Below are 70,489 nucleotides of genomic sequence, written 5' to 3'. Positions count from 1 at the left end.
CCACACGATCGTGTTCAAGGTAATTGGAGGAGAGCTTGTGGAAAAGGTATACAAGAGCTTCAAACACATATTTCATGTTGAGCCAAAAGGTGATAAGCAGCTGGCTACTTGGACCTTGGAGTTTGAGAGGGCAGATACAAGTGTACCCTATCCGACTTCTGTAATGGATTACATTTGCAACATTGTTAAAGATATGGATGCTCATAACAACACTATATAGTTCTACTTGAAGATCATGATAATATTGGAGGGAATTGAAGCTCTACATAATGTGTGTTTTTAGTATGAAAGAATCAAATGGAGTCTGATATATATGCCTCCTTGTGTGTTGATTGCAGAAATGGCTTGTGTTTTTAGTGCATATAAAATGGAGTCTGACATGCCTCCTTGTGTGTGTGATTGTAGAAATGGCTTGTTAAATTATTCCTTCCAATTAGTAATTCGAAATGGCTTGTTTTTCATTTAAATAGTTTGTTCAATCGGCCTAGCATTATGCACAAACAACCCAACGACTGCGATTCACGTCAAAGAATGTGCGGGTGTTGCAGTTTTTTGAATCTTGGTTTAAAGTTTAAAGTGCTATTTTGATTCAAGTATACGTAACTTGGGTGCAATTGGTAATTTTAATCGTGTTTTCGTAGAAGGAACTTAGAAGATAGGGAGGGGTCGAGAGCTAGGTCTATTGCTCATCGCCAATCAAAAAGATTTTGGGTTCCCTGTACTAACAAATGGGTACTCATAATTTTCTTCATAGATCAATGACAATTGTGACAACAATATATACTAAGTTATTACAAAACGGACTCTCCTAAATTGGTTTGATTCGACAATTTTCCAAAATCTTAGATATGTCTCAAACATTTAAGGTAGCTAATAGAGAATATGATTGTATATATTAAACTGATATGAAGGGTTGAGTTATTTACAAATTACAACAAAAATGAGAAGTGTGAGAAATCATAATTAACCGACATGTGTCAAGTGAGGACCAAATAAAAAATGATATAAAAGTAATAATATACATTTTCTCTCTTCACATGCAAGTTACATGTTGATTCCCCTATCATTTTTAAACATCTATAACTTTTTCATATAATATATTTTTTATAGTGTTTTTTAATCTTTAATATGAGTATGATTTTATTATATAAAAATAAAAAAATTACGTTATTGTGTCTTTTTGCTTACCATTGTGTATTAATCACTGTGTTTTTTTTAAATACTAATAACAACGTTGTGTAATAATGTGTAAATATAATGAAAAATACCAACAAATTATCTAATACATAAAACACAATGTTGAATACATATTACATAATAACTTGAAACGTAAATCACAATAATGAATACATATAACACAATGACTTGAAACGTAGGACACAATGGTAAATACATATAACACAATGACCTGAAACATAAAACACAATAGAATCTACATATTACACAATGACTTGAACGCAATAAACAATGAACATAAAACTATTTTTCTCAACTTAAGTGAATGTTGAGCACAATGACTAAAACACAATAATAAGTATAAAGACAAATGTTGAGCATAAAGACACCATGACGAACAAAAAGACACAATGATGTTTTATCTTTAATGAGTACCATTAAAAAACACAATGACCAAAATCTATAACACCAATACATAGAAAAACTCAATTAAAAACACAATGGACAATCAAAATAACACAATATAAAAATTTCACTAACTGTTTTTTTTATTTTTGTATAACAATATGATATTTATATTAACGATAAAAAATCTTGTTACTATGGTAAAAAAATTCCTTAAAAAAACATCGTATAAAAAGTTATAGACATTTTAAAATGATGGAGGAATTGGCATGTGTCTTGCATTTGAAGAGTGAAAGTCATAATAAGTGAATTATTACCTACATACCCTTCTCATTAATTTTTATTTTTAAATTAATCTCCACCATTCAAGTTTAAAATCAGTGGATTAGATTTCTTCTCACCGTTTTAATTTTGGTTGTATTTTGTATTTTAACTTTACCCATAAAATGTAATCATTAATATTCAAAAAAATATATATATCAAAATCTGAGGACGAATTGTAATTAGCAATATTTATATCGAAAATGCTAGAAATTAAATCATATGTTATCACAAGTATTTAGTGTGTAGTCCAAATTTTAATTTCCAAACCAATGTAAGAAAAACCTAAAATCTCCCAACAAAACCTAACCACACTGACTATCCTCACTAACGTTAGATGGCCAACACCACCAACTGACCAGCTTCCTCTTCAACAAAATACTATAAAATCATGCATGCCACTAAAACCAACAAACAAGACTCAGTTAACCATGGCTATACTACTACTAGCTCTAGGAGTTATCGCGGCCGCAATTGCAGGCGTGTCAGCTGATCAAACTTCAGCCACCGCTCCTTCACTCGTCACCTTCATCTTTGGTGATTCCTTAACAGAAGTCGGCAACAATAACTACTTGACATATTCTCTTGCTAGATCAGATTTTCCGTTCTATGGTATCGATTACAAGGATCAAAAACCCACTGGCCGGTTTAGTAACGGACGGACCATTGGTGATATTATATGTACGTACGTAATTAAACTATCATGCATGTCACACTTTTTTGCATTATAAGGTGGTTAATTTAGATTCAGTGAAGTACTTATTTTAATGTGCTTTTAGACAATCATGTTTTTCTCTAAGCGAACTCATGCAAGTTCATTGTCTTTGGAGTTTGTTGATGCGAGAATTTTTTTTTGAAAGGGGTGGGGGGGGGGGGGGGGGGGGCAAATCACAAAAGTTAATCACTTGGGGGTTGGTAATTTTATTTTATCAAAAGGAGGGTTACCTCCGTTTGTAATGTTGGAGAGTTTTGAAAATATAGGGTGTCTGGTAGTGTTCACAGATTGCAATAACTTTTGCAAGTACGAGGTATCTCCCCTCCATTTGTAATTGTGGGGACTACAACTCCCCTTCATTTGTAATGGCGGGGAGTATGACATTTGTAATAGTGGAGAGTCTGAACATTGTTAAATTGTTCATCAAGTAAATTCTTCAAATCATTATTTCAATAATAATCTACTTTTTTTTTAAAACCCCACTCTAGTTTCTGTGTAGGTATACTCACCAAGAAGACCGGTTGTAGACATAGCCGAAATATTTTTATGGTTAAATTAGGTTAATGGCGGTTGGGACCATAATAATACATTTTTTTTGTTTGTTTGAATTTGCAAATGGTTTCGAGATAAAAAGGAAATAATGCATGTGAGCTTATAATGTGTGCTAGGCATATTGCATGGAAACCAAAATTTAATGGGTAGTTGGTTTTGCAAAAAAAATAAATAATAAAGAGGGCATTGGTTTAACGCATGAGGAGTTCAAAAACACCAATTCTTAATGTATGCAAAGTCTCCTTCATCTTTTTCAAACTTCCCAGTTCCCACCACTACAAATGGAGAGAATATAACTTTTTCATATTTCTCGCTGTTATAAATAATGGGGAGTTACTTTTTGCAATCCCCACCATTACAAACGGAGGAGAAATACTTCGTATATGTAAAAGTTCTTGCAATCTTTGCAAACTACCTTACACCTTTATACTTTCAAAACTCCTTGCCATTACAAAGGGAGGTAACCCCCCTTTTGAAAAAATAAAATGTCTAGCCCCCCTAGTGATTAACTCTTGTAACTTGGCCCCCTTTAAAAAAAATCTTGATGTTACAAGCAAACTTGGCAAACTCACTTATTAGGTGACACACTGACATGCGAACTCCATAAACTTTTTCACCAAATTAACTTAACCCGTTGCTTACAATTTTTCACCAAACTCTATGTACTTCACTTTCCACCTCGCTTACTCGGGTGACGACTGCCTAGAAGTACAAGTTTTTTTTTTTTTAAATGTCTAGAAATGATTACATGGATTCTAAACTATCTACTAATCCAAAAGATTATGTTAACGGAACACTAGGAGTTGAAACTTCATATAAGATTTTTGCTTTTGTTGCAGCCGAGAAGCTCGGAATTCCATCTCCACCACCTTATCTTTCATTGAGTCCAACTGATGATTTAATCTTGAAAGGAGTTAACTATGCATCTGGTGGTGCAGGGATCCTAAATGACACCGGACTCTATTTTGTAAGATTTCATTGGTTTATTTGACTAATTATTTATTTTTGTTGCTCTTGTGAGGACTTAACTAATTCGTTGGTAAATTAACAGATTCAAAGAATGTCGTTTGACGATCAAATCGATTACTTTGAGAACACAACAAAGGTGATCAAGGCTAAGTTAGGAGAACAAGCTGCCAATAATCTGTTAAATGAGGCAATCTACTTCATTGGAATTGGTACGAGGATTAAAATAAAAAAAATAATAAAAAAACCATGTTTTTAAGAATTTTGGGAGGTCACAAGTTTATGTTTGGTGTTTTTTCGACAGGTAGCAACGATTACATCAACAACTACCTGCAGCCATATCTTCCTGATGGACAACAGTACACCCCGGATGAATTTCTAGCGGTTTTAAACTTGAAATTAGCCGAACAATTCACGGTAATGAGTAAAAAGTGCTAAGAAAGCACACTATTATATAAAACAAACAAGTATCACCTACGATCTAATATGTCGTATATATTGGTGTGGGTTTATTTCAACAGCTTGACGACCAAATTACCAATGATTTCTAATTATAAAAAATAAAAATATAAAAAAAAGTAACTGTTTTAAGACGAAGAAATAAAAAAATATTATTTTATACCGATGGAAAACGGGGTTCAGTTCAAATCTGATTATTTTGTTTTTGGTGGTGAAAGAGGCTTTACTTGCTTGGGGCACGAAAGATGATTTTTCATGGACTCGGGCCTCTGGGGTGCATTCCTTCGCAACGAGCGAAATCAAAGAAGAATCAATGCTTACATCAAGTCAACGAATGGGTGATTCAGTTTAACTCCAAAGTGCAAAAGTTGATGAACCTCCTAAACATCAAGCTCAAAAACGTGCAACTTACGTTCGCAGATACTTACCAAGATGTTCTAGGTTTGGTCGACAACCCATCTAAGTATGGTAAGACTTCATTGCCCTAGAGTTCTTAATTAAATTTCTAAAGTTGATCAACCTCCTTTCTAATTATAGAAAGATTCCTAAACGAAAAGTTGTCATTTGTTGTATGTGTGTTTATGTTTAGGCTTTAAGGTGTCGAATACGTCATGTTGCAACGTGGATACGACTGTTGGAGGATTGTGCTTATCGAATGCAAAAGTGTGTGAAAATCGTAAGGAATATGTATTTTGGGATGCTTTTCATCCGTCTGATGCTGCAAATGCAATTTTGGCTGATCGTTTCTTTTCAAAACTGTTCGCTACAGCTAATGCTTCTGCAACACCAAACCATAAGGGATAGAAGTAATATGATGCATATTACCATGAAAGTATAAAGATAAAGGACACAACCTTTTATACATATATAGCGGAAGCCTACAAATTTGAGCACTAGCTTAGTGTATGGTTACGGAAATGGTTGTTCTTTGTGTAATGATCAATCATATAATATAACTCTGTCATCTTATGTAACATGCGGAAAATTTGAAACAATAAAATAATAAAAGTAATAAATGTCAAATAATAACGAGTTGATAATTATTAAAACGATCGAATACTAGCGTCAAGTAACCGAATTGTTTATAATAATAATGACTTTGAATACGTTATTAATTTTAAATTACAGTGTTCAAATGAATTCAAAGCTAAGGTAGAGGGTTGATTTAGAAATTTGTCAAAACTATCAACAAAACAAATAAGTAATATAAGATATGCTCATGCAAGGGAATTAAATAATGGTTATGCATTTTAGAATTTTTAAAGTATAACATATATATGTATAATAATATAATAAACATGCAGTTAGGATATTTGGATAGATACCATCGTTTTAAATTGCTTATCCCCAACAACAAACATACGGAAACATGCAAGGGTTTTTGAGTTTAGCGATAACTATCACATATTTAAACCCCTGGATACCTAAACGAACTCCACCGAACCCTACCATCTCACCTATAATATTCCGTGACCTATTCTGTTCTAAATATCAACGGCCACCGGAGACAACTATCACCATCGTAGACGCTGCTGAACTTGCCGGAAATCATCAGCACCAACAGTACCGCCGCTTGACTAAAACCCGTCGTAAATCACCACCGATCTTTACCGCTGCCCTCTGTCACCGTTCGAACGCCGCCACAGATATTCACCGACGCCACCACTTCCCTGTAACTCGCCGGAAAGCAGACACTCGATCAGTCGCTGTGTCTCTCGCTTCCGCCGTCTGTTACAACTACTACGTGCAGCCTCCACGTACCGCCGCCGCGTACCATCACTGTTGCTCACCATTTGATGTCTTGTTCCGTTATTAAGACACCGTCAGACGCCCGTAGTCTCTCACCGTTCTCGCTCTGTTATACGTCCGGTTTTGTCGGCTTGTGAGGTAACCGTTCAGATCATCAGCTTTTGGTTTGTTTATGCTCTTATCATGTTCTAATATGGTGGGTGATCGTTGATTTTTCCGACGACAAAAACCTTTATATTTAGAATCAGCATTTGAAATTTGTGACGTTATCAAAAGAATAATTTATAAACAAAAGAAGTTTCTTGGCGTTTGTTTTGTTGAGTTTGTTAACATTTGAAACTGGGTATGAGTTTCTTGAAGAACCTTTTAATGCTTTTCGTTTAATACTATTATAATACTAGATTGACCAAGTAGTAAATGATTTTAACCCGACTAGATTGAAAGAAAATTTTCCATTTTCTTGCTGTCATAGTTCATGTATGTCTTTCATGCATGTTAACATTATAATATATATACGCCGTATAAAATAGTGGTAATATTCTTTTCATTTGAATAATTAATCAAACTAAATGTGTAAAGATGAGATCACAATATAATATGGATAAAGGTATTATATGAAAACTATTTATTCGATCAAAAAATTTGGTTAGTGATAGAACGGTGTAATAATTTGATAAAATCGTTAATTCTAAAACTGTCCGTCGGTTGAAAATCCGTAAGTTAATGAATGACCAACATGATACTTTAGCTCCTATATGATTAATCCTACAAGAACTAAACTGTATGTTTTCGTAGGACGTGCAAACAACTTAGAGTCTTTCTTATTTGACCTTGCTTTGTTTTGCTTATTTGATTAAGGTACGGTTTCTGTTTTTATTTCCTCTTAGTATTAATTATAGTCCGCTACTTGGTAGTACGGATTCTATTTCTTGTTACTTCGTAGTACGGATTCTGGTTTCTGTCACTCATAGTATAAATTATATTCTGTTACCTCGTAGTACGGTTTCTGGTTTCTTTCTCTAATAGTATTAATTATATTCCGTTACTTCGTAGTGCGGCTTTTGTTCTCGTTTACTAATAGTATTGAATCTATTCCGTTACTTTGTAGTACGGATTTTCGTTACGTGTCGGTTATATTTTGAGTTCAGTTATTTTATATAATATATTTTAGTTATATGTTTTTAGTTTTAGCACTCTGTTACCCGAGCATTTCTGACTTGTCGTTGGGGCGTCAACGACATGGCACTTATCGTGACAGTGCGTAATCAAAGTTCACGGCGTCTCTGAAAGTACTCATGTAGTACCTTGGCCACTTAGAGGCGTATAGATCGATCTTAGCTCCGACTCCTGACTCCTGACTCCTGACATGGCACTTATCGTGACAGTGCGTAATCAAAGTTCACGGCGTCTCTGAAAGTACTCATGTAGTACCTTGGCCACTTAGAGGCGTATAGATCGATCTTAGCTCCGACTCCTGACTCCTGACTCCTGACTTCTGTTTGAGATGGAACAATGTGTGCACGCCACCCACACCGTCTCCTTGGTGCATGGACTAGCTAGCTGTGTACCCCTCTGTTTAGGCTCTGGGTGCTTCCGTATTACACGACCTATTTATTTTAACATCATCGTCGTGTATTTTAGTAATTATATTTTGTTTCGCTATATTTCTGGTCCGTTTTGATATGTGTATACGCATTTGGTTAAATTTGAGTATATTCAGATTACGTCCCGATCGTGTATCGGATTATGTTTCGCATTTAATTATAGTTCAGTTAAATGTTACACGTTATATGTTACACGTCACACATTATATGTTACAAGTTATATGTTTCTGGCTCTGGGTGTTTTTGTTATAGTTCTGATATATTTCCGCATGCGTTTGACCATGTTCTGGCCAAGTGTCGGATCATACATCCGAATTTTATTAAGTATGTGTTTAGGTATAAAGGGTTGGTTTCGAGTTTGAATTGAAGTTCGTATATTTATTCTCTTACGTCTGTCCTTACCTATACTATTGTTCTTTCCGTTACTGGGCAATTTTTGGCTCAGCCGTGTTTTCTTGTTTTGTTTTTCTTATTTTGTTTTCAGGTGATCCGGGATTCTGGGAATTTAGTGATGAGAGATAAAAAAATGAAGTGCAAGCTTCTAAAAGTTAATTCATTTGGTTTTATAATATGACGTAGGTTGCATTAATTTTTGTTGTATTTTGGATTGTGGCGTTGATTTGATATCTGTAATAGTGACTCGTCAGCCTGTTCCGGGTTGGGGTGTTACATCTTATATAACCCAAAATCCAATTTGCAATTTGAGTATCCATTGTATCATGTTTGTGTTATCTTTTTAATAGGAAAAATATCACATGACACTAAGTTTTAAAAGCGTTTTAATTAAGTCATTTCCAAATCAGGTTAATAAACATTCAAATAGAGCTTCATCAAATTTTTTGTATGTTAAGAAAGCAATTGAAATTTGCAATATATCATAAAATACATTAATTAAAATAAAAATAAAAAACTAAATCTATGTCATCACTGCATATCAACTTAAAAAAAGAACAGATTCTCATTTCTATTTATTTTTATGGACTGGCAACTGGGTTTATACACTACTACAAAACAAAGGAGTATCTGTTAAACAAGTGGCGGCAATTGTTGACAAAAGCCTAAAACATCCTAAAAAGGAAAATAAGTTATGTAAACTAAAACTAACGTGACCCGATATAAAGGAACCTGCATGTCCATGATGCTCTTATTTGGTTTTTGCATCTGTACGAGTTCGATCTGATATTGAGAATACAGATTGAATCATCGTTCGTAAGATGCAGTGAAAAAGAATTTGATGAATGAGATTATTATAAAGATAAACTGATGAAGAAACAGAGTGAAATAGTTGATTTGATGGAGGTGAAGGAGGTGTATAAATAAGAGGCGTTAGGGTTTTGTTAAAGATATGATAGCCAAGCCAGCCCACAAGCCCAATCCGATGGGTTTGGTTAATATTTATGGAGTTGTACATTTTATTTTGGCTAATAACTTATGTATCTTAAATTAATAATAATAATAATAATAATAATAATCACCACCATCATCATCATCATCATTGGGACATTCGTTATTTCGGGTCTCGATTTGTATCCGTTTTGTAAACTTTAGTGATGTAAACCGACCTGTTTTGTAAACCGAAACCTTGGATATAATCAAAATGATGGATTTTATGTTACATTATTGTTTTATACTTGTCGGGTCTCAAAAACACCTTTTTCGGTCTATAAAATGGCCTTAAAACGCTTAAAAACAACTCCGGGGGCCAAAACTGCCAGTTTTGAAAGTTCAAAAATTCCTTTGTGACCTTAGCGCCGCGCTAAAGTCATAGGGCAGAGACCTTAGCGCCGCGCTAAGGGAGGTCTGCACTGAATTCGTTTTTTTGTTGTTTTGTGTTTGTTTTTGACCCATTTGCATGCAACCTCTTGATATTATCATCCATATTTGACCCAACTCCTTCCCCTATATATACACTACTATTTCCTTTTATTTACACCTGCTACAACACCAAATTCTCTCTCAAGTATCAAGATCTTAAGGTTATTTTTAGTGTGTTCTTGAAGGTTTGACTTCTAAAAGTCAAACTGAGTTATTTCTTTCTTTCTAATTAGCTTATGTAATCTTATTAATACTTGTTTATGATGGCACAACATATATATAATAACACGCCCCTTGTTATCTTTGGTAGTTACTTCTCCGGTTCCGATCGGTGATGTTTCGAACCTTGTAAGGCAAGGCTTCATGAGGACTTTGTGTTCTTGATATATAAAAACTTATATAACTTGTTTATACATATTATTTATGCTTAACTTCTGCTCATCATAGATTATTTACAGGTTCCATGGTGTGGGTTCTAAGAGTCTATGCTTCGGTTAAACCGTAAATACCTCTAAACCGAAAACCGAACTTTTGCTTACTAGTTTTGTTAAAAATAGTTGTTTAAACATGTTTAATGTTAAATTTGAGATTCTAAAATCATTTTTATAAGTTCTTTGATATTAAGCATGTGGAATCCATCTATGAACTCGTTGGGAGATGGAAACCGAACTAAACCGAAACTTTTGCTTAAAAGACTTGTTGTTAACTTTTTAGTTGTAAAACTTAAATATTTCTCATTTATAAATTATTATACAAGATCTATGATAATTGGGCATGTGGAGACCATCAAGGAACATATTGTGAGATGAAAACCGAACCAATCCGATTTTTACTCGCTTAAGACACACAAGTGTGTTTATAGCTATCAAGACTTGTATATTTCTTTAAAAATAGTTTACAAACTGATTTTAAGTATTTTCTTAAGTACTTGGAATTGTTGGATCCAACTTGATCTCATAACATAGTTTGGACCGACAAAACCGAACACTCGCTTAACGTGCGTTGTTAGTTCTAAAACAATAGATCTACTTCTATCCAATTTGGCATGTTCTTTTTCTATAGCTAAATTGTTTCATTTTATTACGTTAAAATGTAAAAAGGAAAAAAAAAAATAAACATTAACACACTTGCTTTATATATATACATAAAAATAAAGCTATTTTGGGTTGGGTAATGACCCACATGGAATCCAAATAATAAATGGGTTTAAAAAAGTGAGGATGGTTGAGAGAGTGACAAGTGACACATAATGGTATTTTTTTTATTAGAGCAGTAGATATTAATGATAGAAAGAGTAGATTAAGAATAAAATGCAAGAAAAATGCTACCTCTGATTAGAAACAACCCATGCAAACCATAAAAAAAAATTCAAATTAAACTCTATGGTTTTATTTATGTAATCTAAAAACCAATAAAGTTGTATCTTTTATATTGTGAGACCAAAACCTTATACAATTGACAGCATTTGATAGCATACAAAAGACAATTATTTGTTAATTATTTATTACTTCATCCGTCCCATTTTAAATGTCATGAGACCCATAACACACAAATTAAGAAATGTTTAATCATTTTATTTTATGAGCTGTAAAATGACAAAAATGTCCTTTAAGTTATTATGGCTAAAAACCATTGTAAACATCTAGTATATGTAATAGTAAGGGCACAATTAGAAATTGAATTTATATGTATAGAAATTAAATTTAAATTGGGACAACCAAAAATGAAAAAATGGACATTTAAAATGGGACGGAGGAAGTAATTCATAAATAAATAAATAAAGGGTCATCTCCGGTGGTAACATATGCAACAGTTCCAAGAGTGACCGTGACACCAAGACCATCATTCCATGCTCTTGATTCAGTAATAATAACAATAATAACGGGATACTCAGCATGTCCATCTGCAGAAATTACAACATATCCAACCTGCAAAGTCATAAACTTTTATGACATTAGCATAACATGAACATAAGTTTGACTTTTCAGTGTTGAATTAGATGTACACTTTTATTTACTCTTACTGTTTTGTATGAGTATACTATAAATGGATAACTAACATGAACTATGTGTTTTCCTTTCTCAAATTCCATTTGTTCATTGAACTAATTAGGCGAAAACAGATATTAGGTTTTCGATTGATGTTCGAATAAACTTTGAAAATAAACTTTATGTTTAAAGGAACACATAATGAGTTATCATCCAATTGTATAATGAAGTTAGAAACCCATGGTGATTGAGCGATACCATTGGCTATGAACAAAATAAGGTAAAACCTCATATCAGAAAATTAGCTCTAACGAATGTGAGAAACCATTTAAATTTGTCTCCGTTTAGGCCCGTTTGACTTTTTCTGGTCAACTTTCATTATTTCTAAATAATTCCAAATTTTGCCACTCGTGGTCAATCCAAAAATTTGACCCGAGCAATAAACTTTCTGTAAATGCCCAAACTGCCCTTGGTCTCCGATTAATCTCTGCCAACCTTAATATAAATGAGCAGTTGCGCACAAGATACACTAAAATAATCGATATCAATACCGAATTCCTATATCCTCCATCATGCTTGTGCGCGTGTTTTGAAACTATAATAAATAAAGCATTACCAAGATAAGAACTGTTAATATGTAAGGAAGTTTGATAAACATGTTTTTACTAAATTATAAGTATTAAAGCATTACCAATTCCAAGATCAGGAACAGTCTAACTCCACATCAAATATGAATTTAAAAATTATGAAGTTTGACTCCCTGAAGTCAACAAATGAAAAATGAACAGAGTAGCAAAAGGTTACCGTACATTAATGGATGATTCCAGCTTGAGCAAGTTTGTCGATAGTCTCAGGATTCTTCATATGAGAACACACAATGCAAGTTAATTATTAAATACAAAATAAAGAAGTATAAAATTCACATAATTATAAATTGCTTTTTACAAAACATATAATGTGTACTATTTGTAGCCTGTTACTTGATGTAAAGTAAAATATAAGAAAAACTAAAGTGTTTTAAATGTTTGGTTGTGTTGCGGACTTCTACGATACAGTCTAGATGTCAAATAAGTATACAGTAGCATAGCAGTTTTGTAGGTGCCAAAAAACTATAAAACTATTTTATTTATATTTTCTTAAAAGGTTGTTTAGAAAATAGCTGCACTAAACTTAAACAAATTATAATGTAGTTTTAATACGCTACTTAAGTGGAGAAGAACACCAAAATAAGCATAACCATAAGCTATAAAACATGTACTGCAGAAGTTCCTATTTCAATAAGTTGTACCGTGCTACCGAATCACACGTTTGACACAACTTTCGGGTTGATTCGTGTTCAGGTTACCCTCAAAAGTATTAGATTCGTGTCGGTTGAACCAAACAACCTGCGAACACTGCTCGTTAACAGCCCTAGTTAAAAGTGGCACAGAGTGCAAGTTTAAAACATAAAACCCCCTAAATCAAGATAAGCCACCTAACAACAATACATGTAACTAAAAAAAAACTTGGAAGTAAAAAATTACCAGTTATATACCTGCAAGATTCGTGGATTAGCTTGCAACATTAAACAGAAAGCTTGAAACCGTTGACTGTTTTGCTCATCTTAGTGTCACGAGATAATTTTCTTCCAAACTCAATAAATAGATAACATTAAGTTCTACCCCTCACATGCTACAGTTCATATAGACGAACTGGCATGGCGTAATGTCACATATAAAATAACCACGATGACTGCACAAAAGTTCTATCATACACGACCATCCTTACAGTGCATACCGAAATTCATGAAATACCGGTTGATGGTACCCCTTTTCCCGGTGGATGACCCGTATCCCGTATGCCGAAAGGCTTGTTTGGATTCTTTTGGGGAGCATGCAGTCCATTGCAAAGAATTACCAGGCTTTAAATATCGACATGATCTAGTTCGAGATGTGCTTTACGACGTCCTTAAGCGGGCCGGGATCTCGGCAAAAAAGGAAGCCCCGGTGAACTTCTTAACCGACCCTTTAGATGGGAGATCAACCCTACAACCCGCTGACATTCTTGTTTTTGGATGGGAAAAAGGGAAGCACGCGTGCGTTGATTTGACAGGTGTGTCCCCCCTCGTTGGGCTACGGGACCATGGGTTTGTGGTGGGTCATGCGATAAACAAGGCAGAGGCGGGTAAAGTAGCTAAGCACGAGAAAGCTTGCCTTGAGAATCAGCACGTGTTCATACCGTTTGCTTTTGACACCTTTGGCGCTCTCGGCCCTGACGCGGTTCAGTTCCTTAAGCGGGTTCAGCAGGTGGTCAGCAGTAACTCCGCCCATGCTAAAGGGAACGTTGTGTTTAGTAGGGTAGGGTTTGCTATTCAGAAGGGGGTAGCGGCGCAGCTTGTTGCCCGTCTATCTGCCGTTAGTCTGTAATTGTCCCGGTGTAAACATCAATAATATTAATAAAAAAAAAAAATTAAACTTATAGTAGGATAATGTGACCAAAGTTTTATGCATGCCATTAACTGAAACCACCAAACATTAATTTCCTTCAACAATCAACGAAACAGTTCGTGATTACCTGACGAAGAGACGCTAAGTCTCCGTTTGGATTCGCTCTGCCAACACATCGAGGTGCGTTCTGATTGCATCCATCTGAACACAATTCTCTGTTCCGATTCGCCCTATTAGCTTTGAAACTGTTACCAAAAAATGTACCAAATCAAAACAACCATAATACCCAAATTTTACAAACCCTAAATCTTGTCTACTTGCTGGTTACATAATCAATATAGATAACATTGAACTAATGCTGCAAATTAAAGGAATAAACATACTGAGAAGCTGTCTTTAGAGATTCAAGACCAAATCAGCAATTTCAAACGAATCCACAACAAATCAGAGGTTGAGATGTTCGTTGGTGTGAAATATTGAAACCTAATTTTCGAATCGCAAGCAGAACCAATAGTTTTTTATTCAATTAATTGAGGACTTACCAATTAGAATTTGACGGAGAGCGGTGGATGGAGATTGTGCATCTGGATCGATTAGTTGCTTTATACGATCTGATGAAACGGGGTTAGATGTTGGGAGATGAAAACGGCATATAAGATTAGCAGGGGATATAACCCGCGAACCGCGAGACCCATGAACGGGCCAAACCGGGTAAAGTCAACGAGAGACCACTATTTGAAAATCAAGCTATCTGATAGCTTTAAAATGGATGGAGAGCGATATGAGAGTGACACGTATGATTTTATGATAGACAATTATATAGATATTTAGATTAGATATGTAAAGCCTAACTAAAACGTTAATGAGTTTTTCACTCCCTACGTATTAAAGTTGGAATTATTAAAATCCGATAATCCTGTTATCATACGGTCTAGATTCAATGAACTTAGACGTCACCAATGAGCAAATAAAAGGCACTAGAGATATTGTTCCGCGATTGGCGCGAAACGCATTCTCTATATTTTCTCTGTATTTTACACATACAAATAAATAATAATTTAAAAGAACGGAAAACAGCTAGGGTTTTTCTTCTCCTGCGTAACTCGAAAGCTAACAATTTCAGATCAATTCATGGGTTCCATATCCAAGGTAGGTAGATTAGATATTTATCGTCTTTCTTAATTTCATTTACCAATTCGTTCAATTTTGTGCCTTTCACCTTTGTTTCTAAGATGAATTGAATATATTTTATTAATTAAAATCATGTCCTCATGATTTAGTTAGCTAGATAAATAGACAGATATAATAATAATTTAAATGAAGAATTTGGTGTTAATAATGAATAGGATGCTCGGGAGGAGGTGATTCAAGCATGGTACATGGATGATAGCAATGAAGACCAAAGGCTTCCGCATCACAAGGATCCAAAGGAATTTGTATCCCTTGATAAACTTGCAGGTTATTATTATTATTATAAACTAAAACCACCTTCATTTTCTACTTTTATCATTTTTTCTCAATTCAATTCAATTATTGCTTCACAGAATTGGGGGTGCTTAGTTGGCGCTTGGATGCCGATAACTATGAAACCGATGAAGAATTGAAGAAAATTCGTGAATCAAGAGGATACTCTTACATGGTTTGTTTGTTTGTTTAGGGGCGGTTTGGTAGCCTTTTAATCGTCGTAAGACACATGCTAATGGTTCATAGCCTCTTACTGTTTGTTCAATTGGAGTTTTCAGGATTTCTGTGAGGTTTGCCCTGAAAAGTTGCCAAATTATGAAGAAAAGATCAAAAGCTTTTTTGAAGAGCATCTTCATACTGATGAGGAGATTCGCTACATTGTTGATGGAAGTGGTAAGTAAGTTTTTGTTGTTATAGGTTTACGTTATCACTTCCGGATATTTGACATGGTTATTTTGATTGAAGGCTACTTTGATGTGAGGGATCGTGATGAAGCTTGGATTCGTGTTTGGCTCAAGAAAGGGGGCATGATTGTACTTCCAGCTGGTATTTATCACCGCTTCACCCTTGATTCCGACAACTACATTAAGGTACTACTATTATCTACTTACAGCTTATGGAGGATAGATAGTGGCTCCAGTAGATGCAATATTTGAACTTGTATCATGTGGTGTTTAGCCAGTAGTTTTACCAGAGAATCAGAAGGCTGTTTCATGGTTAAAAGTTGTTTATTTTGTTGGCAGGCAATGCGGCTCTTTGTTGGTGACCCTGTTTGGACTCCTTTCAATCGACCACATGATCACTTGCCTGCAAGGTATCGCTCTCTTCTTTTTTGCTTTTACTTATCTTACTATGTATCAAAATACATAAATAAATGTGTGTAACGAATGTAATGGACATATATTGTTATCTGCAGGAAGGAATATGTTGAAGCGTATGTGCAGAAGAAGGATGTTGCTGCTGCTTAAGATATATATTATGTAAGGAACTGGAGTTGGAAGTATATAATAAGGGCAGTAGTTTATTGTTTGCTGTGCTGCTGCTGTAGCCTAATGTTTTACAATATGTTTTGTTTGTGTTATGATACCATAAAAGCACTTATGCTTGATGATTGTATATTACTTATTGGGAGACTTCCCCAAACTCCACTATAATTAAACTTGTTTGTTCAAATATCATATAGCCATATAGGTGTTTCTTGGCAAGTTATCAAAATAATAATAAAAAGAAAAAGTCGTTGACAGGCGGCTAATACTAATCTAATAACTGAAGTAGTCACCGTGCTCATAGCCTGGCTGCGCTGCTAGTGATAATGGAATGGGAAATATCCCGTTCTATCTTCAAAGACTTGGTTGGATGTAGGATCTACTCCACGAGGGGGTACAGACATTGATTATTTCATCACGATCTCTCTTTTTGTATCACTAGGGATACTTAATGCCACTTCGCCAACTAGCGTTACCTGCAGTTTGAGTACGATGTAGCTTCGCACCGGGGGACATGGCATGGGTGTGTTGGTACACACAAGACAATTTTGATGATAGTAAAAATGATAAAATGTTAAGTAAACGTGGTTTAACTTGCCTGCAAGGTATCTCTCTTCCTTTTTGCATTTGTTTGTCTTACTATGTAGAAAACTCTTTTTTTGTGAACTGAAAATTAAAAAAAGGAAAAGAAAACGTTCATTTTTTTCAACTTTATAATATATAAAAATGGTTGAAATGCAATGTTTATTCAGCTCTTTTAATATTATAGTATTATACAAAAGATATTAACAAAATTTAAATGTAGGTTGTGTATTTTCTTTACATACCTACCTACACATGTGTAGGTAAACGTTTAAAAATGAAAAAGAAAAACATACGAACAAATTAGTTTGATTTTTTTATGTACATAAGAAGTAAAATGTTAACCATTGATATGAACACATGCATTTATACATACGGAGTAAAATATTAACCATTGACTAAAAATTTAAACGATTTAGATTTGTTTCATTATTCTTATAATAATTTAGTCTTTTATAGAAAACCTCTCCCCATATAAGTAAGTGTTTGTGCGCACACAAAGACACAGGGCCAACTTAAGTTTTTCGACTTTTATAAACAAAGGCTTTTATAAAAATTAAAAAGTCAAATTACGTGAATGAAATTTCTTCTTGGTGTAGCATTTCAAATGAGAAACCAAGTCAAAAAAAAAAAAAGATTTAGTGTATTCAAAAAAGTGGCCTACCATTTTTGAAGATCCACAATAAAGAGAGAACAACCAGTTATTTTGCTGATAATAAAATTTTATAATATGCTAGTAAGATCTTGCTAAAATTAATCATATATTCAAAAATCTTCCAAATGCTCACATCAAGTTTTTTGAACAATTACATAATAGAGCTATATATATACACTTATACAGAGATGAAAGGTTGAAGTGGAGAATGAGATAAACACTCTTTAGTGTTCAAAGCATGAGCTCAAACTCGGTTCGTTTACAAACCGAGCCGACAACCAATTTGAACATCGTATATTAAAATCTTCACTTATTTGAAACCTTTCTTTGCAGCAGTTAGCCACCACATAAGGATCAATAATTCATCTATATCTTTCAAACACTCACCAGGTATCAATTTTATTAGGAAAAAAAAATATTATTATACATAAAAAACATTGATGATCAATAAAATAAACAGAAAATGTAAATAACAACCTCACCTAACTAACCTAACAGCATCATAAGAGTCTTGTACTAATTTATTAAAATCCAGCTAACTTGTGAAACATCTAGTAAAGTTATTTACTACGCCTAAGATAAGATTCGAAGGGTAGCTTGTCGATTTTTGCAGCCAGTATGAAATCATTTTCCGTGAGCCCACCTGCACAAGTCACACTTCTTTAACTTCACAAACTATTTGGAAGAAAGTTTCTTAACTTTTGGTAATTGCTCTTTTCGACTGAACGTTTCTTGCTTATGTGGCATTTTATGATAACATTGCTAATCACTAACTAGCCACAAGTACATTGTTATTCAATGATATGGTACTATACGCAAATCTTACCGCAAGCATGTGTCCATATCTCGATTGTCACATTGTTCCATCCAACAAGATGGAGATCTGGATGATGACCTGTATTCAAATAAATATAGTTCATAACCATTTTTATATTAAAACTTAATAAAAATGTCACTGTGTGATGAATTATGTTCAAACTATACTCATTTTAAGTAAATAAATTTACTTTGACCTTTTTATTAGGTCAACTGCTAACCTCTTTTATAACAATCAGATAGGATCTCAATTGATCTTCATACAACTACCCAAAAATTGTATCCCAAAGGGCTATAAATCACGAAGTTTATGGTCGTTAATAAATTTATTTTTTATTCTACTCCCAACCCTCAAAAGATTACACCTTGAGAACCTGGTGTACAATCAAATTCAATCTCTTAACTACACGAGCATGTAAAATTCTAATATTTGTACCAGACTAGAAAAACAATTAGAATAAATTGTCCGGATGGCCCATGTTGTATTCTTAAACTGCTGTTTTGATCCCTAATTTTCAAAGATTACAGGCTTATACCAATGGTTTGTGTTCTGTTATGTTCATGTCTAATGACCAAAATACCCCTTAATATCGAAAATCGAAAATAAATATACATACTTACATATATTACACACACGCATATAGTTTTATTAAAAAAACATGTGGAGCCCATAGAGATCCAGATTTTTACCTTTTTTGTTTTATAATATTCCAAAGGCATTTTGGTCATTTCTACAAAGTTTCACAGAAAAGTTAAACGTCGATTCGTGTTAGAGACCAAAAGGGTTATATTTGTGCAAAACCGCTATTTGAGTATACACCACAGGACCATCCATGTAATTTACTCAAAACATTTATATAGAATGATTACAGAGCCTTCTTTGGCTGTAGGTAGGTTATTAAGTTTGCCATGTAAGTTGGACAGAGTTCAGATTCTACGCACTCAATATCGGTGCTATAGAGGTTATCGGACCTCTAGCAGAATATTGGTCAAAATATCGGTCCGAATATCTGTACCGATAATATCAGCAATATTGACCGATATATCACCGCTTTTCTCGATATCAGTTTTTCAAGTCTTAATTGTCAATTTTTAGTGTTTAATGTTAGTGTTTCAAGTCTTAATCGGTTCCTACTTGCTATAATTGCTAGTGCTTTGTAAGTTGCAAAAGGTTAATTTGTTAATGGTAGGAGAGTATATTGAATTGTTAGTATGAAAAGAGTTCAAATAAAAAACAATTGTTTTGTGAGAAGTGTGAGAAGAGCTTTAAAATAAAACAAACCACCTAAATATGACACTATACCATGTAAATACCATGTAAATAGGAAACAATACAATTATTTAGAAACTACCAATCTCAACCATTAGATCATAGATCCAAGGGCCTAGATCTATTCTTATTCTTCTCACAAAAATATTGTTTTTTACATTAACCCTACCCTTGTTAGTATTAAATTGCTATATATATAAATTCTGCATGATATTAAAATTACTGACATCTCACCGTTATAACCAATATCTCAAATATCGGTCCTTGACCGATATCTGATATTTTTCCCCATTAACTGCATAGGTTAGAGTCAGAAAGTCCTAAACATTGTAAAATTATCAGATTGGGTCTTAGTGGTTACTAATGAGCATAAATTATATAAACTCCGTGTGTGTGTGTGAGAGAGAGAGACCTTCGGATTCAGCCAAGTCAGCAACAATCTTAAAAAACTCCAAGCCTAGGAGAAAGTTCTTAACTTTCCACTCGCGACGAAGCTTCATCACACCACCATCATTTAACAGCTCCCATTCAGGAATCTAAAACATAACCAATTACCAACATCAACTTTTTTCCCAACAAAATCAAGATAACAAAAGATATATAAATAGCAGCAAACCTTTGGTTTCAACACATTGGCACTTTCTTCAGTCATAGGACTCAAATCCTTTCTGTTGCATGGGACACACTTCTGAAGTGGCAAATCTGAAATAGCACATACAAGTCAGTTTTTGTATGGAAAAATACAAAATTGATACAACAATGAACTAATCTGCACTATGAAATTTTTTTTCTAAATTATCGCCTCCAGTCATGAGCTGTGTTGTGTTCATGAGATTAAATGATCAATTTTTAGCACAATACGCAAAATGAGTCGGACACTAATATACTATGATGCCAAAATGAGTCAGATACTAATATACTCTGTTGCCAATAGGTGTCTTTTCTTATTACATCAGATGACTGCCCTTGAGTACTCAACTACTACTGCTACTCTTGTGTTTAATCAGAAAATATTGACATCTCATCCAATTATTCTTATTGTTAAGTGCACACGCATGTGCATCTCTAAGGATTGGTAAACTTGACAGAAGGTTGATAGACAGAGGACAAGATTGGGTTTTGTGAAGTCGTGGGATAAAATATTGTGGACTTTAGGGAGTGTGCAGAAATTTTTTAATAGACTGTCTTACATTTGCTTTGGTGGATAGTTTAGTAGGAGAGCTTATTGGTCCTCTTAAAAAGTGTGTGTGAATCATTTCTAGTGCACTTGTATTTTGCTCGTTTAGCTGTTAACTTTATTGTTTTTCAAATCATCTCTATGTTAGTGATGGGCACTATTATTATCTAGTAGTGTTTGTTGTTGTTGTTGTTGTCGTCCTGGTTCTCTAAGCTACACTTTATATTATCCGTTTTCTCTGGTTTATTACACTCAAAAACCTTTCAGCATATAAGTAGCGTGTTGGTTGTTAAAATAATTTGATGAGAGTGTGTTAGCACAGACCTTTGGTGGTACAAAATGTCCTCCTGAATCCATTAAGAATTGGTCTATGTTCCCCCACTGGTATGCAACTAGTTGAACTGTAATGCAAAGAATGAAAGAACACTAGAGTCTTATTTAACGGGGGAGGGGAAAGAAAAGAGAGGAAAATATAAAAAAATCATGTTCCAGAGATTTTTTAAGAAAGGGAGGGGAGGGGAAAGGAGGGAAAATGCTAGAATATTTAAGCATATTATCATCCTCCCAAATTGGAGAGATTATGAGAGAAAATATTTATGTGTAATTATAACTTTTTTCAATTCCTAAATTACCCTTATATCTAACTTCATGTAATGGTTTACTTAAAGGGTATAATAGGAAAATGTATCTTTTTTTTCTTTTCCTCTTAACTCGGGAACACCTAAAATGTTTAATTTCCCTCCCTTTCCTTTCCTTTTCATTAAACTCGGGAACACGAAATAAAATCATATGTTTTCAGAAAGTTAATAAGTTAAAATTGTTTGACAATTATGAAAATCACTTTTATTTTAGCTTTTTAAAACAGTTTTATAAAAGACCTAAATCTTAGTTTTTTAAAATGACTTTTTGAAAAATCAATAAACCAATAAGCATAAACCGGGTATTAGAAAAACCGGGTTCGGGTATGGAATCGGATTCAGGTATGATCGCGTATTGGAAAATCGGATATTAGCAATAACCGGGTCGGGTTCGGGTCCGCGTATTGGATTGAAAATCCATACCCTTTGTACCCGGTCCAGGTTGGGTACTTAACCGGGTATTCAATACCCGGGTATTTAAATACCCTATGCCCAAGTATTGAAAAACTCGTTTTTATGGGTTTTGAATACCCTATTTTCAGGTATTAAAAATACCCGTTTTCTATAGCTTTCTTCTGTCAACGGGCCTGCTTCATTTTTTTTATCCTAACTCCATTTTTATTTTCAAACAAACTTCAAAATTCATTCAACATATATAAACAACTAAACAATGATATAAAAAACATATATTTTATGTGTTTTTAGTTGTTGTTTGATATATCAAAAAATGCTGCTCTAAACAAGTATTTATATCATACATGTACTCTAAAAAAGATTCGTTGGAGAACGACTATAGATCTATGAGCAGCCACACAACAACAGGTGCACAAATACTAATATCCGGTTATGCAAAAAACCCGGGTTTCGGGTATAACCAGAACCGGATTTCGGGTATAACTTGAACAGGGTTTCAGGTATAACTTGAACAGGGTTTCAGTTTCGAGTATACCTAGAACTGGGTTTCGGGTATTATCAGGTACGGGTTCGGGTTCAGGTTTCAACACTGAAAGTCGTTCCCTCCGTACACTACGAGTAGGGTTAGGTTCGGGTATTAAAAACTCAGGTTTAATTAAAACCAGTTTTGAGTTTTTTTTTTTCAGGTCCGGTTCCGAGTTTGGGTTTTTTTTTTCACCTCTATTTGTGCCAGCACGAAAAGAACAGAGACTCAAATCCCGGAGTTTGAGAATTAGGGTCGCATCGTGCCCCCATGCATTAAGTTCAGGGATGCAAATCATAATTTTATTTATTATTATTATTATTATTAAATAAGAAGAAAGTTGAAAGTTAAAAGAGTCTTGTGTGTTTATGAAGCTAGGTTTCTTTGGTTAGTTGATCGATTTGCTTCGTATTTTGAAGGAAGAGAAATAATTATATCTGGACTCATCACTTGCAAAATGGTCAGTAGTAATAATAATAATAATAATAATATAATCATTTCCTTACCTTTTTCTGATTTCCGATTGACGGTGTTTGCAGCAGCAGGATTGTACGTGTTTTTGATATGATCTCCCCGTTTTGATTGTTTAATTCTAGGGTTTTCTAACATGATTAATTGTGGACCTATTTCTTGTAATCGATAGTCGTTGTATATTTTACTTACTTGATATTTATAAATTAATTCATGTCCTCTAACATCTATTTCCTAATTACCATAACTACATGAACACTGACTGACCTAATATTGTGATTGATATTAGGAGTATTGTCCTTTGGTAAAGAACATTCTGCTTCTCGACTCAGAAGGAGGCCGCATCGCTGTCAAGTATTATTCAGATGACTGGCCAACTAATAATGCTAAAGAAGCTTTTGAGAAGTCTATTTTTACCAAGACTCACAAGATCAACGCACGCACCGAAGGTGTTATTATTATTACGCTTCACTTTTCATGTTTACACATCATTCATTCTCAATAATAATATGTATCTGACTATTTGCAGCTGAGATAACAATGCTTGATAGCAACGTTGTTCTCTACAAGTTTGTTCAGGACCTTCACTTCTTTGTTACTGGCGGTGACTCTGAAAATGAGCTCATTTTATCGACCGTTCTTCAGGGCTTCTTTGACGCAGTTGGTATTCTGTTAAGGTAGTGTGCAACGAATATATTTGGTTTTGTTTATGTGAAACTTGATATGTGTTTTTATTGGATATTTGATGGTTTTGTGTTCAGGGGCAATTTGGATAAGAGGGAGGCGCTTGAAAACTTGGATCTCATCTTGTTGTGCCTTGATGAAATTATCGATGGCGGGTAAGATAGATACACTTAGTGTAACACACATATTTTAAATCATGTCACCAAGTGGCCAATTTTATTATCTACATGACCAATTCAACTCTAGTTGTTCTATATCAACTACATGCATTTGTTTGGCTGTATTTAAACAACTTATAGTGGATTTGGAACTTGTTAAGTCAATTTTAACCCGACTCAGACCATTGTCACTATTTTTTGAAACACCTCATTAGTTTGATTACCTTTCAATTTCATATGAACCCATAAGTTCAAAAACACTTGAGAGCAAGCGTGGTGGGCAAACACCCTCAGCCATAAGTTCTAAAACACCGTTAAGCCTGCGGCGTTTTTGCAGCGTTTGGGGCGTTGGCGTCAGGTATGAAAACGCCATGGGCTGTGGTGATTTAAAACAAACTACCCGTTGAATGGACCCGCTGAGTATTAAAAGAAACTTCATTTTTTAACTCTTTTTTTATAAACAACCATTTAAGTCAAGTTTGACACCACAATTTATCATCTTTCTCTTCCAAATCATACTGTTTTCATCTAATCTTCATACCTTTTTCATTCATTCTTTCATGGATCCTAACAACCTGAGCACCCCGTACTTTAACCTACAAAACAATCTTAACAGTGTATACTTTAACCCACAAAACAACCCAAACAATTAGAAACAAATACCGCAAGAATTAGTTTTATAATTCTTTTAAATTAAATTATCATGTTTATGTTTTGTTTTTAATTCAAGAATTTAATTTTAAGAATTTATTTGGTGAAATATAGTATTATTCTATATAAATATTTAGGAATTTTTTATGATATAATGATTACTTCACGTGGCAGTGACGCTGCTTTTTCCATTTCGCCGTCGCTCCACTACAGTCTACAGATATCCTTATGGAAGTGTAATTGATCATTTGTCATACTATGTCAATTTGGCCAATCAACTCACCAAATTGCCATTTTGTATCAAGTTTAGCCAATAGCCCAATATCACCATTTTTGTCAAAATCATATGATTATCATCTAAAGCAAATTTAATGGTTATTTCAGTCAACTTTCTAGCAGTGTTGATGGTTATAACACAGTTTTACAAAGAATTCTACTCTAGCTTAGAATCGGTTAAAATCTACTAAAAACTTGTATGTCAAATTAATTGGTTATGCTACATATCCAAATTCTTGGTTAGACACAAAAGTTGAAAATTTAAAATTTTGCTGTTTGACATTTGGTCCAACAGTTAAATTGAATTTGGGTTAACACAAGTCAAATGAGAATTCCTCATAGGTATGGAATAAAAATATTTCTGTATCAAAATTCTGAAAGTTTTGCTTGCTACACATATTAATATTTATCATGCAGTGTGAGTTATGGGTTTCATTAGCTGTTGATATTTGCCCTTGACTAGCAGAAAAAAACATTTATAATTAGAAAGAAACATGAGCATATAAATGTTTTATGCATGTTCTAACATGTGTGTATAATACATTTTGTTTCTCAGAATTATTCTTGAAACTGATGCAAATGTAATTGCTGGAAAGGTTGCAAGCCACAGTGTAGATTCTGCAGCCCCTCTGTCTGAGCAGGTATTTTGTAATCGTTTATAAAAGAATTTAAAATATAGTAATTTCAAGTATATGGAATTGGCAAATTGGATTTTAATAATCCCGCCTTTGTGTGGTTGGCCAATAATAATCCTAACTAAAAATATTCCTGAAAGAGGTCCCATCTTTTACAATATTGGACCTCCGTTAAAAAAACTTAGGCGTTAAGTTTTATCTGAATTTCAAACTGATAGTTTAAGGCTTTTGATCGGAATGAGGATACAAGTCGATTGATGTAAAACGGCTTGATTTTTGTTAATTGGAAGTTCAAACACCTGAATTGAACTACCGTTTCGTTGTTTGGAGCACCTATTCTAGCCTTCGAGGTGCTTCGGTTTGGGTGTTTGAACTTCCAATTAACAAAAATCAAGCCGCTTTACATCAATCGACTTGTATCCTCCTTCCGATCAAAATCCCTAAAACAACAGTTTGAAATGTGGATAAAACTTAATGCCATTAGTTTTTTTTAACAGAGGTTCAATGAGAACAAAATTTTTAAAAGGTGGGACCTCCTGCAGGAATATTTTCAGTTGGGATTATTATTGGCCAATGACAAAAAGGTGGGATTAATGAAATTTTGAGTAGTTGGTAACAAGTCATCATTCAAGTTGTTTTCACAAGTGAGAAAAGTAAGTTGGTTTATTTCGTGTCAATGTTGTAACGATTAAATTGGTTATTGCAGACTATAAGTCAAGCATTGGCAACAGCACGAGAACATTTTACAAGATCTCTTCTCAGGTAATTTAACTTTGAACTAATTATATGACCAAAAGTTTCAAGTCTTAATTAATTTTGTGTGTTAAATACAATACAGTGGATAAGGATGCTTGCTGTGGTGATGATGGTAATTTTGTTAGGACAATACTTATGCTTTGAAATTAGTCAGCAGTTACAAATTAAGTTCCGATGGGTATTATTATTGCATAAAGATGGTTGAATGGTTGGTTATGAAAGTAGACAAGAAGATGATCAATGTTTTAAAGTTTTATTTAAGGTTGAATGGCTGACTGTTTTGATTATGTATTATTTTTAATATGTTTTTAAGATCTTTCTAGGGTCATCATTTCTCTTCATGGGCACCGTTTTGAATAAATGGCCATTTTGTCATGAATCTTGGTGTGTTCGCCTGGAACATAGAAAGGAATTGCTTGTTAGTTGTTACTAGACACAAACCAGATATAATCGGAGGAAACAAGACTATCCAATGATTAGATGCTCAAAACATATAAGTAAATGGGAGAATTTCAGTGTGCCTTCCTATAAATTTGTTAAATTATATATATATGTCTAAATAAACCTTTAAATGGTAAATATACATTTTTCTAACAATTGAGAGATCAATAGTTTCTAAATTTCTATAGAACTTAAAATTTTATATCTATCCAATTTGTAAGTCAGTTTTTACCTTTTTTTCCCCTCTTTTACTTTTGTTCCTAGGCTTTTTTATTACTTTCATTTCCTTTTTAGTGATGATTATATAATAAACCTAAAAGTAAAAGCCGAGATTCGGTTGATATCGATGGTATCGGCACTAAATTGTAAACATAAATTAGTGCGCTAAAAAGCATAAAACTTTTAATCAAAAAGAAAAAGAAAAAACTGACGTGGCACCACCACGTGGTTGTATAAGGTATATGCGGCACCAACATTTTATTTTTATGCTATTTAAATCGAATGCGCGTTTATAATGGTCAAAGTCAAAAGGACGGTAATTTATATTGGCCAAGGGGTAGCCTTTGAACCAATTAGAATGCTTATGAAACTTACACATTAAAAGACTCCATATACCATAAAGTTATAAACCATTAAAATGCATCTTTTAAGTGAATCATATATACTTTGGCTCCCGATTCAAAAGTAACATCTTAACAGTATAGTTAAAAGACTACCAAACAGTCCATAATTTAATAAAAACCGAGTTGTATCAAATATAGCAATGAATAAAATTTACTTTATATTTGATATGACTTTGTATTTTTTAAAGTTCATACCGAGATATACATACGAGCAAGGTTGAAAAAGTCGCTAGGCGGACCCTAGGCGACCGACTGAGGAGTTGGGTGTATTCGGAGTACTCGGGGAGTAATCGGAGAGTACTCGGACATGGTAAATATAAAGAAAATTAATATTTGGATATTATATATATGTCAAATATCATAAGTTTACTAATATTTATAACAAAATAGGTGAATATCAATATAAATAAAAGAAATACATTTTTAAATATAAAAAAGTTCTAAAAAGTACTAATCATTAATTAAAAAAATGATATTTGTTCTTTAATATTATTAAAATAACAATTATGTTTTATGTTTTTGAGTCAAATCGACCCAAGTTCACCGATAAGATGCGATTCTGGCTGAGGTTGACCACATTTGACCGATTCTTAGTAACTGGGCGGATTTACAGAAACTCGCCTCGGCGACATACCTTGTAGCGACTCGGAGAGTACTTGGCCTTGTAATCCTACTTTTACAACATTGCATACGAGTAAACAAATTACAAAACCATATTCGTTTTTTTTATTTTTTATAAATATTATATTTCAAGTTTATAAAATAAAACAAAAACATATGTTAACTAAAGTCACATAGTCACATTACATATTTACATGCTGCAAAATATAAATATGTTGGTGCATGCATGTCTTCCTATTTAGTGAAATGCCTCTAGATATAAGTGCCATGTGAAATAAATATGTTAAATACAATTCAACTGAAACGTCCTTTCTAGATAGCACTCAATCACAAGACCATTTGGGCATTCATCATAACAAATTATACCATGAGTTCTACATTACCATTGTTACTTTTGTTGACCATTGTTCTATCTCAACAACTGGGCAGTATTGCTCAGAGCAATGTAATCTCTGCTGTATTTGTTTTTGGTGACTCAAGTGTTGACCCTGGGAATAACAACAACCTTCCCACTGTTTCAAGAGGGAACTTCCCACCTTATGGCAAGGATTTCTTGAATCATACACCTACCAGAAGGTTTTCCAATGGCCGTCTAGTTACGGATTTCATAGGTATGCGCGTGTGTATATATAAATACATATCATATATGGCCTTAAATATAAGTGACATATCCAACTTTTTTTTTTCTTTTTGGCGCACGTGGTTCGTAGAAAAACAAGTTAGCCATTTGAAAACTAATCAAATCTAGGTTGTCTGCTATATAACTCAAATAGCGGACTTCAACTAACCATAGTGAGGTGGGCACCTTGGCTCATCGGCTCATCCTGTACTTCAACTAATTCTAGGTTCCAGTTCTTGTTTTTAATATTTTTTTTTTCATTTTCGTTCAAGTTTGCTACTCACAAACGAACTTAATTGCCTAGTCCTCAGAAAATATTAGTTGAAGTCCGCTACTTAAGATATTGAACTAACTACCTACATTTAATCAATCTTCATGCATGCACAACTTACAGCTAGAAACATCTTGGTTTTTTACAAAACAGCTACCAGAAGAAAATTCTACAATAATATTCCTCCAAAACTTGTACATTTCTTTTATTTGTATTATCTTTAGTGTAAACTAATTATGTTATGTTGGTTTTATTAATTACTGGAATCTCAGCTTCACTTGTGGGCGTTAAGGAAAATTTGCCACCATACCTAGACCCAAGTTTAACAACTGAGGATCTCATGACTGGCGTTAGCTTTGCTTCTGCTGGTTCTGGTTACGATCCATTCACGTCCAAACTAAGCGTAACTCTCTCTCTATATATAATGTATATGGCATAATTATTCGTAACGTTGTTATACATATATTCAGGGTGCACTCACAGCATCACAACAACTGGATTTATTTAGAGACTATAAAAGAAAAATGGAATTGGCAATTGGCAAGGAAAGAACAGATGATATAGTTAAGAGGGGTGAATACGTTGTTAGCTTAGGAACCAATGATTTCGCGTTTAACTACTATGGACCTGTACTCATACAACGAACACTCTATCCGACCATCCATAGTTATCAGAGTTTCTTGTGGCAGAACATTCAAAAATTCTTACAGGTTGGTCTCCTATTTCATCATTATATATTTTTTCAACTTAAAATATGTTTCAATAATTCGTATCTTGTTACACTTTAAGCTATAATAGCATTTATTATCTCAAAAGTTCATGGAAGGGTCTACTTATAATATGGAAAATTTGCTAGACTTATTTTTTTATTCTTTCCCAATTGAAGGATATACTATGCTATGTATGTAGTATTCACTCGTGTTTAGTTATACTTTGTTCGTTCCACTTCAGCCGACTGTGCTTAGGTCAGAGTGAAGCTGTTCCTATGATGTTTAGGATCCTTTGTAACCTAAGCACAATCGGCACCATCCTAGCCTAATCATCCCTTTTGAGGTTCCTCTATAGCCTATTGACAACAGCTGTTAGATAAAGGTTCTCTCATGTCAGCTTGCAAAAATTTTAGTGTCAGCTAATGAAACGGTGCTTAGTGATGCCTAACTTGCTTATGTGCTCTTAGAAAAGTGGATTTTTAATGCCTATTTTAAAGAATTTCTAGTTTAACATGCCTAGCTATTTACATTTTTCAGAAAAGAAAAAAAAAATTACATCAAGCAATTAAAAATGTGTTTCATAGTTTAAAATGATTTTCAATTTTGTACAGACTGAACTGAACACAGTAATTATGTGCTTTGATGGTATTAAAGAGCTTACCCAACCAACTCATTCATAGTTATCCTTTCACTTTTTTTTTCTTATTAAAATAATCTATTTTGAAGATATTGTTTAACATGCAAGTGTGCAGATTAAGATACCTTTTAAACTGCTTTTTTAATACCATAATAACATTTTATTGTTTACACAGGACTTGTTGGATGAGGGTGCAAGGAGAATAGGGGTTGTGGGTGCACCACCAATTGGATGCTTGCCTGCTATAATTACTCTCAACTCTAAGGACCCAATTTCTGGCCGTCAATGTATTCAACGATTTAATTCCGTTTCAAGAGATTACAATAAGCTGTTAGAAAATAATCTAAAGTCCCTTCAAACAATAGACAGTCGAATTGTGTATGCTGATATATACAGCCCTATTATTGACATGGTACAAGGAAATCTTCAAGCAGGTATAATTTATTTATTTATTTATTAAACAATACTAAATTACAATCAAATTTTTAACATAATCTTTGTCAATCTCCACTAGGTTTTGAAGAGGTTCATAGAGGTTGTTGTGGCAGTGGACTACTTGAAGCGGACTTCCTATGCAATAAAAAATCTGTGTTGTGCTCTGATGTCTCAAAATATGTTTTTTGGGATGCATTTCATCCAACTGAAAAGGCTTATTATATTATCTTCAAGTCATTCGAATCCCTTATCAGATATAACTTACAATGAATTTTTATGTCAATAAGGACATACATATACTTAGTTACTTGATTTATGTAAGTTGTAACCGTACGTTCATGATACAAATGATTATTATTTGAATAAGTAGTTATATACACACCAAGAATTATGACATCATGAAAACTTCAATATGAATTGTCACCATATGACCCGGTCAATAGACTGATATGCTGGGTGAGAAATAACCGAACCAAAACCGATCAAACTGAATGGACATTAACTGGTAACTAACTTAACTGAAAATCAGTTCTTACTTTTGGTACCCTCAGTTAACCAAAATCAACCAAACCAAACCAAACCAAATCAGTGATATTTTCATATATTTCTAATTTTTATACATTCAATTCATGTGTTTCATTTATACCATTATTTCTTGTATTTATACCTTCTATTCATGTATTTATACCTCAATTCATGTATATGCATCCATTTCTAAGTAAAAAATTTAGCTCAAACTGGTTTTGGTTAACCTAAGCGAAGCGAACCGAAACCCAAAAACTAACCTAATAAACCGAACCGATTAACCGAAAATGGATTAGTTAATTTAGTTGAGGCTAATAATCGAACCAGGCCGAACTGTGCACACCACTATAAAACAACTAGGACTTTATGTAGTGTTTAACTAAAAAAATTGAAAACGTATGTTGGCATGTGGGATCTCATTAACTTTTTTATAAAAAATGTGTAATGATTTGATTAATAACAAAATTATTAATTAATATTTTTTAATAAAAAAAGTTGTTGAATTTGATTGGTTGGTTTACATCGTGGTCCGTATCTCGAGCCTGCTAACAGGGTAATGCCAAAAAGGCTCTCTACCTAGGCGACCTTCCCATATGGTTTGGTAGTGGTTTGGCGAGTAAAAAAATGGTGAGGTAGCTTGTGACGCCATTCCATTACACCCACACTAATCATATGCTTACACAAATAAAAAAAATAATTAAAACATATTTTGATAAATAACGTCTATGCTCCCTAAATCTTGATAAGATTCAAGAACTTAAGTAGCGATAAGTCAAGAATATTTGAATTGGAAATCAAGATATCAACTATTTATTCCGTATTATTAGGGAGTTAATTAAGAGTTTCTATTACACTCACATTTTGTTAGTGTAGACATGTTATATTTTTCTAGGAAAAAGGGTCCTATACTAAGTTGTCAAAAAAACTATATTTGGAAAATTTTGAAATAACTTTTTGAGTCTGTCAAACGTTTCATCAATATATAACTGACGTATTTTCAAAAAGTATTTTGAGGTAACCAGGTAGAAAGGAACTCATGAAGATTCACGATAGAAGAAACTCGTAGTCTAATGGTTTAGACTTTAGTAAATCTAAATATTGTATGTACGTTTATATCAAACAAATAATAGGTATATGAAACCCAAAGTGTATATAAATTAATATTTTAATTGAAAAACTTATGTTAATAAAACACAACCCCAATACATTTACAAAATTGATACAAACTATTGGTTATACGTCTAGGGCCTTGAGGCCGGGTGTGACATTCTAAACCAACTGAGGTACCCAAGGTATTAGGGGTGTGTTGGATGACTTATCCAAAGCAAGCCAAGGGGTACCTAAATGGCACCATAAATACCTTATAACCTAATGTCATAAATACTATATAGCTAAGATGAAAGAGAAAGAATAGATGGTCTTAAGAGGAAATAGTTAGTCCTAGTTTTATTGATTGAAAACTTTGAGACTGAGTTTTGTGGATGGAATGGGGGGCGTCATCCATCCACCAGCTCAGCCAATCTCTTTAACTCCAAGGCCAAGTTTTTTCTGCTCGCCATTGAGTAACACAGGAGGGGGAGCCATAGGAGGCCGGCCACCAACTCCTCTAACCGAATCAACAACATTATCCGTATGAAGATAAGTGGGGTATTTTCTTCTCAACGTACAACACATAGTTTGAGCAAAGATGCTATAGTAGTTTTGACTTTAGTATCATTGATTTTGTTCCATTATTTTTAATTGTATTGAGATGGCCTGTTAAGTTATTTTTCTTTTTTCGTTCATGTAACTTTGACTATTTTAAAGTTTTTTTTTTGTTGTAGATCTTCGCTTCTTAAGTTGTAGATAGAAGTTCTAATATTTCTATTATAAGAGTTCTGGGTCTCAGATGAAGTGGAAACGAAGTAATAGCTAGATTTAAAGACAAACGAACTCCAAATTAAGAGTACACGTTCTAGTAACAAATATAATACTTTTAGTTTTTTATATCATTCATGCATGGTACATTTCATTAATCGCGAAAGAATAGCAATAAGTTCCAAATATATAGTAAGTTACACATCATCTTTAATATCATTGAAAAATGTTGGTGATAATAGAGCTTAAGGCCCCATCTGCAACAATCTTATACATTTTGGCTGTAGGATGGACCGCATCCCAAAACAAATATTTATCACGATCAGCACAAGCATCCATTCCTTTACATGAAATACCATATTCATACGTCCCTGTTCCACAGCACCCTTTTGATGTCTCCACAAACCCTGTACGCGCACACATGATATAATAACCCGACTTGTATTAAACACCAATTATATATGGATAATACTATATATATGTACTTAATATAGTGAATTAAATATGTGTTAGTTTATAAATGTAAATAATTAGTTGTTAAAAAAAAGACAACTTTAACATTTGAAAAAGTTTTTATTATTTAAAAGGAAAATTGGTTTTAAATAATCCCAACTATGCGCTATTGGCAAATAACAGTCTCAACTTCACACTTGGCTAGCGGCAGTCCCACCTAAAGGTGTATTTGTTTATAACGGTCCGCAACTAACGAGTTACTAACTCCGTTAGTATGATGATGAACGCATTTATAATATAGTATAGATATCGTAAAATAAACTACTAACCGAATTTTTGAGGATTTTGAATCGCATCTTGAATGAGATCATAAGCGTCGGCATACACGGTCTTCATCCCTAGAGATCTTTTGAGTGTAACCAGTGCCTTCTTTATCTTCGTATTGAATGAAAGAGCCACATTGTTGTAATGGTCGTCACATTTGGTTTCAGTACCCTTCAATGTTCTGACCAAAGGCATGCATCCAAATGGAACCATCCCAACAACTACCAATCGTCTTGCTCCTAGAGAATGCATTTTCTACACAAAACAAATCAATAAATCAATACAACTAATTATATAAACATATGTGATTATTCAAATTAAGTGGATAAGAAAGGACCTTGACATAACCAAGAAAGAGAGAGATCAGGTAATCTCCATATTGTTCCACGGTGTATTGGGCACTACGTGTGGGTTCTACGTAATAATTTTGGAGAAAATCGTTTGTGCCCATGCTCAAAACGAACACGGCGTTCTGGATTAATTCAGTGGTCCTTTTTGCTCCTATCTTCAAGGTAAGGTTCCGTTTGTAGTGCGCAAAATACTTCAGTTGGTGTGACAACGTCAACACATTCTTCACATCAATAAAGTAAACATCATGTCATATTTTTGTCAATCATCATAGAGACAGTCATTGGGATTCAATAAGTGGTACAATGATATGGGTAGCTTAATTAATTTTCTTCGTATTTTAACTAATGGAGTTAGAAGGCATACCGAAATTTGAGCAGTGAGGTTATCATAGCCGGAACCACTAGAAGCGAAACTAATACCATGAGAAAGTTCGAAAGGAATTGTTGATCTTGGTTCCAGAAATGGCCGAATTGCTTTCGTATAACCCAATGCCTCAGCTGTTCAACAAAAAAAGGTTAGGACAATAGGACTTAGGGTAATATATGTATATATGCAATTGCTTCATACACTACAGATTCAAGGAGTTATTTGCAGGGTTTGTTTTTAGGCTACTTAGCCTACTTATGTTTACTAAATCCCTGATCACTATACCTTCAAATGACCTATTAATAATATGTTTTGGGTTTTTTCATTCATTTCATTACACACATTATCTTGTCTTGAATTTAAACATTAACTTAATTATTGGCATTTTTATCATGTCCTTTTTAGTTTTTGACAAAGTTATAGCCAAAATCATTGAGCTAGCCAAATGCCTTTGATAACACTTCAGTTGTAAACTATTACATTTGATATCAAATGCTCTATATTAACACATCTATTATTAACTTTTCATATACATCATTCTATATCAATTGTAAAGGTTTATTCATAGTTGACTATAGCGTTTTTTCATATATCCTAAGTTTAAATATCATATCAAATTTAAAAAGCTCACGAATTTGACAGAGAATTCAATTAGATGACATCGAGCCATTTTTTCATCAAAACAATTGGTGCAATTTATTGAAGCAAAACCATAGCAAAAAAAATTATTATTAATAATAACAGTATTGGAAATATTAATATCTAACTATACTATTAAAAGAAAACTTATTATCCATATGACATTCAACTAGGCCCTCTAGGATCAATACTTTGCTTTTAAATTGTTTGGGGTTTATCAACTCAGCTAAGATACTCAACAAAGATGACTTGATGCTAACATTTTCTTTTCATCAACATGTAGAGATTTACAATCTTTCCATTTTGATTTCTTTTAAAATACAAATACAAATTATTCTTATTAATCTATGTATATTAGAAAATATACAATTACTCATTCATTAATATTTATTACGTAGTACCTTATAATTTATAAAATTATAATGGTCATTATGTAATTCATATATGTATATTTGACGTTTTCAATATTTGTGTTACACATGACACTAACCTATTTTTATTTTTATTTATAAATGGGCCAATTAGGAAGTTGGTCGACAATAAATGTCAATTACTAACAACACTGACATTGACATAGAAGAATCGTGTAAAAGATCATTGCGAAGTTACTCAAACTTACATACACAAACATATACCGTATTTTATAATAAAATTGTTGAGTGTTTTTTTAAGGAAGGGTATGGTGATTACCTATGAAATCGGTAGCGAGTCTGCCATTACTAAACCTCCCAGTGGGGTGGCCTCCAAAGAAGTCGATACCGTAAGGAGGAAAGTTACTCTTATCATCGGTCTTAAGACCGTTGTTATTCCCGGGATCCACACTCGAATCACCGAACACAAACACACCACTTACATTATACCTTGCTGCAATCTGTCTTATTTCAGAAATTGGTATGCCACCCACCGGTGTACCTACCATACATATTACCGTTACTATGGTCACCAACATATTTAGTTGACTACTCCCCATATTATTATTATTATTATTCATTCCAAATGGAGACATCTTTTTGGTGATGAGACTGGCTAAGGCTTATGTCAAGATATATAGGCTTTCAAAGGGAGGCCATTAATTGATGTTTGGTTAGGATGATTATTATCTATTTTGTCTCTTGTATATTATCAGCCTTGTTTCTGTTGGGAATAGGACATTTAATAGCTTAATTGGACTAGACAAGCATTTCAAATGCATTTGCTGAATTACTCATGGTCGACTATTTTTCGTTGAATGGCGATGGAATGTTATTGACGTGCACGAATAGTAATAATAAATTAAACGGATGCACATACTAGTTTTAAAAGGTAGAAAGATCTAAAATAATAAATTAAGGACGTTCTAAGGCAATCACACCTATCGTGTTGTAGACTAGTAAAGGTAAGTATGCCGAATGTCAATTCGAGGACAAGGTAGTTCTTAATTACCAAGTTATCATTTAATATGTAATCTATGTAAGTTAAATGAAAGAGTCTAAAACATGATTAATTAGCTAAGAGTCTATGGGGACTTTTATTTCGGTTTGTCTGAGGTATTTAAATCCTAGGGCCGACCCTGTTTGGGTACTCGGTGAGTACCTCTTTCACCACTTGCGTGTTAAAATTGAAACAAAACCTGCACACGGCTCATTGCACATTTCAAGACAACTTTGGATCCACAACACTGCATACATGTTCACTTGTTTAGAATTAATGTGATAGTGTTGAGGAAACAATTTTAAAAGACCCCAAGGATTGAGGAATAAATTAATAAAGACAATTTTAAAAGGGCTAATATAAGATAAGTGTTGAGGTAAATATCATAACACTAACTAAATTGTGAATAATTAAAATGTGAATACTGTCAATGTGTCATGACTTACTACGTACAGCAGAACGAAATCATTTATATACCATTGATATGGTTGTTGTGAACATTTATTTATTTCTAGCTACCGCCATTAGTACTGCAACTTCATTGTTTCTTTAAGGAGTATTGGATTTTAATAATTTCAACTTTACTCTATTGACCGGTGCTAAGCCTAACTTCAAAAATAATTTCTGACAATCCCAAATTTCAACTTATTTTCCAATAACAATCCCAAACTAACTAAACACTAACCCCGTTAGTTTTTTGCTTACTTGGACCGCTTATTTGGCACAAATGCTAACATGGACTGCTTATGTGTCACATACATACATACATAAATACATTATATACATGTATTATAATTTATACATACCAAAATCACAATCTGCTACCACCACCACCCACATGCCTCCATCACCACCTCCTTTTATTCCCTGACCCCCCCTCCATCTTTTCTTCTCCAGCTACCAGCAAACCAACTGCCGGCCATCATGGACCTGAGCACACAATGTCGTCACCTTAACCGTACACACCTCCACCCATAAAAACCCCTCTCTCCTATTTTTCTTCCATTGGCTGCAACTCTCTTCTTTCCCGTCGCCGGAGTAAAATCAAAATTGCCCTAATGAATTTAAGGGAAGACAAAGATGTAGATGACTATAATTTTGTGATAATCAAACCACCCACTATCAAATTTGGTTCAATTTTGTTTCAATCTGCTCTAATTAGAAATAGTGGAATCTAAAATTGGAGCGGACGGTCAAAATTATTGTATGAAAATTTATTAGCGGCGGTAGTTCGATGGATGTGGTGAGGTTGCTGTTGATTTGTGGTGGTCGCGTTTCAGGCAATGGTGGTGTTAGTGGTTGCCGCCGTAGAGTGATGGTGGGGAATACAGAACAATGGTGGTGTCGAGGGATACATGTCATTGCGGCGGCGGATGTGATTAGGGTGGTAGATATCGGAGATGATGGGTGGTGGTGGAGGAGGAGGTGGGTGGTGGTGGAAGAGACTATGGTTTTGATGTATGTATGTGTGGGACACATAAGCAGTCACAACATTTGTGCCAAATAGGCCGTCCAAGTCAGCAAAAACTAACGGGGTTAGTGTTTAGTTAGTTTGGGATTGTTATTGAAAAATAAGTTGAAAGTTGGGATTGCAAGAAATTATTTTTGAAGTTGGGCTTAGCACCGGCCAATAGGGCAAAGTTGAAATTATTAAATCCAATATTCCTTTCTTTAATATAATTTCTTAATAAAATTTTCAAATGTTGTTCTAAGATTTATTATAACTTTTTAAAAAACAAATGCTCTTTATATTAATAATTACATTGAAAGTAGTTGGTGATAATATCGAACAAATGCTATTTTAGTTCAAGCTAGTCATTGATTGTATGATGATAACTAACAAAACAAAATATCCAATAAATGTAACACTTTTTACACACAAAATTGTTATTTGAGCTTGAAATCAAAAGGGAAATATGTCACGCTATGGGGATATTTTATATAATACTCCGTACTATATATGATACAGGAGAGGAGGGCATAGCATGTTAAAAATGGGTAATATGGTCTTTGAAACATAACACTTTCAATTTCTTTAAAATATTTGTAATTTTTCACCTTTAACTTCTTTTGTTAAACTAAATAATACTTATAATTTTGTCCTCTCATCTTTAACTGTTTATTATTATTTATTTTAATTTTAAACTAACTTTCCTAACGATTTTTTAACCGACATAACCTTTTCGTACCTTGACATTTTATGAAAAAGGCTGCACCATAGTAACGAGCATTTTATTCTATTTAATTTGAGTATGGTATTGTTGGAGTTTTTTCAATTAAAAAAAATTAACACTTTACATATAGGTGTTCATGGCCGGTTTTGACCATTTTTAAGTTAAACATGTGAACCAAATTAACCACCTTTTGTATTGACAAGTTCTTACTCTAATTCGTTCTAACCCAATAGTCAAACTGCCCCGACCTAACGTATTAACTTTTCTCTTTCACCAAAAGGCAAAAACAATCTCAAACACCTTATTACTTTTCAAAAAGTTAATAAGATATAAGATGGTGAAAATAAGCAATCCCAATTCCCAAACACCCCCTAAAGTAATCGTACATGTTGTCCTATTAGGACAAAATTACCCTTAAAATTTCTTAAATTTATGCATAGTATGTTGTACAATGAGCAATAAGTTTGTTATTACCTCTTAAAATTTATGAGCTTATATAGTAAAGATTCTCAAATTTCTATTTGGTGAACATCTCTGATAATGATGAATTGATGATGATCAAGATAAACCATATGATCAAGAATCAACTGGCCAGGAAAGGAGAATGAAAATGTGTCTCATGTTGATTATGACAGTAGTTATGAAAGAAATGATCATGACACGCATCTTGCTCGTGGAGAAAGAGATGTTGATTGTAATAAAGTCAAATCAGAATCATGACATGTCCACTATTTTTCCTAAAAGATATATTGTTGATTTTGGTAAAGGTTTACTATGACAAGGTTGGTGATCGACCACAAATTCTACTATGAGGTTTTGATTACGAAAATGATATCTGGTTGGTTTAGGAGCGTGCATGGGTCGGTTTTGAGCCAAACCAATAACCATAAACGATATGTCGGTTAATGGATAACTGCAACCACAACCGACCCGTTATGGCGGTTATGGTTAATCGATTTTGTAGGTTATAGTGAGTCGGTTAACCGTAACAAAAAAAAATGTAAGTTAGCTTAAAAGTTTGGTACCATTTATTACAAAAAACAACACGACATAATCCAACAATGAAATTCAACCTAATTTGATAAAAATCGTTGAACCAAAAACATCAAAATGATATAATCCAACAACATGCTTGGTGGAAGTTAATCTCAAACATATTGTTGATTAAATAAATGGGTCGGTTCGGTTATGGCGGTTTTGGAATTATTCTTAACCAAAACCGACCCGTATTTGATGGTTTTAAAATTTCATTAAGCCGACCCACCGGTTATGTCGGTTATCGGTTAAAATCGGTTCGGTTAAGTCGGTTATGGTTTGGTTAAACGGTTATGACGGTTAAGTTGCTCACCCTTAGGTTGGTTAAAAGAAAGATTAAGAATGTGGAATACTATAAGTATGCCTCAGATTTTGAGTCTTGGACGCAAGTTAATTTGACTTAATTGAATAGAGCTTCATTCTATAATGGTGATAGTGTATCCAACGCATGGGCTTTCTTTAACTATGTAGATCAACAAGTTATTGGAGGTTTCAAGACATGAAGACAACATAGTCAACTCTGAAGAAAGCTCGTGGTGTTACTACACATGAGATTATAAAGAATGTTATATGGCCAACTTCAAAGAAACTCAAGACTATACTACTCATGTCACGGTTCCCAAATGGTTCTCAGAGAGTGTATTTTGGTGTTATGATTTAGAGACTTCAAGTGTAGTGATTGCATGCAAAACATGTCGGTCTAGATTTGTTGATCCGAAGGAACATTTGAGGTTTGGAAAACAAGATATCACGACTTTGGCTAAGCATTAAATCAAAGTTGAGGATTTATTTGAAGTGTCTGCCAAGGAGTATACCACCACTCGTGGCATCAATTATTAATCATCGTGGGTTGGTGGTGCTCGAGCAATTGAAGTGCAGATTCTTTCAAGTAATCTAAATGAAGTATAAACCTAGGGGAAGATTGTAAGGGTCTATATTTTGGTTTACGCTTTGTAATACAGATAATTGTGGTTTTACGATAATTACGGGTTTTGGAAGCCGAAATCCACAGGCTTAAGTGTGACCGTTATGGGTTTCACTTTTGGCCTTTTTAATAGCTATCAAATGTATAGTTTGGTGTCAACTTATGTACTAGGTGATTTCAACTAATAAATCGTGTATATTAATCGTGTTTCTTGTTATTATTGATTACTTGAATAACTTGATCTAAAGATTCCGCCTATAGATCAAGATAACTGATATCGAATTGTGGAGCAATGTGAGTGAGTTAAGTTGAATTTGGGTGATGGGTTAGAATGAGTATGAGTCAGAATGAATTTTTAAAATAGAGGGTTAGGGTGGGTAAAGTTAACCCATCTTGACCCAATTAAAGATTAAAATATAAAGGGTTTCAAAAACCACTCAAAAAATATTCAAAAAAAAATAGTAAAAAATTAATAACTCAAAATATAAATAAAAAACACAAAATGTAAAATAACTAAAATGTTTCCCCCGTCGTCCTTTTTCATTAAAAAAACCGGTTTTGTATCGGTTTAGGCTCGACTTTTTCGGTTTTTTGCTCCGGTTTTGCTTTTTTTTTTTTTTTCATTTCGGTTGATTTCGGTATCTGTTTTGTTTGAATGAATTTGGTTTTGATTTCTCGGTTTTTATTCGGTTTCGTGGGTTTTGTTTAAAAAAAATTGGATTAAACTTGTTTTAATCCATTCTAACCCATAAACAAACTCATTCTAACCCATAACCAAAAGTCTCTAGCATTTTCTCAACTCATCTTAACCTCTTTAAAAAATTGTTTTGATCCATCCTAACTCATTCCAATTTTAAAAATTATCCAAATTGACCCAAAACAACTCATTTAGGTTTGTTTTGCCACACCTAGTCAAGACCCATTCTCAGGACTTACACTATGGGGGTGTTTGGCCTAGCTTTTATTTTTAAGCTTATGCTTATATAAGAAATTAGTTTATAGCTTATTTTCTATTATTTGATAAGCTCTTTTTAAGTGTTTGGATTAGCTTATATTTTACAAGTTAATTATGTGTCTTAATAAGTTGTTAATTCCACCATTTTTTTATTTGTTAGAGTAATAATTACTAATCCACCATCATTTGAGGACAAATGAGTAATTTACACCCTTAAACAAATTAGCTTTATCAACTAAGCTAAAAAATCATCTTTAAATAAGCTTTTCCAAATGAGCTTATATAAGCTAATAAGCATAAGCTTAAAAAGCTAAGCCAAACACTAAGGTGCTGTTTGTTTTTTCAGAGGTAAAATGTCTGCAGTCTGCGGACCACATCTGTAGCAGAAGAGATGGACCAAACATCTGCAGACTGCAACAAGAAGACTGTCTGTTTTTTAATATCTGCAGACTGCAAACATAAATTGAAATTTAAATAAACTGACATTTAAACAAATTTAACCGAATCAAACACTTACGACTACAACCGGCATCTAAAACAAAAAGGTAACAACAGTAGCACAATGCAACTTAATAGCATTTAACAAGCAACTTTATTAGTCCAATATCCTTCCTAAATTTCAATCAACATAATCCGAGTAATAATACAAAACTAGTTCATCACACACTATCGCTATATACAAATTAACACGCAACAGTCTGAGCTCATACTTTTTGGGATCTGACCAGGAGGATGAACATGTTCTTTCACAATTGAGCTTTCATCTGTTTTAACTGTGAACTTATAGTTCAAGACCTCTGAAAGTGGAGATGTTTCGGTTTCTGCATCTTTTTCCAAGATTTCTTTGTATTCATAAAAAACATTGGTCAGAAACTCATCGTTCAGTTCTTGTGGGTGAGGTCATCATCTCCACAAGTGATCACTGCCATAGGGTCAACCGTGATTACAGGCTGCTCGATTATGGGTTCGGGTGCCTTGAAAAGATCACCTTCACCACCAAGATCATAGTTTGATATGTTACAACTCTGAACCAAGCTATCCTGTAATTAGAATAACATAAAAAGCATGAATCTTTGAGCATTCAAGAACATGACTTTTATTATAACTTGAGTTAAAAATTACTTTCAATTCCAGTTTTTTTTTCTACTAAATTGCTGATGAAACTCAAAAAGGGGTTTCTATTTTCTAACATAGTTTTGCTGAATTTTCAAAAAAATTAACCTAAACTTCACAGCAAACAAGCATAACACAAAGTAGTTTGACCTAAGAGCAGTCAAGAACATGACGGTTGCTCCGGGGGAGGCGACGACTTCCTCTGAGACATAATTACGTCGGCTTTGACCGTACAACTATATCGATTCCACAACTGCTGCTGCTGTGGAGAGAGAGAGAGAGTGATGCGGCGGCGGTGCAGGGTGGCCGACGGTGGAGGAGGGTGGCGGGTGGAGGAGTGGAGGGTGGAGCTAGGGTTTGAGAGGAGAAGGAAAGTTGTGTGGTGAAAAAATAAGAAGAAAAAGAGGAGAATAGGTGGGAAGTGGTTTGAACTTTACGCGGTGACGTTTTTTAATTAAACGTCTTCGGAAAAACAAACACACTGCAGAGCTTAACGTCTGCGCGCCCTTTTCTCAGTGCAGACAAAAGAGGTTGAGAAGAGCTTTTGAGGAAAAACAAACACCACCTAAGTTAAAGCTTATTTTGTAAAAAAAAAAAAAAAGCTAGAAAAACTATAAGCTTTGTTAAAAAAGCTATGCCAAACACCCCCTATGTTTTACTTAGGTGAGGGAGTTCCAACTCGAATGAGCCAGAATGAAACTCGTTTGCTAAGGCTATATGTAGTGAGCGCCAGTTAGGGGCGAAATTGGGTGACAAAGGGCACAAACACCGCCCCCATGGGCGATATTTGGGCGAAAAGGGGCGGGGACGGGGTGAACTTATCGTCCGGAAGAAGAAGAAGTTTATTATTATTATATTATATATTATTATTATATTACTATTGTGTATATATGTATATGTATATCTATATGTGTTGTGTGTGTGATATATATATATATATATGTATATATGTTGTGTGTGATATATATATATATATATGTTGTGTGTGTGTATATATATGTATATGCAAAATGAATATTAGAAATAACCCGAACCAACCGAACCACCCATTCTCTCATTTCGGTCAACACCATGGTTCGCAAAACCAACCGAACGTGAACTTACAATGGAACCCGATGAACCTAAACCAACCGAGCTATCCGTTTCAATTTCCCGACCCAAACATAAACATGTACGCCAACCGATATGTTTTTTTATATTTTTAGTTATGTATTTTTTTTGTATTTCTTTATAATTTTAATGCATTTTTATTTAATTATTTGAATAAATTGGTTTTTATTTAATTAGTTTAATTATAAAAAGAAAATAATAAAAAAGACACTATGGGTCTAACTTGTAGTCCCTACACAATTACGCCCCAAAAACAAATTTCCACTCCATGCTGACTGGGTGCCACGTGTCACAATTCGCCCCCAATTGTAGCCCCTCTGCTACACATGGGCTAAGAGAGCATATGAAGCCGTACTCGAGGGACCGTAATTGTATATGTTTGATTGAATATAAGAAAGGGTTTTTGTTTGAAACCCGCCTCCCTCCGAAAATTGTAAGCAGATGAAGGCAGTGATCCAGCGTGTCGCCTCCGCCAGCGTCGAGGTCCAAGTCCCAACAACACACACATACATATATGTTATAATTTGTTTGTTATATATATATATATCTGAATAATAAGATGGTTTCAGGTAGAAGGTCGTACGGCGTCGACAATTGGGCCGGGACTGCTTGTTCTCATCGGAATTCATGACCTCGACACCGATTCCGATGCTGATTACATGTATCTATCTCTAATTCTCTATCATTTATTTAAACCTTGGCTTCTAATTTGTAATCCTATCCTAAATATATAAATAATTTTATATCATTTGCAGATGCCGTAAGGTGTTGAATATGCGATTGTTCCATAACCCCCAAACCGGCAAAACATGGGATCAAAATGTAATCTCTCATTCTTTATTAGCCACCCCAGCCTGCCCTTTTATTTTTACACATTGCTACTCTACTATACACCACAAGCAACTAATAGCGGGTTGGCGGGTTGAAATGTGCAACCCGAACCCGACCCATATTATTATTCTTGTCAAAAGCTTCAACCCTAACCCGCACGCACATAAATATGGAGCGACCCAAACATGACCCGTTTAACTCATTTAAAAAAATTAGAAGCAAAATTGATATAGTCGGTAGAGTAAATGAGTAATATTAATATACTTTTTTTTTTAAAAAATTTTAAAATCTTGAAAATGAATTGGAAATTACAAGTGTATCTTAAGAAAAATGGAAAACGGAAAAAACACAATTTAAATTATAATTATATAAGTTTTTTTTTATAGTTAAACGGGTTAATAGGTCAACCCGAACCCAACCCGTTTTTTAAACGGGTAGTGTTAGTCGACCCAAACCTGTTTTTTTCTTGTCGGGCTTGGGTCATGCCAACAATTGCTGCCCCAAGATTTTTTGTATGTAGTTTTCTAAAATCATATACACACACACTACCTGTATAAGATCAATCGGAGTTCGTTTCATCAGTGCATTGGGGAACCGCATTGACCAAACGAACTCCGATTGAACTCATTCCAGCCACGTTTAAACCGGTTCATGGAAAGTTAAACATTTCCAGTTAAGGTTGGACAAGCCGGCTCCAGCGCCATTGGAATGAGTTCAATCGGAACTCGTTTGGCCAATGGTTACCCAGTTACGCACTTTTTTGTGGTTTCCTAATGAACCTACCTCTATATAAAATTTTCAAAAATTACATATAAAAGTTCACAAAGTATATAGTTCACATATAACAATTAAACGTAAACATAACAAATCTATGAGAAAAACCAATAACTTGGATTAACGAGTTAAACCATGGTCAGAGTTGCTTTTTCATAAAAAGATAATAAAAAAAAGAAAAGAAAACAAGGTCCGATTTGGTCCGGCTTTGACCGACTAGTAGTTAATGGATCCGATCAGCTGAAATGGCTCGGTTTAGGACAGATTACCAATTAATCGCCGCCTAGAACCCAGTTTTACAGCAGTGTATGTGGCTGTATATTTCTTACAATTTAAAACAGTTATCATTTTGATGTTCATTTGATGCTAATATTTCTTTCGGTAAACTAACGAATCCATTAGGTTGGGTCTAATGTATCATGTGTGTGTATTGTGGCAGGTAATGCAAATGAATTATGAGGTTCTATTAGGTAAAGAAAAGAAAAGAAAAGGCTTTTTATTTTCTCTTTTATTTTCACGCAACTGCGTGTTTTACGAAACGTGTTTCCATGTTGGTGGTACTACAGTTAGTCAATTTACATTGTATGGGATACTAAAGGGTAACAAGCCTGATTTCCATCTTGCAATGGCACCTGATCGTGCGAAATCCATGTATGCTTCTGTAGTGGAAAGATTCAAAACAAGTTACAGATCAAATGCAGTAAGAGGTATGTTGGTTTTGCATTTTTTAGACATATGTTTTATTGTTAAAACATTAAAACTTATCTAAAATTGACTCATGTCAAATATTATATTGTTGAAAGTTGCTCAAAGTGCTCTTCAAATAATTTTAAACTTTTTAATTGATTTAATCTAACAAAGTAGATAGTGTTTTATTTTATAGGTTTTTTAAATTGATTTATTCTAACAAATATGGTATATTTATAGTATAGACCATAATGGTTAAGACCTGGCCTGTTTCTTCTGCTTCACGTGATTTGACATCTCATACGTAGATACATTTTGTGTGAATTTTTAGGCACATAAATATTCATAGAAACAGGGTAATTGCATGAAAAATTAGCTTAAGAAAGCCACTGAAAACTTTTGCTTAAATAGTAACGGGTTGAACTAGAGATGATGAACTATCTTATATTTTAGTGTTTAAAAGTTAAATTGAAGTATTATTTATAAATAATTTTTAGCATTTTTTTGATAACGAAAGCTTCGCATATGTGATGCCACACCCTTTTCTAAACCAAGGGGTCACTCGCTTATATTATTTGTCCTGTTTTTAAAGTCTACAGATACTTAAGAATGAAATATGAGTACAAATACTATACTTTAAAATGTTGATAAAAAGATTTAAGATTTGTACACATTTGGTTAACTTGTTTTTCAATTTTCTTATAAATTCGTTAAAATTACCACATCTGAATGCGAGATAATTTGCAATTGAGTAACAGTGCTTTTGACACTAAATTTTCAACTTGAGTTTTTAATATTTATTCCATGATTCAGTATGCTTGAAACCTCTTTTTTATTTTTTTTTCTCAAAGTCCTATCAAGGTTACTATATATTGATCTTTTTATGTTCTGTCTTTTTTGTATTCAGATGGAGTATTTGGGGCAATGATGAAGGTGAGTTTTTGTTTTCAGATGCAGTATTTAAATACTAAAGTTCATATATACACATTTAATCAATGAAACTATATAAAGCATGTCTTATCAGTCAATTGGTTAGTATATGGGAAAATCTCAATAAAGGGGTATAATAGTCATTTACATTCAATATTGACTAAATTACACCATTTTTATTGTGGCAAAAATATTTACTCTTCTTTAGAGCTTCATTCTAACATGTATTTTTGTGATCATTGGTAGGTCAATTTGGTCAACGATGGTCCAGTTACAATGCAGCTCGAGTCACCGCAGTCGCCAAGGTAAATTCTTTCATGACATCAAGCATAGTTTTTAGTTTTGTTTTTGTTATCAATTTGTTAGTACCATAAAGGTGAAACACTTATGTATTAAACGTGGTGGTGTAACATGTCCGAGAAACTTTATAGATTTAAGTGAGGGTGCATACTTAATACTGTAAAAAACTACTATACTTTTCTTATTTTTCATGGAATGTTCCCTTAACGAAAAGCCACTTGCTAGCTTTTGATAACGAAGTCCCTAAACTTGTCTAAAATGCACCTGTGTGTAAATTTTTTTTTTTCAACATAATGACTTGTTAACTCTTAAATTAATCAAAATTTTATTCAGTCGCATCCAATATTTCTGTAAAATAAAGGGTTAACAGTTCATTATTAAAGAAAAAAAAAGTTAAAGGTACAGAAATGTTAGACAAGTTTAAGGATTTTAATACATAAATTTAGTTTAGTGAGTCTTTCATTTACTTTTTTCGTGTTGATTTAAATATACCAATTGTCACACCCTGACCAAAGGCGGCGGAACATGCCGAGGTGTAACGATTGCCCATAAGCGCATGACACTATTTAAAGCGACAATATTTAACAAACTCATTTCATTTCACAACATCGAAAATGTCACATAACCAAATATTCATAAGTCAAATACAACAAAATATAGCAAAATATAGCAAATTGAATATTGTTCATTTTTGCTAATATCCTAACGGTATTTGTGTCATTCTCTTCACCGAACTCCATAATCAACCTAAATGCAAACCTGTAACATTTCATAAAATAAAGTTGTCAACACAAAGGTTGGTAAGCAATTCATAAGTTTGAACAATAGATATATAGTATGAAAAGCCACAAAACTAGTATACAAAACCATAAATAATAGCTATAAACTTGGATAAATTGACAATCACTAATAGAATTACGTTAGCGCCACCTAGCTACAAGGGATTGCCAAGTAGTCTAGGATTTAATAGAATATCGTCAATTGCATTACGTTAACGACACCATGCTACAAGGGGATGCCAAGTAGTCTAGGATTTATAGATTCCACCAACCGAAAGCGATAAACACATAGGCATATAAGCATAGAACACCAAATCGAGCAATTATTCAAGTAAAGTATACAACAATGTTTGTGGTTTAAGGCTCAAGTATAAAGCATTTGATTTGAATAAGTATGAAATGTCACCCCAAAACAAAAGATAAAAAACGGGGTATGAAGTTACTCACGTTCAAGTATAAAACTTGATCGGTAAAAGATGAATAACCGGATGGATGAAGTTTAACGAGCAAGGCCTAAATGACAATAAAATCTTGGATTTAGAATGGTTGTCTTGAAGATCTTTAAATAAAATAATTGTTGCAAAAAGTAAACAATTAAAGTTCAAGGTTTAAAATGTAACTATTTAAGAATTTATAATAACAATCCTTTAAAAATGTAAGTTTGCTCGAAACCGGGTTAAAGTATCTAACCTTAATATTTACTTAACCAATGTTAAGTAATAAGGTGGGAAAAATGCTAAAATGCAAGTTCATTTGGGACAAAGATACTAAAACGGGTTTTTAACGAGTGTTCGGGTTGTCGATTCGGGTCTTGACAAATGGTCAAACCCAAAGTCAACTTTCCAACATATTAATTGTTATGAGATAACTCATTAAAATATACTAACACTTAACCAAGTATGTAGATCTATTGTTTAGAACTAACAACGCACGTTAAGCGAGTGTTCGGTTTTGTCGGTCTAAACTATGTGATGAGATCAAGTTGGATCCAACAATTCCAAGTACTTAAGAAAATAATTAAAATCAGTTTGTAAACTATTTTTAAAGAAATATACAAGTCTTCATAGCTAAAAACACACTTGTGTGTCTTAAGCGAGTAAAAGTCGGTATAGTTCGGTTTGGTTCGGTCTCCATCTCACAAATAGTTCATAGATGGTTTTACATGCCCAAATATCATAGAACTTGTATATTGGTTTATAAATGAAGAAAACCTAAATTTTACAACTAAAAAGTTAACTACAAGTCTTTTAAGCAAAAGTTTCGGTTTAGTTCGGTTTCCATCTCCCAACGAGTTCATAGATGGATTCCATATGCTTAATATCAAAGAACTTGTAAAAATGATTTTTGAAACTCAAATCTAGCAATAAACATGTTTAAACAACTATTTTAACAACACTAGTAAACAAAAGTTCGGTTTCCGGTTTGGACTAGTTTCGGTTAAACCGAGGTTAGTCTTATACAAACCCACACCATGGAACTTGTAAATAAGATGAACAAACTAAAAGGGTTAGAAGTTAGTCATAAGTGATATGTATAATAAGTTATGTGTGTGTATATATATATTAAGAACACGAAGTCCTCCATGAAGCCTTGCCTTATGACATTCGAAACTTAACCAACCGGAGTCGGTGAAGTAACAAATAAAGGAAACAAGGGGTGTGTATCATATATATATGTTGTACCACCATATTCAAGTGTTAGTAATATTAGATGAACAAGTTAAAATGAAAGACTATAGTTAGTTGACCTTAAGAAATCAAAATAACAAAATGTTGAAGATGAATATTTGGATTTGAGAGAGATTTTGGAGAAGATGAACAACCAAAATGGTGTATGGAGTCTTGCTTTTATAATGGTAAGAGTATGGTTCATACAAATAGGGTAAAGATGCATGTGATGGTTGAAATGGTCAAACAAGTTTTTGGTAAATGGCAATAATAGTCCTCAAAGTTTGGTTTAAGTCATTTTAAGGAGTTTTAAGGACCAAAAAGAATGTTTTCAAGACCCAACAAGTGTAAAACAATATTGTAACATAAAATCCATCATTTTGATTATATCATAAGCTTTGGTTTACAAAATGGGTCGGTTTACATGATAAACGAATACAAAAACGAATACAAACGAGACCCGAAATTGACGAATGTCACCCCAATATTAGGTTAAGTTGCTTTCTTATGTAAAACAAAAAAGTCTAATGGTTTCTTAAGCGAAATACCATTACTGGATGACTAATCTGTCTATGAATGGGTTGTATCAAATGCAACAATACAAAGAATGCGATAGAAGTAGAAAGGACTGAGAATTGATATTAATTTGGACCTGTGATTCAGTTGTGGCTTCTTTACTCTTACATTTGTTTCGATTTAAAAATTCATCTGATGTTTGATTTGTATTACTAAAATTTATATTAGTATGTTTCATTTACTATTCAGTGTTGAGTAGTTATGGCATTGCTTAGTACTGAGTGGCAGTTGTGCTGTCGTGGAAGTGTTGAACGACACTTATGTCACAGAGTAAATGATTGTGGTACAAAGTTTGGTGATCACAATTTATTTTGCCATTGATGTCATGTGTAAGATGTTTGGTACGCTATAGTATTATTGAGTTTTCATGTGTTATTGACTTATTGAGTTGGTTCCTTAAAGGTACAAAAGAGTTTAAATGCTAAATACATCTTGAAGATATTAAATCAATCAAGTTCAAGTAGTTCCATTTTTCTGAAGATAAAAAAATAATCAATTTGAGAAGCACCCCTATGAATTAATTAAATTTTGGAAATTGTAGCTTGGATTTTGTTATTCTTTTCTTTTTTGCTGGAAGTTGGTTGGTATGACAAAATCAACCGGACAAGAAAACATTTATCTTTGAACAACTAACATTATGTTTGTAAATTCTCCTAACCCGACTATTGCGAGATTTGAACCTTGGGCCTCTAAAGAGAGGACCACGAGCACCTATTATACTGACAAATTGGGCCTAATGCACTTTGGTGGACAAGAAAACTTAAATAGGGTTTATCACTAGAAAACCGATAAACCTTAATCCAAACCGGTTTCTTTGAGCTCGCGCTCATGTTTACAGGTTTGCTTTAGCTCCTTCAACATTTGAGTATCTGTTAATATGCAAGAGGCAATAATTCTAGATTGAATTAAAGTAATTGTTTTGAATACTTGTATACTTTAAAGAAACATAATTATTATCAAATTGAGTTTAATCAAACAATAACAATTAAACTCACTTTTATGTGTACTAAAAAATTTCAAAATCACACCATAAAAAGTTAATAAAAGAATTACTTCAAGAATAATTATAGATGCATACTGCACACTCTTCGTATTTCACCATGCTTCTTTCCTCTTTTCACACCAACATTTCCCAGTCTCTCCATTGCCAACGCAAAATCTTGAAAAAACTTCTTTTTGTCGTTGGCCAATGCTAGGACCAACGGCTTCGTTCTAGGGTCCAAAAATAATGCTTTATCGGTTGCCAACAATCCCAGTTTCGCCTGTATATTTTGATAATATGCATTATCAAATGCAAAAGGAGTTGTGGAATCAAAAGGTGCCACAACTCTAATGCCTCCACCATATTGAGGGCATGACATTCGAAGGGATTTAAGGAGCCTTGGATCCATGTCTGGATCTGGCTTCTTTGTCCCTTGAAAATTGTAAAGTCGGTTCAAAAAGTGTTTACAGTGCACAAAGCCGATGGAATGGGCTCCTGATAGGACTACCAGATCATTAAGTGTTAGACCTTTCGATGAGAAAAGCTTAAGGAGGTCGTCGATGGTGGAATTGGCATGAGGGATGTTTGGGTACACCAAACTTGCCATTGGTTTTTGCTTTCCATCCCACCTTCCTTTCTTTACCGGATAATATGGACCTCCAGCCTGTTTTAAGAAATTATATATCGAAGTCCGTTAGTTAACCTATGGTAACCAAAACAAAGACAACCGACATATATCTAGTGTTAGCCTATATTAGATTTCACTTGGCTAAAATCCCTGATGTTACTCAAGTTAAACAAACTTGAAAAAGGAGAAGTTGTAGAATCATATATAGAGTTGGTTTGAAAAATACCAAGTTAGACATTAGTTTATAGTTGTGCATTTAGTTCAAACCGTCACTCATCACCTACTATTCTCTTTATGTAATCTATATCAATGTGAGTGAGGTCTGCCCTCAACTGTTTGTCTGTGTTATTGCTCACAAACCAATAGTGTAAGATGATACCACTTCAATGAGATAAGTGGTTTGTAACTTCCATTTTCTAAATCCAAACGGCATCATAGGAGTACCATTGGGGATGCTCTTATAAATTATAATGATTAATGATTAAGGGCATGTAAAACACATTTGGGGACAAATAGATTATGCCAATCATTAAAGGCACATAATTTATCCCTTCACAACCAATAATTGGCACGGGAAGATTCTTTTAAGACTTGGCATCATCTTCCTGAATCACAAGATGTTTTACCAACTTCCTAACCTAATCTAAGAGGCAAAAGATCGGTCAACACATCCATCATAAAATAAGTTGATCAAATAGTTAACAACAATCACATATGTTAATAAAGCATATATTTTAAATAATTTTTTCAAGTTTTTTTAACAAATTAATAGATGAAAATCTATAAAACAAATAAATAATAAATACAACAGTTTTAGCATATAATACATCCAAACCTTGTCAATTTAGTTTTGAAATTCTTTATAATTAAGCATAAGTTTATATTTCAAGTTTGGCATGCTATATGATTTTGAAGATTTTGAAAGGAGTTTATAGAGAATCATGGGTGAACTATAACTTTTCCATTTTTATAAATAAATAAAAATACATAAATTTGTTCATTTATTTATCTTATTTACAAGGTTTAAAAATATTTATTTTTCCAGCTCAGATGATGTAATAACCAATACCAACGATCTAATCCACTCCAACTTCCTCGGCTTCACGCACTAGAAATTCCAACTTGAAACCCTTACCCGAACCATGATGGCGGGTCGGCGGTGTACGTAGCAAATGGTATCAATAAACCCAATCTCCAACCCAAGAACACTATAAATACTAAAATTGGTTGCTTTCCAAAAAATGTAGGTAAATATTATTGTAAAAGTATAAAACAAAACAAAACAACTTTGGATGGATGGATGGATCATGTGATTTTGAGCACATGTGCAGGGAATATTAATAGGCTGTTTTGTATGTTATTTGATTGTAACTTGACAAACCAAACTAATCCGATTAATTAAACTCCTTAATTTTTTTTTCTTATTATTATTTTTTTGTTTTATAAAACCATTCGTTTCTATCGAGTAGTTAAAAAGTACAAGGTTTATTGATATAATAATATACGTGTAGGTTATCAGTTAAAAGACAAAAAGAAAGAAAACTTGTAACTTTTAAATTTCTATAACTAATCTTGTACAAAACTTATTAGATAATGTTAACGCCATATGATAGCTATTTAAATAATTAAAGTTTAGTTAGCAACAAAATGATTCATTAATCACCAAATTCACAAAACAAGACCAACTAGTGACCAACTAAAGTAAAATATTAATACTTTAAAACTTACCAAATGAACATAATCTCTAGCTGCAATTGCAAGTATATCTGCACAAGATACAACACCCCTACCAGTGCTTTCGCCTTCTCGATGACGTCATATGCGTCCGCCCGAATTTCCTTGTTATCCTCCGACTCCTTCTCCGGCAACTCCTTAATTCGCGGCTTGGTTGATATCAAAATCGACCCGTCACACCCCTATATCATATTATCACAGCCGTTCCCAAGAATCGTTAAAACTTTTTGGGCAGAAGGCCATAAAAAGTTTGGCATTTAGTAAAAAAAAAAAGTTATGCCATTGAGTTTAAACAGTTAAAATTTTAAATCAGCTTATTAGTTATAATTTCTGTTATAAATTTCTTTTTTTATAAGAATGAGCTTAAATGAATTAAGTAATTAAGAGATCTTTTTTGTATATAGATTAAAAAAATTCAGGACTACTGAGGTGATCGAGTTGGGGCCCGCCCCTTTCAAAGCTAGCGATGACACATTATTATAGTAATACACTAACATGTAGACCGTCACTAGCCAAATGTAAATGAATAACCTGGACAAAGCAGTCGTGGAAGAAGAGGCGAATGGTGGGTGGAGCGGTGGCTGGAGATACTTTAAAGTTTTGGGAGGTGACAAAGGCGACAATCTGAGTTGCGGGCATGTCTTGGCGTAGTAATCGACGGTGAGGAAGCGGTGGTGAACCAGGGAGGTGTTTATAGATGATGATGATAATGTTAAAGAGGCCGTTGTTATTAATGTGGTGGAGAACAAGAGTAAGAGTATGAGTATTGAGGATGATGGAGACATGGTGAATGGTGCATGTGTCTCTTCATTCATTTGTGACTTGAAGGGGACATTGTAATATAAATACATATGATATTTTCTATTACACTTGTAAAGGTAATAATATTTTTATTTTTATTTTTTTGCTAAATATAAAGAAGTGGTACAAGCTATATTTGTAGTTTCGATATGTATCTATCTTAACTTATAATAGAATATTTATTTGAGTAAAGCTTAAGTAAGAGCATTTAGTATATTTGTTTTTCCTAAAAATTGTGTTTAACTACAAGTTTAGAGAATATATTGTTTTAAAAACCGGTTTTTTAACCTTAAAGGATTAGATTCAGAAATGGTATAACCGGTTGTACTGCGCGGTCTAACTAGGTTAACATGTCATTCCTTAAAGATACAATTTCAACTCAAAAAACATTTGAAAAGTACATGATTCAATGGTATAGGGAAGTTTACCTTGGGTTTAACTCAGTCTGACGAGATAAACTTGTATTACCGGTAATACCTGCGGTTGAAATTACAAACTGTTCACCAATTTACCGGATTAAAACATACTGACCACTTGCACGACATCCTACTTAACTGGTATTACTAGCCGGTGTAAATCGGTTTTTGAAACATCAGATATATGGAATTTTGGTGTCAACACCTCAGATGTTATGGGTTCAAGTGTGGTTTAAAAGAGACATTTATGAATGTAATACGATATAAAAAATAAAGACAGGAGACAAAAGAGAAAGAAAAAATGTGTTATTCTATTGCTCAAAATAGTTAAAAAAAACAAAAATAATATAATATTTATGGCACTATTCTTTAATAAGAAACAGAATTCCTAACCCGTGAAAGTCACTGACTTCATTAAATTCTTCGTATCAGTTTCTCAATTAATGCAATTTTTCAAATTTAAATTGTCTAAAAGAAATGAAAGCTGTTAAATATAACTAATGGTAAACACATGTTCTATTTAATTAGCAAACTTTAACCATGTTTAAAGGTTTAACGTAAGGTTTTAACAATACTTTTTAGTAAATCCAGGGCCCACACATGTTCTCAAGTCCTTTTTCTTTCGGCAAAGCTTTTCATTAGTACTCACCAAAATAAGTGTGAAAGTGTTAAGCAACTCGTTGCGGAGCATAAATATTTGAAAAACCGGCGTTAAACCCACAATGATCTTAGCCCACTCCATAATTCTTGGGTTAATACAAGTTTGGTCGGGTTGGGCCGGTTAATAAAATACAATACCAATTATACCATACACTGATCTTAGCATAGTAGCGGATCCAGTAGTTTGATTTTATAAGAGGCACAACAATATTAGGTTTAGTTCCAAAATGCAACAAACGTAGCTAAAACTAACCAAATCCGTTTTGACTCCCCGCTACAATGCCCACCAAACTCTCCATGCAATGCGTGTGACAAAATTAGTGTCATTAACGTTACGACCTTTTTAAGATGTTAATTTTTACAAGTGTCGTTATTGTTTCCTGTGTTGACATGTTAATTTTTTTAATTTAGTATCCATATTTTAACGAACTTAAGCCATGCTAGCTGAACCCACATTAGTGCACCATCACAACATAATGAATACATAAAATGATCAGACTTATCAGACACAACATGTTGGGTAAACACTAGTTAAAGAGCATATACCGACGAATCTAGTTACTATAGGTTAATTTGTTTTCATTTTTCTTCTCACTTAATTAGCATGAGGTTGGAATTTTTTTTCTTAAAATTTTTTTTGAATGTCTTATAGTTACGACATGCCCTCCTTAAAGATTATGTTTTTTTTTGAATAAACATACCCTATAGTCGGTAAAGATTAATTTCAGTTTCATTAACTATTTAAAATTTTTATTTAACAAAAATTGTTAGGGACGGATCCAAAGGTGATGACAAGTCCTCCCCCATAGACCAAAACCTATATCGATGATAATTTCAACCTTTGGCGACTACACTTTGGAGACGACCTCCATCGCGGCGACATTTAATCTCCATAACCCCCGCGATGAGTTGTTGTTGCTAAGACTTTGTCATATCAAATGAACTTCGTAGTAGGGGTATCAATTTTAACTGAAACCTAACTCACCCGAGAAAACATGAACCTCAACCCTAACATGAACGCTGAGAACCAAACCTGAACAAACAATGACCCAAACCCTTTCATAGTAATTCGGGTTTGTTCGTAGGTCTGATTTTTGAGACTCAAATCAACTAGAAAAAATAAATTAAACATTTTGTTTTGAAACTGATATTGTTTTCTCCATTTAAACAACACTTAATATTATTATTAGGTAGTATCACTAAAACTCTGCAATGAAGAATATTAAAATTGATGAAGGTGTCTATTTATGTTTTTTTAATGTTTGTTCATGCGATATTTAACAGTTCTAATACTTATTTTAGTTGATTTTTATTCTAACATAGCGTTGGAAATTGAGGAGGAAATAAAGGGTCAGACATGCAGATTAAAGACGTTCATTTTCTTTTCGGATTTTTTTTATTCAATTATGTTGACTTAGTATTTGGTTATTTAGGTTATATGTGAATATGAATATGCATATCTTGCTTTAATTTTAGCATTTTCTAAATGTTATTTTTGTTTTTTGAATGCTAGAAACCCGATTAACACAACTCGAACCCGAATAACCTGAACAGGAAAAAACCGTGAGAGCTATAAGTTTGGTTTTTGTCTAGTTTTAAAACTATGAAGTCTGAAGAACCCAACCCGCAAAACCAAAAGTTAAATGTTTTTCTTGTTAATTTGTTTTTTTTTCATTTTCTTTCCTATTCACTTTTTCTTGTATTGTTTTTAATAATTATTACTAGTATGTAACCCACGCGCGTTGCGCAGGGAACTCGGCACCTGACTCGAAATTTTAAAACACGGATACAAGCACATCATAATGGCTATCACTTCGACACAACAGAAAAAAGGTTATCTAAATATCAAAGAACTTGGTTAGTATCGGCTTGGCTTATTATGATATCAATGCGTTGCCAACAATCACTATAGCTTACGATAAAAAATGATACTTTATTGCGAATACAACTTCGCTTCTAACGAAACTTATCTACTTTATTGTGAATACGCATCCTTTTTAACGGCGTACATTGTTAAAAATAAACACATCGTTATGACATACTAAAATTTTTTTAAAAAAATTGTATGAAGAAAAAGAAATAAGCCAGCAAGTTAGTCTTTGGGTATGTTTGGCAAAACTAGCTGGTAGCTGTTAGCTGGAAGCTGAATGCTAGAAGCTGAAAGCTGGAGGCTGGAAGCTGATAGCTGTTAGCTGTAGCTTTTTAAACATTTAGGTGTTTGGCAGAGTAGAAGAAGTTTTTAACAAAACTAGCTGAAACATGTTCTGACCTGACCCCTTTCGACTCAAAAGCATACCGACGTGAATCGAACTAATTTACCCCTTTTTGTATCGACGCGTTCTGACCCTAATTTGGTCTTACACATGACTCAAGTTCATCCGACTCGACTCCTAATTTGGTCTTACACATGACTCTAGCTTACCTAACTCGATTTTTTACCGATTCTAACCGATAATCAAGTAGTATGTTAATTTTTTTAAAGTTAAAGAAATATAACAATATCATACTCAAATTAAAGAGAATAAAATGCTCGTTTTTATGATGTAATTTGTTTAAAAAATTATTAACGTGTGAAAAAGTTATGGCTCCTAAAAAAGTCGTGGGGTAGTTAATTTTGAATAAGGGTTGAATGTGTTACTAGTATATAAATTAACAAAAGTTGATATAAGTTCAAGGGTCAAACTTGTAAATTCAAATGTAAAAGCTTGTAGCTAGCTTTTTATCAAACGCTACCAATACAAGCGTTCAAACAAGGAGCTTTTTCTACCAATCTAAAAGCTTGAAGCTACTCCAACCAAACAAAGCTTTTTATTAAATATGAGTTTTTTCTTAAAAGCTTAAAGCTTGAAACTCTTAAAAGCACCTAAAAGCTCCTTGCCAAACATACCCTTTATTTTTGAGAATGGGATTTGATTTTAAATTTGATTAAAATCTTTATATCTTTCTGGAAATATATAAAATCGATACACATTATAACAACATACTAAAAGTTTAGAAAATTCCATACGTTAACCGCTATAAAAGAATCAAAACTCAAATACGTACATAAATAACTAGATGGGTGTCCGCGAGATGCAGCGGGAAACACTGACCTTGATAATCACGTAGATTTATAGGTGCTTGTTGTTTTGTTTTTTAACCGTGAAACCATTTATTGTTATAAGTAGATTTATAGCTCTTATTTTAAACTCAATTTAATATCGAAGTACAAATGAAAACGGAACCTAACCGTTGTTAATGGTTTGGTTTTGTTGGTTTTCAATTTTCAACGGTCTGGTTTCAGTTTTCGGTGACAAAAAAACCGTTGGCTTGACTCATAGTTTAACTATCAAAATCGGACGACAAATGTCCATACGTAAAATTTTATTTTTTTAACTGAAAAGAAACTATGACAATATCATACTCAAATTAAAGAGAATTAAATGCTCGTTTTTATGGTGCAATTTTTTTAAAAAAATATTAACGTACGAAAAAGTTATGACCGTTTAAAAATTGTGGGGGTATTTGGGTTAAAAATGAAATTATAAAAAATAGATGGTTATAAGATGAAGGACCAAATTTATAACTATTCTTTATATTTATAAAAGTTTATTAAAGTTGAGGAGGGAATGTTGTAAATATTTTGAAGAGAATTGGAAAACACGTGACCGTCCGGTGGACGAGAATATCAACTTAGAAATGTGATTACATTAATTAATTTAGTAACAAATGTGACGGTTTGGTTACCTACCAATACTATATGTTCCCTTGTTTTGTGGGAGATCATGGGTATATGTAAAATATTTAGATTGGGCTATATAATAATTCAAACTTATTTTTACATTATTTGAATTATTACAATTTACACTGGTTTATACTCATCATCTTAGTCCAGGTTTTCTAAACTAATATAATTAAAACTTCCAAAATGTTCACCTTTAAATTATTAGACAATCAAATATTAACAAACATAAAATTAACTACAGAACAATATTTGAATTTCACATACAAAAGTGTTGCAACTTAATACAAAAGAACAGAAATACTATGATTTAAGCATTAAACATAAGTGTGCCAAAAGCTACAAAATTTTATATTTAGGTTACATAAGTAGTTGGTCACAAGATATCTATGTGCATGCAAGTCTTGTTTTTTGTTTGCATCCTCGGGTTTGAACCTTTAAAATTTTGAGTTCCATCAAACGGGGGTCATTAACACACCTTCCATGTTTGTCAAATACAAACATAAATTGTATCTTCCTACCAGAAGCTTATTTGAAATCTGCACTGTGACCAAAATACCCTTTGCAGTCATACATGAAATATTGACCTTTATCAAAAGGAAACTTGACTCGCAGTCTGATCCAAATTAACCGAAACAGTGTATTCCAAAACTGGCCCCTACTGACCTGAAGTCAAACTTTAGCCCATATTATGATCTACTCGCTTCGTCTTCCCATTTTTCAACTCGTTCTGTACTGTAGCATAAAAGATAACGTGACACTGATAAAATGAAAGTTAAAACATGAAATACCCTTTGCAGTCTACTCGCTTCGTCTTCCCATTTTTCAACTTTAGACCAAAATACCCTTTGCAGTCATACATGAAATATTGACCTTCTTTAGATTCTCGGTTTGGAACTCCGCTTTAAGTTTGTATTCTTCGATGCATTTTATCACAGCTTTAAGCGCCGACTTCTCTTTGCGTGCAACTAAAAGGTGTATAATGTAACATAATAATAACAGAGAACAATACATTACAATATTACATAATAGTCGGAATTTATAGATAATAACACGATAAAAATAATGTCCATAATAGAGAGAAGCCGTTTTACTTGAATAGTAAACTAAGTAGGTTGCACCCGAACCAAAAAAATAAAATTTAATGGTTCGGCTTGACATGAACTAAATTGATTTTTTTTAAAAGTGGCCCGTTTTGACTTAAGCTCATTTTCACTCGAACTCGCTTAACCAAACCCGGTCTGACCCGACCCTGTTTTGACCCATCACCCAACCCGACCCGCCCGTTTTTCCAAACTTACGTTGTGTTGGTACACGCCCCAATTAAACACACAATACCAATTTAATAGTAGTGACTGAAACAGAAAAACAAAATAAACTTAAGTTGCTATTAAAATCAATATTTATTAAAAAACACAATGAAAATTGAAACACATTAGTTGAAAAGTTGTCATTTGACCAAAAAAGTTATAAACCATTGCATTTTACCTGTTGCTACATATATGAGAGAACCTAATCGTTGGTGCTGACTACCCGAGTCGAACATGTGTGTTATCTCCCACGGGCCCGTGTCTTGCTAACGCAAAAGTCATGCTGCAAATTCCTGTATTTTCCAAAATAATAATAATAATAATAATCAGCAACTGTTACAACCAAAACTCATGCTCAATCAAATTCAACAAAATAACTAATTGAATTGATTGTTAATAATAAGTTGATTTCGATTGTTAAACGGGTTGCCTTTTAACTTGCAGCAGGATTATGTATCTTATGCAGCCCCATTGTCATCATCCAGATACAAATCCGCACTTGAAATCCTAAATAATATATGCAAATCAGAAAATTTATCAAAGTGTAACATCATAATGGTTATGCGATTAGATGAAGACAAAAGTAATACGAATTGGGGTTAAGAAATTCAGATTGAAAACTCACCATAAAATCATAATGGGTAGTTACATGGGTTTTGAACCTACTATTATGAAACCACCAAGTTGGTTTTTAATCCTTATCAAACGGCCATCTCAGATGCCATAACTGCAATTGAAGAAGAAGTTCAAAAATGATTAGATTTGAGATGAATAAAGGAGATTGGTGAAACTTGAATTTTGAAAAAATAACCTGTATAATTATATTTCATGCCTATTTGATCGATAATAGCTGGTTCTAAAGAGTTTTCAATCTGCTATAACCTTCTCCTTCCTGATTTCCTTCTTTGACAACCTAAGAACACTTTTGGCTAATCTAAAATTGTAAGATAAATCATTTGAGACTGGTAAAATATATACACTTTTCTATAATTACGTGGGAACAAAATCGCACCTTAATCTTCAAGAACCAAAATCACTGACTTCGATGCACTGCCTTAACCTTAGTAGAGACCTGCAGTGAACGGGTAAAATCGAACATTAACAAACACACTTGTAACAATCAAAACTCGAAATAACTAATGGTGAAATCAAGCTAGCGTAAATAGTAAACCCGAGCTAGCCCGTTTAGACCCAACCAAATTCTCTAATATTCTCAACAATATTATCCATTATCACACGTAACACGTTTTTTTTACATACTTTGTATTATTTATTACTATTAAGTATTAGCTAAGAACTTGGCCGACCAACAAACCGGTTGTTTTAACACAATCTTTTTTACCCGTTTAACATAGTGGAAGCAAAAGTAAACAAACATTTAATGTTTACACTAGAATATAGAATATGTATATACCATCAGCAACCCTTTGTAGATTACACTAACTTGACTAAGTGGATGTAGCCTTGGATATCATATAGACTCCATGATGGGGGGAGCAAGCAGCAAGTCGTTCATTCGAGCAATCTGATGGTGAATTCTCTGCTAACACAGAATTAAATAACAGTCAGAAACATAAAGTTCTCCGATAGACGCTTTATCAAAGTAACATTTGGTGTGCAGTACATAATATATTAGTTTAAAAACCAAACCTCATCTTTCTCATTCTTTCCCGTAACCAGAGCAGGAACCTCAAGTAACAGCAGCACCGTCGATGGAAAAATAATTGACTGAAAAGGAAAAAACCACCCGACAAATGATTCCTGTGTTGGAAAAACTGATTGATTGGGGAAGTTTTATGGGTGAGGAGGAGAGAGATGCTTGAATCACGGGGATGGATGGAGAATAAACTGCCTGCAACTGCATATTAATATCAATCGTCAGAATTAAATAATGTATTTTCTATGGTTCAGATTGAAGCTCACTCTTCTCTGGCCGTATAATATATAATTACTACATTTTCTAAATATATGTTGTGCATGTGCAAAAATTCATTATTATTATTATTATTATTTACTATGAGTTTACTATCATATCAGTCTATCATTCTTTATATTTAGTGTGTTCGAGATTGAAAGCCTCGAGGTTAATTTTGCGGATGAGTTGCTCAAAATGGTTGTGGCAGTGTAAAACCGAACAGGATGTCTTGTGGGGAAAAGTTGTCCTGCCGATCTATAGAGAAGGCGGTATTTATGCTTTTGGCCCAAATGCCCATTTGTTATGAAGTGTGATATAATTGGATACCAAAGAAAGTTATGGTATGGAAAGTAGATAGGTATCCTTGGCTACCATTGAAGGTCTTGTATTTAGAAATATCTCTTTTCATTTAGTGAATCATCATGCTTAATTAGATTGTATGATTCTATAACGAGTTCAATCTCAGAGACAAACACAAACCGTTATTTGTTCCTTTTATCAAATACTAAAAATTGATTTAAGGTTTACAACTTGAAGAACTTTATTAGAATAATTAATAAATTGATCATGTTTATTAACAATCTAATATATATACCATGATAGACTTGGCTTTAAGATCGAGAATCACGCAAACAAACTACTCAACCAATGAATCATATAATTGTTTCACATAAGTTTCGAATAAAATCAAAGAAAATAAAATCGTAGTGAAAAAATTATATTATTTAACCGGACATTATGTCTAAATTAATCAAAACGAATACAAAACAAAACATGAAATAAATAAAGCTTACGAACAAAACGAAACAAAGGTCGAAGTTAATCTCCAAGTTTGGTGTCGTCAAAAATATGTTCCTTACTCCAACTCTCCAAGTCGATTTCAATCCCTTTTATTCAACCTACCAAAGCTTCGTGGGCCTTCTATTTTGTTACTTTCCCAGGTAGTACACCATAGTTTGGCCCAACTAATCACATGTTTAGTTCATTTATTGATTTAACAAAGCCGAACTTTATTTTCTTTGAAGTGCATCCAACGCCAACATAAACTTTCATAAATATTATTGGATTAAACCGCATATTTGAACAAACAACAGGAACGAAAACCGCAGTTTACTCCTATAAATATCCTTACTTGGTGTTTATCAATTTACATAAATTTTAAAACACGTACGTACATATGACATATTTGAAAATTAACAATATAAACTGAAATTGGAATAGTGAAATACTGAACAATAATTATCAAATATGATATGTTTCTTAGTTTGTGTGCTATCTCAAAATACATTTGGTACTCTAGCCAACACATTGCAATTCTGAGATAAATGGTGTGTCCTGAAATGTTTTTGCCATTTTTCTAAGCACCTGTTTTTGAATTTTTCCTGTTCCTGTTTTGGGTAACTCTTTAACAAACACCACCTTCTTTGGAACCATAAACTTTGGCATATTTTTCTCACAATATTCCAAGATTTCTGCTTCAGTGGTGTCACTGGAGTCTCTCAACACAATGAAAGCACAAGGGCTCTCTCCCCATCGTGGATGAGGCATCGCCACCACCGCGGCTTCGAGTATGGCTTGATGTTTGAATAGAACAGACTCTAGCTCCACACTACTTATGTTTTCACCACCTGATATGATCACGTCTTTCGACCGGTCTTTGATTTCGATGTATCCATCCGGATGGATAACCCCTACATCGCCCGTGAAGAACCATCCGTTATGAAAGGCGTTTGCGGTCTCCTTTTCGTCTTTCAAGTAACCTTTCATGATGCTACTTCCACGGAGCACAATCTCCCCCATCGTCTTACCTGTTAAACGTGTCCAACACCAAATCAGATTGAAAGCTCCTAATATCTTGGAGAATATTTAATATAATAATTAGTTTATTATTATAAGATAATTAACTTAGTCTTATTTTATTTATTTTGGATTCAAATTCTGTATTTGATTTAGTATAGGATTAGGAACCATGGGTTTATATATACCATTGGTTCAATGTGTTAGTTAATTATCAAGTTTTTCTCGTTTGTCGTTTTCTTAATAAAAGAGTCGATCGTGTGTTGATCAGATCTCGTGTTCGTGTTCTTGATTCGCTTGCTCAAAGTTTAACATTACCGTCATGCGGAACACTCTCCATTGTTTCCTTGTTCATCACATCAACATCAGAGAGTGAGAGTATACTCACACCTTGTCGAGCCTTCAATCTAGCTTGTTGGTCTCTAGCTAGCTTATTCCATTTGGTTTGCCACTCGCATATGAGGGCCGGCCCTGAAGCCTCAGTGAGGCCATACGCATGGGTTATATCAAATCCAATGTCTTCCATCCTCTCCAAGAGGGCCGCAGGCGGTGGTGCACCGCCTGTCAGGATGTTTACCTTAGAGGCTAGCTCACGACGTTCGTGAGGCTTAGCCTCTAAGAGGATGTTGAACACAACAGGTGCGCAACACATGTGACTCACCTTGTGTTTTGAAATACTTGTGTACATTTCATACGCGTTGGTGTTGCGTATGCACACGTTCGTGCCACCTCTAGCGGCCACGCCCCATGCAAACGTCCAGCCGTTGCAATGGAACATTGGTAGTGACCATAGGTACACCGCTTCGGTTGGCATTAGCCACCCTTGGATCAAGCTTATTGTGCTTAGAAAAGCCCCACGGTGGCTATACACCACCCCTTTTGGATCCGATGTGGTTCCGGACGTGTAATTTAGTGCAATAGCATCCCACTCGTCTTTAACTTCTTCGCCTTCGTACTCAGGATTACCTTCACGAACCATTTGCTCGTACTCTAGCTTGCCAACACTGATTCCAGTGGGCTTGCTAATGTCATCAATCATAACAACTTTAGGCTTATCGGCTACCAACAACCTAAGTCCCTCGGATGCTAACGGGACATACTCGTAATCCACAAACAACACCTTAGCTTCAGAATGGCGGAGTATAGTCGCTATGTGCTTGGCGTCTAGTCTCGTATTCAGCGCATTAAGTACCGCGCCTGCCATAGGAACTGCGAAGTGCATCTCATATAACGCAGGTATATTTGGTGCCAGTACCGATACCTATACCAGATTTATTTAACATATTAAAAGGTAATAACAAACTAAATGCTCATTGCATATTATATAGTAACAAACTTACAACATCGTTCTTGGCAACATTAAGAGAGCGAAGTGAGTCGGCCAGACGACAGCATCGCTCAAATGTTTGGCTCCAGTTGAATTGGACCTTGTCATATATGATCGAAGTGCGGTTTGGGTAAACCTTTGAGGCTCTTTTGATAAAAGTGAGAGGTGTGAGAGGTGCATAGTTAGCTAAACACTTTGCAAGTCTATTCATGAATGCTTTAATCGTTGAAACACATGAGTTGGGTTGTAGAATGTGTTTGTGATTTGAGTCTACAAATTAATATGGTGTAAGTTTGATATTGAAGAAGGGTGCTTTTAAATAGACAAATGCATGGACTATTTAACGTAGCCAACTTATATTTTAATAATCTCATATTTATACATTTGGTCAATATTAATCCTATCAAAAAGTATTTATGTTGAAAGACCCCGCTTTTAACCATTTTTGTCACATAGTACCTCCAATATAAAAAATTTAACTGTGTTAACTTTTATATGAATTTCAAACTAATGTTTTAGGTTTTTTAATTTATCAGAAAGAGAATACGGGTCGATTATGTAAAACTTACCTCGAAAAAGTGCTCCAAATGACAAAACGGAGCTTCAATTCGGGTGTTCTCTCAATTAACAAAAAAAACAAGCCATTTGTAGCACTTTTTCTATGTAAGTTTTATATCAGTCGACTTGTATCTTATTTTCCATCAAAAGCCTAAAACATCAGTTTGACATTTGGATAATACTTAACTCCGTTAAGTTTTTTTTTTTATGAATGTCCAGTAAGACATATATGCTTAAATGGTGGGAATTCGAAGTGGTAATATTGACTAACCACGTAAAGGTGGAATTATTAAAATCCAAATTGCTGATGTTTTTGACTTTTTGTGATACGTGACTATATATACACTTGTTCATTCCTAACGAAAATTGACTTTTGACTTGATCAAAGCATTGTGAACGAGTAAATTTCTTGCATGTCATTGTTTTATTAGTATAATAATAGTTACTGTACGATACTTTCTTGCATGTCATTGTCGTCATTATTTTAAGAAGTACAGATGCAAGGTGTTACCTAAATCTTCAACGCAACTAAGAAAATTTATTATTAATGTCGTTAGCGTCGTACCTAAACGAGACGAGATGATAAGAATACTATTAAGAATTGCCTTAAGGTTCAAATCATCTAACCCAGTCGTTAAGGATAGGCATAACACGTTTAACTACATGTCTACATGATTTAATTGGTTAACATTTTGACATAACCCGTACGTGGTTTAAGACTTGTTCATGAAAATAATGTAAATTTATAATTTGATTAATAATATACGTATCATTATCAATGCCCTCCCTTAAGTACCTGGTAACTTACTTTGTTATCTCATGAGTCATGGATCGTAACTTTTGGTTACTTTTACCTGAATGTCGTGTAACTCCTCTATCAAACATGCCATTTTTTTTTCATTTTAATTAATAAAAGTATAATTTACGCGCACACACACACCTTTAAGATTAAATTTGGTTATTTTAAATTATCACATGTCTAACATAAGCCCTAACATGCATCATAAGTGTCTAAGTGATTTTTAATTTGCACGAGTGCTGATAATAAAACGATTAATACTAGGAAAGTATTAAACGGAAGAATGAAATAATAATAATACATGCATAAAAATTCATATTCGGACTTTTTAAAACAATATTTACATTCCAAATCCATGCATTTTAGTTTAAAAGAACCATGTCTCGTAAAACCTTACTGACGTACATAACTATAAATATGAGTGATAAATACGTACGAGTGAGTGTTAATAATTACCAACGCTTAAAGTCATAGACTTAAACTAAGTTAACTGAAATAAAATATAAACCCTAAACTAAGTGGTTAACCAAACCTTTGTTTTTTTTTCATTCGAAGTCTGTAGTAGTAGTACTATTATAATACAAACTTACAGCACTCACACTCCATTATTTTTTTTTCTAAATATAGAAGGTTTTTGAATAAAAGGTTCACTTCTTTCCCCCTTTCCGACCGGTTACAACAGAATCCAAAACCAAACACTTTGACTATCTTGTAATATAATATTCAAATTCCAAAAATAATTGAAGTATAGTACAAGCGTCGGTGAGTCAAAGATAAAGATATGGAACTCATCACCATCATTACAACATCTTGTAGCTAACTAACACAGTACGTAGTTAACCAACACAACCTACTCAATTCTCTCACTCTCTGCTTTGTGCTGTCGAGAACAACCCACAATACCTCTTTTTTGGTTTCGATTTAATTTTAACTTCAACTCCATCTGCACATCACTATGTATTATAATAATGCATGCCCCATATCATATCTTTCAAATTTTTGGTCTTAAAAGACGAGTAAAAGAAAAGCCCATAAAGTAATGATTTTTAATTATGTGATAAATAATTTTATCAGTTTTACACTCTTACTAATTGGGTTGGATTTTCAAAGCCCAATACAAACCAAATCAAAAATATAATAATAATAACAATAATAATAATAATAAAATGACTCATATAAAACACAAATGAAATTTTTTTTTTCTATATATAAAAAAACGAATACCAATCATGTAAATTGAACCATGATCTTTTAGGGGACCCGGGTGACTCAACGCGCAACTATAAGTAAGGTTAACATGTATAGTTAAGCCTAACTATTGTCAATAGGAGTACGTTTGATTTCACATGATTGCTTTAGATGTTTTTCTATGGGGACCTTGGTTTTTTATAGTTAAGCCTAAGGACCTTGGTCAACAGGGGACCATGGTTTTTCTGTGTTTGTTTTCACATGATTCCTTTAGATAACCATTGACATATGAATTGTAACCGAACCTTTTAACTATGTTATCTATTTTAAACCAATGTATGCTCACCAACTATATACGACCTTTTTATTTCAAACATGTTTCAAGAAACAATGAATGAAGTGTTATCAAGATGCTTATCACATAGGGCTTTGGACCTAGAAAAAATATGATCTAGAATCTTTTGTACGCTTGGTTCGTGTTGAATTATTTTATCAACGATTCATTCAGCCTCCTGCAATTTAGCTTCAGGCTCCCAAGCGAAGCGTTTGGTTACAACAATCGTCGTATCAGATCAAAGTAGCAATTTCCTGTAGAAACAGTCAGTTGAATTGAAGGTGTTTAATATCAGTTATGTTACATATTAATACAACTAAATATATAAATTGATTACGAGGTGAATATTGACTAGGAATTGAATATGTATTGAGCGCAAATTACTAATTCCTTACATTATTTCCTATTAGTTGTTTAATTCCCACTTTTGTAAGGCTTATTATAAAGTCATCATTTTAGCATTAATGAAAGCAAGGAAGAATTAGCAAAGTTCTGTCTCTCATCTCTTATTCTTAGAGCTTCACACACTTACGGGCAATATCATTATGCATGCTATTATGACGTAGATCGAAGGAATATCAAATTTCAACAGAATTGTGGAGTTCGAGAGCACGCTTCCGATGGTAGTCGATCGAGAGTTATATTTCTTGCGGCTACCGAGTTGTTCAATTTGTGTCTTCGATTGGCAGGGCCGACTCCGAGAAGTCGAATTTTTGTTTGTGCCAAAGGCGAAATTTATTTCGGGCCTCAAGTAAAAGAAACATTTTGTTGGGTTTAAACAATTTTATTTTAAGTGGGATTACTTGGTCATGATTTGAGTTGTGCTAAAAGTTTTGTATAAAAATAAACTTAAAAATGTCTCAAATAAGACTGGAACCCACAACCTATTGGTTAGAGGTCATACCTCCTTGCCACTAAATCAAGATAGTGGTTATATAATTATGTTGAAACATTGATTATACATATTTTTTTTTCATAAAAATACATACAATTTTATTTTTAAAAAAAATTTCGGGCCTAGCGGGTGTCAGGCCTATGGCCGTCGACTACCCTGCCTCACCCATAGGCCGGCCCTGCCGATTGGAGGACACTGCCATTTTAGAGTTAGATACCGTAGATGAGAGAGCCAGAAAAAGGGAAATAAGACATAGTAGATCAGAGAGAGAGAGAAGAGTGTGCTAAGTTATTGATTTTATTGTTTTATTTTCCCCTTCATCTATGCAAGCATCCACGTCATAAACAAAGTAATTGAGTTAGACTTTTTTAATAAAAAACTCGGTGGAGGAAACATATTAAAAGTTGGGAGTGTCTTTATATATTTTTTAAGTTGGGCTTAATATTAGCCAATGAGTCAAAGTTATATTATTATAATCCAATATCTCTTTAATTAATTTCAAAATAAGGATATATGTAATTGATGTTATTAAGAATGAGATGTATATAAAAAGTTAATTAAATGTAAAAACAATCATTTAATTAATTAAATTTAATGAATGGATAAATACTTAATATATTATTTAGAAAGAGAAAATATGTAATTGATTTTTAAGCATTTGATAAATATATAATAAAGGAACTTAAAAGTAGATATATGTAAACGTCCCTAGTTTTATTATATACCTTACACCCTATTTTTATTTTTTACCTTACACTTTAATATAATTAGTTGGCCATTTTTTTAGTTATGATCACATGCTTACCTCGTTTCCTTTTTTTACTTTAAATTATTTACCTTTATACTTTGTTATAATTATTATTTTTAATGACTTGAATGGGTTGAAAACCATGATTAAATTAAACTATAACTACTTTTTATAACGGTTTTACGCACCCCTCGTAACACAGCAAC

The 70,489-nt window shown here is 33.6% G+C and overlaps 9 protein-coding genes and 1 pseudogene across 10 annotated transcripts in view; 6 read left to right on the top strand and 4 right to left on the bottom strand.

Annotated features, from left to right (window-relative positions):
- The window catches only part of LOC143562634 (MLP-like protein 43), a 733-nt gene extending 365 nt beyond the window's left edge, over positions 1-368 (top strand). The window contains exon 2 of the mRNA XM_077050383.1: positions 1-368. This exon is cut by the window's left edge and continues 52 nt beyond it. Within this exon, the coding sequence (XP_076906498.1) occupies positions 1-220 (220 nt within the window). The 3' untranslated portion in view covers positions 221-368.
- Positions 369-2,179: 1,811 nt separating this feature from the next.
- On the top strand, positions 2,180-5,563 carry LOC143562633 (GDSL esterase/lipase At5g37690-like). Its single transcript, XM_077050382.1, has 6 exons — positions 2,180-2,583; positions 4,009-4,136; positions 4,221-4,347; positions 4,440-4,552; positions 4,813-5,062; positions 5,184-5,563. Exons 1-6 carry the CDS (start codon positions 2,298-2,300, stop codon positions 5,396-5,398), a joined length of 1,119 nt encoding a protein of 372 aa, XP_076906497.1. The 5' UTR covers positions 2,180-2,297; the 3' UTR covers positions 5,399-5,563.
- Positions 5,564-15,196: 9,633 nt separating this feature from the next.
- LOC143562654 (acireductone dioxygenase 3-like) lies at positions 15,197-16,815 on the top strand. Its single transcript, XM_077050398.1, has 7 exons — positions 15,197-15,325; positions 15,523-15,634; positions 15,721-15,815; positions 15,919-16,033; positions 16,106-16,230; positions 16,384-16,454; positions 16,557-16,815. The coding sequence occupies exons 1-7, from the start codon at positions 15,308-15,310 to the stop codon at positions 16,606-16,608; spliced, it is 588 nt and encodes a 195-aa protein (XP_076906513.1). The 5' UTR covers positions 15,197-15,307; the 3' UTR covers positions 16,609-16,815.
- Positions 16,816-18,240: 1,425 nt separating this feature from the next.
- On the bottom strand, positions 18,241-21,523 carry LOC143562657 (pterin-4-alpha-carbinolamine dehydratase 2, mitochondrial-like). The gene is made up of 5 exons (XM_077050400.1): positions 21,447-21,523; positions 20,566-20,651; positions 20,362-20,485; positions 18,690-18,758; positions 18,241-18,506 (listed from the first exon to the last, which is right to left on the bottom strand). The coding sequence occupies exons 1-5, from the start codon at positions 21,481-21,483 to the stop codon at positions 18,424-18,426; spliced, it is 399 nt and encodes a 132-aa protein (XP_076906515.1). The 5' UTR covers positions 21,484-21,523; the 3' UTR covers positions 18,241-18,423.
- A 1,546-nt stretch (positions 21,524-23,069) lies between these two features.
- Positions 23,070-26,673, top strand: LOC143562655 (coatomer subunit zeta-1-like). The gene is made up of 7 exons (XM_077050399.1): positions 23,070-23,161; positions 23,462-23,621; positions 23,702-23,849; positions 23,934-24,011; positions 25,498-25,582; positions 26,283-26,338; positions 26,415-26,673. Exons 1-7 carry the CDS (start codon positions 23,159-23,161, stop codon positions 26,419-26,421), a joined length of 537 nt encoding a protein of 178 aa, XP_076906514.1. The 5' UTR covers positions 23,070-23,158; the 3' UTR covers positions 26,422-26,673.
- Positions 26,674-28,384: 1,711 nt separating this feature from the next.
- LOC143562660 (GDSL esterase/lipase At5g45960-like) lies at positions 28,385-30,959 on the top strand. The gene is made up of 5 exons (XM_077050405.1): positions 28,385-28,628; positions 29,180-29,310; positions 29,378-29,617; positions 30,430-30,688; positions 30,769-30,959. Exons 1-5 carry the CDS (start codon positions 28,385-28,387, stop codon positions 30,957-30,959), a joined length of 1,065 nt encoding a protein of 354 aa, XP_076906520.1.
- A 2,257-nt stretch (positions 30,960-33,216) lies between these two features.
- On the bottom strand, positions 33,217-36,565 carry LOC143562632 (GDSL esterase/lipase At5g45950-like). Its single transcript, XM_077050381.1, has 5 exons — positions 35,895-36,565; positions 34,563-34,696; positions 34,186-34,419; positions 33,854-34,103; positions 33,217-33,478 (listed from the first exon to the last, which is right to left on the bottom strand). The coding sequence occupies exons 1-5, from the start codon at positions 36,208-36,210 to the stop codon at positions 33,288-33,290; spliced, it is 1,125 nt and encodes a 374-aa protein (XP_076906496.1). The 5' UTR covers positions 36,211-36,565; the 3' UTR covers positions 33,217-33,287.
- A 7,737-nt stretch (positions 36,566-44,302) lies between these two features.
- LOC143562631 (uncharacterized) lies at positions 44,303-47,636 on the top strand. Its single transcript, XM_077050380.1, has 7 exons — positions 44,303-44,409; positions 44,496-44,587; positions 44,682-44,748; positions 45,971-46,001; positions 46,098-46,238; positions 47,126-47,151; positions 47,395-47,636. Exons 1-7 carry the CDS (start codon positions 44,368-44,370, stop codon positions 47,455-47,457), a joined length of 462 nt encoding a protein of 153 aa, XP_076906495.1. The 5' UTR covers positions 44,303-44,367; the 3' UTR covers positions 47,458-47,636.
- A 3,691-nt stretch (positions 47,637-51,327) lies between these two features.
- On the bottom strand, positions 51,328-54,799 carry LOC143562630 (peroxidase 19-like; annotated as a pseudogene). The gene is made up of 3 exons (XR_013140526.1): positions 54,346-54,799; positions 53,809-53,996; positions 51,328-52,116 (listed from the first exon to the last, which is right to left on the bottom strand). The product of XR_013140526.1 is annotated as a peroxidase 19-like (transcript).
- A 9,078-nt stretch (positions 54,800-63,877) lies between these two features.
- LOC143562629 (trans-cinnamate:CoA ligase, peroxisomal-like) lies at positions 63,878-66,145 on the bottom strand. Its single transcript, XM_077050379.1, has 3 exons — positions 65,775-66,145; positions 64,753-65,695; positions 63,878-64,445 (listed from the first exon to the last, which is right to left on the bottom strand). Exons 1-3 carry the CDS (start codon positions 65,970-65,972, stop codon positions 63,934-63,936), a joined length of 1,653 nt encoding a protein of 550 aa, XP_076906494.1. The 5' UTR covers positions 65,973-66,145; the 3' UTR covers positions 63,878-63,933.
- Between the last annotated feature and the right edge of the window lie 4,344 nt (positions 66,146-70,489).

Source organism: Bidens hawaiensis, unplaced genomic scaffold, assembly GCF_021521415.1.
Source record: "Bidens hawaiensis isolate Kalapana, Puna unplaced genomic scaffold, B.hawaiensis_p1.1 tig00021044_1, whole genome shotgun sequence".
NCBI lineage: Eukaryota > Viridiplantae > Streptophyta > Magnoliopsida > Asterales > Asteraceae > Bidens > Bidens hawaiensis.
The sequence above is the reverse complement of the archived record's forward strand: the minus strand, read 5'-3'. Positions and strand labels throughout refer to the sequence as shown.

Bases quoted from the DNA above. Each gene is read 5' to 3' on its own strand.
- LOC143562655 (XM_077050399.1), top strand. The intron at 23,622-23,701 runs GTGTTATTATTA...GACTATTTGCAG, and splicing joins GATCAACGCACGCACCGAAG to CTGAGATAACAATGCTTGAT. The intron at 23,850-23,933 runs GTAGTGTGCAAC...TTTTGTGTTCAG, and splicing joins GCAGTTGGTATTCTGTTAAG to GGGCAATTTGGATAAGAGGG.
- LOC143562632 (XM_077050381.1), bottom strand. From the start codon at position 36,210: ATGTCTCCATTTGGAATGAATAATAATAATAATAATATGGGGAGTAGT. The intron at 34,697-35,894 runs GTAATCACCATA...TTTGTTGAACAG, and splicing joins ACTCGCTACCGATTTCATAG to CTGAGGCATTGGGTTATACG. The intron at 34,104-34,185 runs GTCCTTTCTTAT...TGTTTTGTGTAG, and splicing joins TCTTTCTTGGTTATGTCAAG to AAAATGCATTCTCTAGGAGC.
- LOC143562660 (XM_077050405.1), top strand. From the start codon at position 28,385: ATGAGTTCTACATTACCATTGTTACTTTTGTTGACCATTGTTCTATCT. The intron at 28,629-29,179 runs GTATGCGCGTGT...CTGGAATCTCAG, and splicing joins TCTAGTTACGGATTTCATAG to CTTCACTTGTGGGCGTTAAG. The intron at 29,618-30,429 runs GTTGGTCTCCTA...TTGTTTACACAG, and splicing joins ACATTCAAAAATTCTTACAG to GACTTGTTGGATGAGGGTGC.
- LOC143562629 (XM_077050379.1), bottom strand. From the start codon at position 65,972: ATGAATAGACTTGCAAAGTGTTTAGCTAACTATGCACCTCTCACACCT. The intron at 65,696-65,774 runs GTAAGTTTGTTA...AATCTGGTATAG, and splicing joins ATGTTGCCAAGAACGATGTT to GTATCGGTACTGGCACCAAA. The intron at 64,446-64,752 runs GTAATGTTAAAC...CACGTTTAACAG, and splicing joins GGAGAGTGTTCCGCATGACG to GTAAGACGATGGGGGAGATT.
- LOC143562631 (XM_077050380.1), top strand. From the start codon at position 44,368: ATGAAGGCAGTGATCCAGCGTGTCGCCTCCGCCAGCGTCGAG. The intron at 44,588-44,681 runs GTATCTATCTCT...TATCATTTGCAG, and splicing joins GATTCCGATGCTGATTACAT to ATGCCGTAAGGTGTTGAATA. The intron at 47,152-47,394 runs GTGAGTTTTTGT...GATCATTGGTAG, and splicing joins TATTTGGGGCAATGATGAAG to GTCAATTTGGTCAACGATGG.
- LOC143562633 (XM_077050382.1), top strand. From the start codon at position 2,298: ATGCCACTAAAACCAACAAACAAGACTCAGTTAACCATGGCTATACTA. The intron at 4,137-4,220 runs GTAAGATTTCAT...GTAAATTAACAG, and splicing joins ATGACACCGGACTCTATTTT to ATTCAAAGAATGTCGTTTGA. The intron at 4,553-4,812 runs GTAATGAGTAAA...TGGTGGTGAAAG, and splicing joins AATTAGCCGAACAATTCACG to AGGCTTTACTTGCTTGGGGC.
- LOC143562654 (XM_077050398.1), top strand. The intron at 15,816-15,918 runs GTTTGTTTGTTT...TGGAGTTTTCAG, and splicing joins CAAGAGGATACTCTTACATG to GATTTCTGTGAGGTTTGCCC. The intron at 16,034-16,105 runs GTAAGTAAGTTT...TTTTGATTGAAG, and splicing joins CTACATTGTTGATGGAAGTG to GCTACTTTGATGTGAGGGAT.
- LOC143562657 (XM_077050400.1), bottom strand. From the start codon at position 21,483: ATGGATTCAGGAGGACATTTTGTACCACCAAAGGTCT. The intron at 18,759-20,361 runs GTCTCTCTCTCT...ATTTGAATACAG, and splicing joins TGACTTGGCTGAATCCGAAG to GTCATCATCCAGATCTCCAT. The intron at 18,507-18,689 runs GTAAGATTTGCG...TGACTTGTGCAG, and splicing joins GATATGGACACATGCTTGCG to GTGGGCTCACGGAAAATGAT.